Raw genomic sequence first — 72,089 nt, 5'->3', positions numbered from 1 at the left:
CGTTTGGCAGCTAAAAACAAAACCTTACATGCTAAAATGCATTCAAAACCTTAAAGTCCATAGAGAATGTCCAGAAAACACAAACACACACAGAGGCTGTAGCAGTATCTGGGATTGAGACAGCTAAAAATCACCAGATATCTTTGGTTTCATCCAGGAGTATCTGGACAAATTGTTGTAGATTTGAAGTGAAATTTAACCAAAAAATCACCGTGAAAGTGGTTTTGGAGAAAAGCACAATCTTCCTGTTCGGCAAATGCATCCAATGTCATGTTTACAGAAAGAAATATCATGTTTTCTCAGGTTTCTGAAGCTTTCTTCCTAGAAAACTCGAATGTGTGGAGGATTTGACTCCAGGTGGAACCAATTAGCGTTTGGCAGCTAAAAACAAAACCTTACATGCTAAAATGCATTCAAAACCGTAAAGTCCATAGAGAATGTCCAGAAAACACAAACACACACAGAGGCTGTAGCAGTATCTGGGATTGAGATAGCTAAAAATCACCAGATATCTTTGTTTTCATCCAGGAGTATCTGGACAAATTGTTGTGTATTTGAAGTGAAATTTAACAAAAATCACTGTGAAAGTGGTTTTGGAGAACAGCACAATCTTCCTGTTCGGCAAATGCATCCAATGTCATGTTTACAGAAAGAAATATCATGTTTTCTCAGGTTTCAGAAGCTTTCTTCCTAGAAAACTCGAATGAGTGGAGGATTTGACTCCAGGTGGAACCAATTAGCGTTTGGCAGCTAAAAACAAAACCTTACATGCTAAAATGCATTCAAAACCGTAAAGTCCATAGAGAATGTCCAGAAAACACAAACACACACAGAGGCTGTACCAAGATCTGGGATTGAGAACTAAAAATCACCAGATAGTTTTGTTTTCATCCAGGAGTATCTGGACAAATTGTTGTGGATTTCGGGTGAAATTTAACCAAAAAATCACCGTGAAAGCGGTTTTGGAGAAAAGCACAATCTTCCTGTTCGGCAAATGCATCCAATGTCATGTTCACAGAAAGAAATATCATGTTTTCGCGGGTTTCTGAAGCTTTCTTCCTAGAAAACTCGAATGTGTGGAGGATTTGACTCCAGGTGGAACCAATTAGCGTTTGCCAGCAGAAAACAAAAAAGGTCCTGCTAAAATGCATTCAAAACCGTAAATTCCATAGAGAATGTCCAGAAAACACAAACACACACAGAGGCTGTAGCAGTATCTGGGATTGAGACAGCTAAAAATCACCAGATATCTTTGGTTTCATCCAGGAGTATCTGGAGAAATTGTTGTGGATTTGATGTGAAATTTAACCAAAAAATCACCGTGAAAGTGGTTTTGGAGAAAAGCACAATCTTCCTGTTCGGCAAATGCATCCAATGTCATGTTTACAGAAAGAAATATCATGTTTTCTCAGGTTTCTGAAGCTTTCTTCCTAGAAAACTCGAATGTGTGGAGTATTTGACTCCAGGTGGAACCAATTAGCGTTTGGCAGCTAAAAACAAAACCTTACATGCTAAAATGCATTCAAAACCGTAAAGTCCATAGAGAATGTCCAGAAAACACAAACACACACAGAGGCTTTACTAAGATCTGGGATTGAGAGCTAAAAATCACCAGATAGTTTTGTTTTCATCCAGGAGTATCTGGACAAATTATTTTGGATTTCGGGTGAAATTTAACCCAAAAATCACCGTGAAAGTGGTTTTGGAGAAAAGCACAATCTTCCTGTTCGGCAAATGCATCCAATGTCATGTTTACAGAAAGAAATATCATGTTTTCTCAGGTTTCAGAAGCTTTCTTCCTAGAAAACTCGAATGAGTGGAGGATTTGACTCCAGGTGGAACCAATAAGCGTTTGGCAGCTAAAAACAAAACCTTACATGCTAAAATGCATTCAAAACCGTAAAGTCCATAGAGAATGTCCAGAAAACACAAACACACAGAGGCTGTACCAAGATCTGGGATTTAGATAGCCACATCACACCAAATAGTTTTGTTTTCATCCAGGAGTATCTGGACAAATTGTTGTGGATTTCGGGTGAAATTTAACAAAAATCACCGTGAAAGTGGTTTTGGAGAAAAGCACAATCTTCCTGTTCGGCAAATGCATCCAATGTCATGTTTACAGAAAGAAATATCATGTTTTCTCAGGTTTCAGAAGCTTTCTTCCTAGAAAACTCGAATGAGTGGAGGATTTGACTCCAGGTGGAACCAATAAGCGTTTGGCAGCTAAAAACAAAACCTTACATGCTAAAATGCATTCAAAACCGTAAAGTCCATAGAGAATGTCCAGAAAACACAAACACACACAGAGGCTGTACCAAGATCTGGGATTTAGATAGCCACATCACACCAAATAGTTTTGTTTTCATCCAGGAGTATCTGGACAAATTGTTGTGGATTTCGGGTGAAATTTAACAAAAATCACCGTGAAAGTGGTTTTGGAGAAAAGCACAATCTTCCTGTTCGGCAAATGCATCCAATGTCATGTTTACAGAAAGAAATATCATGTTTTCTCAGGTTTCAGAAGCTTTCTTCCTAGAAAACTCGAATGTGTGGAGGATTTCACTCCAGGTGGAACCAATTAGCGTTTGGCAGCTAAAAACAAAACCTTACATGCTAAAATGCATTCAAAACCTTAAAGTCCATAGAGAATGTCCAGAAAACACAAACACACACAGAGGCTGTAGCAGTATCTGGGATTGAGACAGCTAAAAATCACCAGATATCTTTGGTTTCATCCAGGAGTATCTGGACAAATTGTTGTAGATTTGAAGTGAAATTTAACCAAAAAATCACCGTGAAAGTGGTTTTGGAGAAAAGCACAATCTTCCTGTTCGGCAAATGCATCCAATGTCATGTTTACAGAAAGAAATATCATGTTTTCTCAGGTTTATGAAGCTTTCTTCCTAGAAAACTCGAATTTGTGGAGTATTTGACTCCAGGTGGAACCAATAAGCGTTTGGCAGCTAAAAACAAAACCTTACATGCTAAAGTGCATTCAAAACCGTAAAGTCCATAGAGAATGTCCAGAAAACACAAACACACACAGAGGCTGTACAAAGATCTGGGATTTAGATAGCCACATCACACCAAATAGTTTTGTTTTCATTCAGGAGTATCTGGACAAATTGTTGTGGATTTCGGGTGAAATTTAACAAAAATCACCGTGAAAGTGGTTTTGGAGAAAAGCACAATCTTCCTGTTCGGCAAATGCATCCAATGTCATGTTTACAGAAAGAAATATCATGTTTTCTCAGGTTTCTGAAGCTTTCTTCCTAGAAAACTCGAATGTGTGGAGTATTTGACTCCAGGTGGAACCAATTAGCGTTTGGCAGCTAAAAACAAAACCTTACATGCTAAAATGCATTCAAAACCTTAAAGTCCATAGAGAATGTCCAGAAAACACAAACACACACAGAGGCTGTACCAAGATCTGGGATTGAGAGCTAAAAATCACCAGATAGTTTTGTTTTCATCCAGGAGTATCTGGACAAATTATTTTGGATTTCGGGTGAAATTTAACCCAAAAATCACCGTGGAAGTTGTTTTGGAGAAAAGCACAATCTTCCTGTTTGGCAAATGCATCCAATGTCATGTTTACAGAAAGAAATATCATGTTTTCTCAGGTTTCTGAAGCTTTCTTCCTAGAAAACTTGAATGTGTGGAGGATTTGACTCCAGGTGGAACCAATAAGCGTTTGGCAGCTAAAAACAAAACCTTACATGCTAAAATGCATTCAAAACCGTAAAGTCCATAGAGAATGTCCAGAAAACACAAACACACACAGAGGCTGTACCAAGATCTGGGATTTAGATAGCCACATCACACCAAATAGTTTTGTTTTCATGAGGAGTATCTGGACAAATTATTTTGGATTTCGGGTGAAATTTAACCCAAAAATCACCGTGAAAGTGGTTTTGGAGAAAAGCACAATCTTTCTGTTCGGCAAATGCATCCAATGTCATGTTTACAGAAAGAAATATCATGTTTTCTCAGGTTTCTGAAGCTTTCTTCCTAGAAAACTCGAATGAGTGGAGGATTTGACTCCAGGTGGAACCAATTAGCGTTTGGCAGCTAAAAACAAAACCTTACATGCTAAAATGCATTCAAAACCGTAAAGTCCATAGAGAATGTCCAGAAAACACAAACACACACAGAGGCTGTAGCAGTATCTGGGATTGAGATAGCTAAAAATCACCAGATAGTCTTGTTTTCATTCTGGAGTATCTGGACAAATTGTTGTGGATTTTGGGTGAAATTTAACCAAAAAATCACCGTGAAAGTGGTTTTGGAGAAAAGCACAATCTTCCGGTTTGGGAATTGCATCCAATGTCATGTTTACAGAAAGAAATATCATGTTTTCTCAGGTTTCTGAAGCTTTCTTCCTAGAAAACTTGAATGAGTGGAGGATTTGACTCCAGGTGGAACCAATTAGCGTTTGGCAGCTAAAAACAAAACCTTACATGCTAAAATGCATTCAAAACCGTAAAGTCCATAGAGAATGTCCAGAATACACAAACACACACAGAGGCTGTACCAAGATCTGGGATTGAGATAGCTAAAAATCACCAGATATCTTTGGTTTCATCCAGGAGTATCTAGACGACTTCTTGAGGATTTCGGGTGAAATTTAACCAAAAAATCACCGTGAAAGTGGTTTTGGAGAAAAGCACAATCTTCCTGTTCGGCAAATGCATCCAATGTCATGTTCACAGAAAGAAATATCATGTTTTCTCAGGTTTCTGAAGCTTTCTTCCTAGAAAACTCGAATGTGTGGAGGATTTGACTCCAGGTGGAACCAAGTAGCGTTTGGCAGCAGAAAACAAAAAGGGTCCTGCTAAAATGTATTCAAAACCTTAAAGTCCATAGAGAATGTCCAAAAAACACAAAGAAACACAGAGGCTGTACCAAGATCTGGGATTGAGATAGCTAAAAATCACCAGATATCTTTGGTTTCATCCAGGAGTATCTGGACAAATTGTTGTAGATTTGAAGTGAAATTTAACCAAAAAATCACCGTGAAAGCGGTTTTGGAGAAAAGCACAATCTTCCTGTTCGGCAAATGCATCCAATGTCATGTTTACAGAAAGAAATATCATGTTTTCTCAGGTTTCAGAAGCTTTCTTCCTAGAAAACTCGAATGAGTGGAGGATTTGTCTCCAGGTGGAACCAAATAGCGTTTGGCAGCTAAAAACAAAACCTTACATGCTAAAATGCATTCAAAACCTTAAAGTCCATAGAGAATGTCCAGAAAACAGAAACACACATAGAGGCTGTAGCAAGAACTTGGATTGAGATAGCTAAAAATCACCAGATAACTTTGGTTTCATCCAGGAGTATCTAGACGACTTCTTGAGGATTTCGGGTGAAATTTAACCAAAAAATCACCGTGAAAGTGGTTTTGGAGAAAAGCACAATCTTCCTGTTCGGCAAATGCATCCAATGTCATGTTTACAGAAAGAAATATCATGTTGTCTCAGGTTTCGGAAGCTTTCTTCCTAGAAAACTCGAATGTGTGGAGGATTTGACTCCAGGTGGAACCAAGTAGCGTTTGGCAGCAGAAAACAAAAAGGGTCCTGCTAAAATGCATTCAAAACCTTAAAGTCCATAGAGAATGTCCAAAAAACACAAAGAAACACAGAGGCTGTACCAAGATCTGGAATTGAGATAGCTAAAAATCACCAGATATCTTTGGTTTCATCCAGGAGTATCTGGACAAATTGTTGTAGATTTGAAGTGAAATTTAACCAAAAAATCACCGTGAAAGCGGTTTTGGAGAAAAGCACAATCTTCCTGTTCGGCAAATGCATCCAATGTCATGTTTACAGAAAGAAATATCATGTTTTCTCAGGTTTCAGAAGCTTTCTTCCTAGAAAACTCGAATGAGTGGAGGATTGGAATCCAGGTGGAACCAAATAGCGTTTGGCAGCTAAAAACAAAACCTTACATGCTAAAATGCATTCAAAACCGTAAAGTCCATAGAGAATGTCCAGAAAACACAAACACACACAGAGGCTGCAGCAAGATCTGGGATTTAGATAGCTAAAAATCACCAGATAGTTTTGTTTTCATCCAGGAGTATCTGGACAAATTGTTGTAGATTTGAAGTGAAATTTAACCAAAAAATCACCGTGGAAGTTGTTTTGGAGAAAAGCACAATCTTCCTGTTCAGCAAATGCATCCAATGTCATGTTCACAGAAAGAAATATCATGTTGTCTCAGGTTTCTGAAGCTTTCTTCCTAGAAAACTCGAATGTGTGGAGGATTTGACTCCAGGTGGAACCAAGTAGCGTTTGGCAGCTAAAAACAAAACCTTACATGCTAAAATGCTAAAACCGTAAAGTCCATAGAGAATGTCTAGAAAACACAAACACACACAGAGGCTGTACCAAGATCTGGGATTGAGATAGCCACAACACACCAAATAGTTTTGTTTTCATCCAGGAGTATCTGGACAAATTGTTGTGAATTTCGGGTGAAATTTAACAAAAATCACCGTGAAAGTGGTTTTGGAGAAAAGCACAATCTTCCTGTTCGGCAAATGCATCCAATGTCATGTTTACAGAAAGAAATATCATGTTTTCTCAGGTTTCTGAAGCTTTCTTCCTAGAAAACTCGAATGAGTGGAGGATTTGACTCCAGGTGGAACCAATTAGCGTTTGACAGCTAAAAACAAAACCTTACATGCTAAAATGCATTCAAAACCTTAAAGTCCATAGAGAATGTCCAGAAAACACAAACACACACAGAGGCTGTGGCAGTATCTGGGATTGAGACAGCTAAAAATCACCAGATATCTTTGGTTTCATCCAGGAGTATCTAGACAAATTGTTGTAGATTTGAAGTGAAATTTAACCGAAAAATCACCGTGAAAGTGGTTTTGGAGAAAAGCACAATCTTCCTGTTCGGCAAATGCATCCAATGTCATGTTTACAGAAAGAAATATCATGTTTTCTCAGGTTTCGGAAGCTTTCTTCCTAGAAAACTCGAATGTGTGGAGGATTTGACTCCAGGTGGAACCAAGTAGCGTTTGGCAGCAGAAAACAAAACCTTACATGCTAAAATGCATTCAAAACCGTAAAGTCCATAGAGAATGTCCAGAAAACACAAACACACACAGAGGCTGTTGCAAGATCTGGGATTGAGATAGCTAAAAATCACCAGATATCTTTTGTTTCATCCAGGAGTATCTGGACAAATTGTTGTAGATTTGAAGTGAAATTTTACCAAAAAATCACCGTGGAAGTTGTTTTGGAGAAAAGCACAATCTTCCTGTTCGGCAAATGCATCCAATGTCATGTTTACAGAAAGAAATATCATGTTTTCTCAGGTTTCTGAAGCTTTCTTCCTAGAAAACTCGAATGAGTGGAGGATTTGACTCCAGGTGGAACCAATTAGCGTTTGGCAGCTAAAAACAAAACCTTACATGCTAAAATGCATTCAAAACTGTAAAGTCCATAGAGAATGTCCAGAATACACAAACACACACAGAGGCTGTACCAAGATCTGGGATTGAGAGAGCTAAAAATCACCAGATAATTTTGTTTTCATCCAGGAGTATCTAGACGACTTCTTGAGGATTTCGGGTGAAATTTAACCAAAAAATCACCGTGAAAGTGGTTTTGGAGAAAAGCACAATCTTCCTGTTCGGCAAATGCATCCAATGTCATGTTTACAGAAAGAAATATCATGTTGTCTCAGGTTTCTGAAGCTTTCTTCCTAGAAAACTCGAATGTGTGGAGGATTTGACTCCAGGTGGAACCAAGTAGAGTTTGGCAGCAGAAAACAAAACCTTACATGCTAAAATGCATTCAAAACCGTAAAGTCCATAGAGAATGTCCAGAAAACACAAACACACACAGAGGCTGTAGCAGTATCTGGGATTGAGATAGCTAAAAATCACCAGATATCTTTGGTTTCATCCAGGAGTATCTGGACAAATTGTTGTAGATTTGAAGTGAAATTTAACCAAAAAATCACCGTGAAAGCGGTTTTGGAGAAAAGCACAATCTTCCTGTTCGGCAAATGCATCCAATGTCATGTTTACAGAAAGAAATATCATGTTTTCTCAGGTTTATGAAGCTTTCTTCCTAGAAAACTCGAATGAGTGGAGTATTTGACTCCAGGTGGAACCAGTTAGCGTTTGGCAGCTAAAAACAAAACCTTACATGCTAAAATGCATTCAAAACTGTAAAGTCCATAGAGAATGTCCAGAAAACACAAACAAACACAGAGGCTGTACCAAGATCTGGGATTTAGATAGCCACAACACACCAAATAGTTTTGTTTTCATCCAGGAGTATCTGGACAAATTGTTGTGGATTTCGGGTGAAATTTAACCAAAAAATCACCGTGAAAGTGGTTTTGGAGAAAAGCACAATCTTCCTGTTCGGCAAATGCATCCAATGTCATGTTTACAGAAAGAAATATCATGTTTTCTCAGGTTTCATAAGCTTTCTTCCTAGAAAACTCGAATGAGTGGAGGATTTGACTCCAGGTGGAACCAATTAGCGTTTGGCAGCTAAAAACAAAACCTTACATGCTAAAATGCATTCAAAACCGTAAAGTCCATAGAGAATGTCCAGAAAACACAAACACACACAGAGGCTGTGGAAGTATCTGGGATTGAGACAGCTAAAAATCACCAGATATCTTTGGTTTCATCCAGGAGTATCTAGACAAATTGTTGTAGATTTCAAGTGAAATTTAACCCAAAAATCACCGTGAAAGTGGTTTTGGAGAAAAGCACAATCTTCCTGTTCGGCAAATGCATCCAATGTCATGTTCACAGAAAGAAATATCATGTTTTCTCAGGTTTCTGAAGCTTTCTTCCTAGAAAACTCGAATGAGTGGAGGATTTGACTCCAGGTGGAACCAATTAGCGTTTGCCAGCAGAAAACAAAAAGGGTCCTGCTAAAATGCATTCAAAACCTTAAAGTCCATAGAGAATGTCCAGAAAACACAAACACACACAGAGGCTGTAGCAGTATCTGGGATTGAGACAGCTAAAAATCACCAGATAGTTTGGGTTTCATCCAGGAGTATCTGGACAAATTGTTGTAGATTTGAAGTGAAACTTAACCAAAAAATCACCGTGAAAGTGGTTTTGGAGAAAAGCACAATCTTCCTGTTCTGCAAATGCATCCAATGTCATGTTTACAGAAAGAAATATCATGTTTTCTCAGGTTTATGAAGCTTTCTTCCTAGAAAACTCGAATGTGTGGAGTATTTGACTCCAGGTGGAACCAATAAGCGTTTGGCAGCTAAAAACAAAACCTTACATGCTAAAGTGCATTCAAAACCGTAAAGTCCATAGAGAATGTCCAGAAAACACAAACACACACAGAGGCTGTACCAAGATCTGGGATTTAGATAGCCACATCACACCAAATAGTTTTGTTTTCATCCAGGAGTATCTGGACAAATTGTTGTGGATTTCGGGTGAAATTTAACAAAAATCACCGTGAAAGTGGTTTTGGAGAAAAGCACAATCTTCCTGTTCGGCAAATGCATCCAATGTCATGTTTACAGAAATAAATATCATGTTTTCTCAGGTTTCAGAAGCTTTCTTCCTAGAAAACTCGAATGAGTGGAGGATTTGACTCCAGGTGGAACCAATTAGCGTTTGGCAGCTAAAAACAAAACCTTACATGCTAAAATGCATTCAAAACCGTAAAGTCCATAGAGAATGTCCAGAAAACACAAACACACACAGAGGCTGTAGCAAGATCTGGGATTGAGAGCTAAAAATCACCAGATAGTTTTGTTTTCATCCAGGAGTATCTGGACAAATTATTTTGGATTTCGGGTGAAATTTAACCAAAAAATCACCGTGAAAGTGGTTTTGGAGAAAAGCACAATCTTCCTGTTTGGCAAATGCATCCAATGTCATGTTTACAGAAAGAAATATCATGTTTTCTCAGGTTTCAGAAGCTTTCTTCCTAGAAAACTCGAATGAGTGGAGGATTTGACTCCAGGTGGAACCAATTAGCGTTTGGCAGCTAAAAACAAAACCTTACATGCTAAAATGCATTCAAAACCGTAAAGTCCATAGAGAATGTCCAGAAAACACAAACACACACAGAGGCTGTGGCAGTATCTGGGATTGAGACAGCTAAAAATCAACAGATATCTTTGGTTTCATCCAGGAGCATCTAGACAAATTGTTGTAGATTTGAAGTGAAATTTAACCGAAAAATCGCCGTGAAAGTGGTTTTGGAGAAAAGCACAATCTTCCTGTTCGGCAAATGCATCCAATGTCATGTTTACAGAAAGAAATATCATGTTTTCTCAGGTTTCTGAAGCTTTCTTCCTAGAAAACTCGAATGAGTGGAGGATTTGACTCCAGGTGGAACCAATTAGCGTTTGCCAGCAGAAAACAAAAAGGGTCCTGCTAAAATGCATTCAAAACCGTAAAGTCCATAGAGAATGTCCAGAAAACACAAACACACACAGAGGCTGTAGCAGTATCTGGGATTGAGATAGCTAAAAATCACCAGATATCTTTGGTTTCATCCAGGAGTATCTGGACAAATTGTTGTGGATTTGAAGTGAAATTTAACAAAAATCACCGTGAAAGTGGTTTTGGAGAAAAGCACAATCTTCCTGTTCGGCAAATGCATCCAATGTCATGTTTACAGAAAGAAATATCATGTTTTCTCAGGTTTCAGAAGCTTTCTTCCTAGAAAACTCGAATGTGTGGAGGATTTCACTCCAGGTGGAACCAATTAGCGTTTGGCAGCTAAAAACAAAACCTTACATGCTAAAATGCATTCAAAACCGTAAAGTCCATAGAGAATGTCCAGAAAACACAAACACACACAGAGGCTGTACCAAGATCTGGGATTTAGATAGCCACATCACACCAAATAGTTTTGTTTTCATCCAGGAGTATCTGGACAAATTGTTGTGGATTTCGGGTGAAATTTAACAAAAATCACCGTGAAAGTGGTTTTGGAGAAAAGCACAATCTTCCTGTTCGGCAAATGCATCCAATGTCATGTTTACAGAAAGAAATATCATGTTTTCTCAGGTTTCAGAAGCTTTCTTCCTAGAAAACTCGAATGAGTGGAGGATTTGACTCCAGGTGGAACCAATTAGCGTTTGGCAGCTAAAAACAAAACCTTACATGCTAAAATGCATTCAAAACCGTAAAGTCCATAGAGAATGTCCAGAAAACACAAACACACACAGAGGCTGTACCAAGATCTGGGATTGAGAGCTAAAAATCACCAGATAGTTTTGTTTTCATCCAGGAGTATCTGGACAAATTGTTGTGGATTTCGGGTGAAATTTAACCAAAAAATCACTGTGAAAGCGGTTTGGGAGAAAAGCACAATCTTCCTGTTCGGCAAATGCATCCAATGTCATGTTCACAGAAAGAAATATCATGTTTTCTCAGGTTTCTGAAGCTTTCTTCCTAGAAAACTCGAATGTGTGGAGGATTTGACTCCAGGTGGAACCAATTAGCGTTTGCCAGCAGAAAACAAAAAGGGTCCTGCTAAAATGCATTCAAAACCTTAAAGTCCATAGAGAATGTCCAGAAAACACAAACACACACAGAGGCTGTAGCAGTATCTGGGATTGAGATAGCTAAAATACACCAGATAGTTTTGTTTTCATCCAGGAGTATCTGGACAAATTATTTTGGATTTCGGGTGAAATTTAACCAAAAAATCACCGTGAAAGTGGTTTTGGAGAAAAGCACAATCTTCCTGTTCGGCAAATGCATCCAATGTCATGTTTACAGAAAGAAATATCATGTTTTCTCAGGTTTCAGAAGCTTTCTTCCTAGAAAACTCGAATGTGTGGAGTATTTGACTGCAGGTCGAACCAATAAGCGTTTGGCAGCTAAAAACAAAACCTTACATGCTAAAATGCATTCAAAACCGTAAAGTCCATAGAGAATGTCCAGAAAACACAAACACACACAGAGGCTGTACCAAGATCTGGGATTTAGATAGCCACATCACACCAAATAGTTTTGTTTTCATCCAGGAGTATCTGGACAAATTGTTGTGGATTTCGGGTGAAATTTAACAAAAATCACCGTGAAAGTGGTTTTGGAGAAAAGCACAATCTTCCTGGTCGGCAAATGCATCCAATGTCATGATTACAGAAATAAATATCATGTTTTCTCAGGTTTCAGAAGCTTTCTTCCTAGAAAACTCGAATGAGTGGAGGATTTGACTCCAGGTGGAACCAATTAGCGTTTGGCAGCTAAAAACAAAACCTTACATGCTAAAATGCATTCAAAACCGTAAAGTCCATAGAGAATGTCCAGAAAACACAAACACACACAGAGGCTGTACCAAGATCTGGGATTGAGAGCTAAAAATCACCAGATAGTTTTGTTTTCATCCAGGAGTATCTGGACAAATTGTTGTGGATTTCGGGTGAAATTTAACCAAAAAATCACTGTGAAAGCGGTTTGGGAGAAAAGCACAATCTTCCTGTTCGGCAAATGCATCCAATGTCATGTTCACAGAAAGAAATATCATGTTTTCTCAGGTTTCTGAAGCTTTCTTCCTAGAAAACTCGAATGTGTGGAGGATTTGACTCCAGGTGGAACCAATTAGCGTTTGCCAGCAGAAAACAAAAAGGGTCCTGCTAAAATGCATTCAAAACCTTAAAGTCCATAGAGAATGTCCAGAAAACACAAACACACACAGAGGCTGTAGCAGTATCTGGGATTGAGACAGCTAAAAATCACCAGATAGTTTGGGTTTCATCCAGGAGTATCTGGACAAATTGTTGTAGATTTGAAGTGAAACTTAACCAAAAAATCACCGTGAAAGTGGTTTTGGAGAAAAGCACAATCTTCCTGTTCTGCAAATGCATCCAATGTCATGTTTACAGAAAGAAATATCATGTTTTCTCAGGTTTATGAAGCTTTCTTCCTAGAAAACTCGAATGTGTGGAGCATTTGACTCCAGGTGGAACCAATAAGCGTTTGGCAGCTAAAAACAAAACCTTACATGCTAAAGTGCATTCAAAACCGTAAAGTCCATAGAGAATGTCCAGAAAACACAAACACACACAGAGGCTGTACCAAGATCTGGGATTTAGATAGCCACATCACACCAAATAGTTTTGTTTTCATCCAGGAGTATCTGGACAAATTGTTGTGGATTTCGGGTGAAATTTAACAAAAATCACCGTGAAAGTGGTTTTGGAGAAAAGCACAATCTTCCTGTTCGGCAAATGCATCCAATGTCATGTTTACAGAAAGAAATATCATGTTTTCTCAGGTTTCAGAAGCTTTCTTCCTAGAAAACTCGAATGAGTGGAGGATTTGACTCCAGGTGGAACCAATTAGCGTTTGGCAGCTAAAAACAAAACCTTACATGCTAAAATGCATTCAAAACCGTAAAGTCCATAGAGAATGTCCAGAAAACACAAACACACACAGAGGCTGTACCAAGATCTGGGATTGAGAGCTAAAAATCACCAGATAGTTTTGTTTTCATCCAGGAGTATCTGGACAAATTATTTTGGATTTCGGGTGAAATTTAACCAAAAAATCACCGTGAAAGTGGTTTTGGAGAAAAGCACAATCTTCCTGTTTGGCAAATGCATCCAATGTCATGTTTACAGAAAGAAATATCATGTTTTCTCAGGTTTCAGAAGCTTTCTTCCTAGAAAACTCGAATGAGTGGAGGAATTGACTCCAGGTGGAACCAATTAGCGTTTGGCAGCGAAAAACAAAACCTTACATGCTAAAATGCATTCAAAACCGTAAAGTCCATAGAGAATGTCCAGAAAACACAAACACACACAGAGGCTGTAGCAGTATCTGGGATTGAGACAGCTAAAAATCACCAGATATCTTTGGTTTCATCCAGGAGTATCTAGACAAATTGTTGTAGATTTGAAGTGAAATTTAACCAAAAAATCACCCTGAAAGTGGTTTTGGAGAAAAGCACAATCTTCCTGTTCGGCAAATGCATCCAATGTCATGTTTACAGAAAGAAATATCATGTTTTCTCAGGTTTATGAAGCTTTCTTCCTAGAAAACTCGAATGAGTGGAGGATTTGACTCCAGGTGGAACCAATTAGCGTTTGGCAGCTAAAAACAAAACCTTACATGCTAAAATGCATTCAAAACCGTAAAGTCCATAGAGAATGTCCAGAAAACACAAACACACACAGAGGCTGTACCAAGATCTGGGATTGAGAGCTAAAAATCACCAGATAGTTTTGTTTTCATCCAGGAGTATCTGGACAAATTATTTTGGATTTCGGGTGAAATTTAACCAAAAAATCACCGTGAAAGTGGTTTTGGAGAAAAGCACAATCTTCCTGTTTGGCAAATGCATCCAATGTCATGTTTACAGAAAGAAATATCATGTTTTCTCAGGTTTCAGAAGCTTTCTTCCTAGAAAACTCGAATGAGTGGAGGAATTGACTCCAGGTGGAACCAATTAGCGTTTGGCAGCGAAAAACAAAACCTTACATGCTAAAATGCATTCAAAACCGTAAAGTCCATAGAGAATGTCCAGAAAACACAAACACACACAGAGGCTGTAGCAGTATCTGGGATTGAGACAGCTAAAAATCACCAGATATCTTTGGTTTCATCCAGGAGTATCTAGACAAATTGTTGTAGATTTGAAGTGAAATTTAACCAAAAAATCACCCTGAAAGTGGTTTTGGAGAAAAGCACAATCTTCCTGTTCGGCAAATGCATCCAATGTCATGTTTACAGAAAGAAATATCATGTTTTCTCAGGTTTATGAAGCTTTCTTCCTAGAAAACTCGAATGTGTGGAGGATTTGACTCCAGGTGTAACCAATTAGCGTTTGCCAGCAGAAAACAAAAAGGGTCCTGCTAAAATGCATTCAAAACCGTAAAGTCCATAGAGAATGTCCAGAAAACACAAACACACACAGAGGCTGTAGCAGTATCTGGGATTGAGATAGCTAAAAATCACCAGATATCTTTGGTTTCATCCAGGAGTATCTGGACAAATTGTTGTGGATTTGAAGTGAAATTTAACAAAAATCACCGTGAAAGTGGTTTTGGAGAAAAGCACAATCTTCCTGTTCGGCAAATGCATCCAATGTCATGTTTACAGAAAGAAATATCATGTTTTCTCAGGTTTCAGAAGCTTTCTTCCTAGAAAACTCGAATGAGTGGAGGATTTGACTCCAGGTGGAACCAAATAGCGTTTGGCAGCTAAAAACAAAACCTTACATGCTAAAATGCATTCAAAACCGTAAAGTCCATAGAGAATGTCCAGAAAACACAAACACACACAGAGGCTGTACCAAGATCTGGGATTGAGAGCTAAAAATCACCAGATAGTTTTGTTTTCATCCAGGAGTATCTGGACAAATTGTTGTGGATTTTGGGTGAAATTTAACCAAAAAATCACCGTGAAAGCGGTTTTGGAGAAAAGCACAATCTTCCTGTTCGGCAAATGCATCCAATGTCATGTTCACAGAAAGAAATATCATGTTTTCTCAGGTTTCTGAAGCTTTCTTCCTAGAAAACTCGAATGTGTGGAGGATTTGACTCCAGGTGGAACCAATTAGCGTTTGCCAGCAGAAAACAAAAAGGGTCCTGCTAAAATGCATTCAAAACCTTAAAGTCCATAGAGAATGTCCAGAAAACACAAACACACACAGAGGCTGTAGCAGTATCTGGGATTGAGACAGCTAAAAATCACCAGATATCTTTGGTTTCATCCAGGAGTATCTGGACAAATTGTTGTAGATTTGAAGTGAAATTTAACCAAAAAATCACCGTGAAAGCGGTTTTGGAGAAAAGCACAATCTTCCTGTTCGGCAAATGCATCCAATGTCATGTTTAGAGAAAGAAATGTCATGTTTTCTCAGGTTTCAGAAGCTTTCTTCCTAGAAAACTCGAATGTGTGGAGTATTTGACTCCAGGTGGAACCAATTAGCGTTTGGCAGCTAAAAACAAAACCTTACATGCTAAAATGCATTCAAAACCGTAAAGTCCATAGAGAATGTCCAGAAAACACAAACACACACAGAGGCTGTAGCAAGATCTGGGATTTAGATAGCCACATCACACCAAATAGTTTTGTTTTCATCCAGGAGTATCTGGACAAATTGTTGTGGATTTCGGGTGAAATTTAACAAAAATCACCGTGAAAGTGGTTTTGGAGAAAAGCACAATCTTCCTGTTCGGCAAATGCATCCAATGTCATGTTTACAGAAAGAAATATCATGTTTTCTCAGGTTTCGGAAGCTTTCTTCCTAGAAAACTCGAATGTGTGGAGGATTTGACTCCAGGTGGAACCAATTAGCGTTTGCCAGCAGAAAACAAAAAGGGTCCTGCTAAAATGCATTCAAAACCGTAAAGTCCATAGAGAATGTCCAGAAAACACAAACACACACAGAGGCTGTACCAAGATCTGGGATAGAGAGCTAAAAATCACCAGATAGTTTTGTTTTCATCCAGGAGTATCTGGACAAATTGTTGTGGATTTTGGGTGAAATTTAACCAAAAAATCACCGTGAAAGTGGTTTTGGAGAAAAGCACAATCTTCCTGTTCGGCAAATGCATCCAATGTCATGTTTACAGAAAGAAATATCATGTTTTCTCAGGTTTCTGAAGCTTTCTTCCTAGAAAACTCGAATGTGTGGAGGATTTGACTCCAGGTGGAACCAATAAGCGTTTGGCAGCTAAAAACAAAACCTTACATGCTAAAATGCATTCAAAACCGTAAAGTCCATAGAGAATGTCCAGAAAACACAAACAAACACAGAGGCTGTACCAAGATCTGGGATTCAGATAGCCACAACACACCAAATAGTTTTGTTTTCATCCAGGAGTATCTGGACAAATTGTTGTGAATTTCGGGTGAAATTTAACAAAAATCACCGTGAAAGTGGTTTTGGAGAAAAGCACAATCTTCCTGTTCGGCAAATGCATCCAATGTCATGTTTACAGAAAGAAATATCATGTTTTCTCAGGTTTCAGAAGCTTTCTTCCTAGAAAACTCGAATGAGTGGAGGATTTGACTCCAGGTGGAACCAATTAGCGTTTGGCAGCTAAAAACAAAACCTTACATGCTAAAATGCATTCAAAACCGTAAAGTCCATAGAGAATGTCCAGAAAACACAAACACACACAGAGGCTGTACCAAGATCTGGGATTGAGAGCTAAAAATCACCAGATAGTTTTGTTTTCATCCAGGAGTATCTGGACAAATTGTTGTGGATTTTGGGTGAAATTTAACCAAAAAATCACCGTGAAAGCGGTTTTGGAGAAAAGCACAATCTTCCTGTTCGGCAAATGCATCCAATGTCATGTTCACAGAAAGAAATATCATGTTTTCTCAGGTTTCTGAAGCTTTCTTCCTAGAAAACTCGAATGTGTGGAGGATTTGACTCCAGGTGGAACCAATTAGCGTTTGGCAGCAGAAAACAAAAAGGGTCCTGCTAAAATGCATTCAAAACCTTAAAGTCCATAGAGAATGTCCAGAAAACACAAACACACACAGAGGCTGTAGCAGTATCTGGGATTTCGACAGCTAAAAGTCACCAGATATCTTTGGTTTCATCCAGGAGTATCTGGACAAATTGTTGTAGATTTGAAGTGAAATTTAACCAAAAAATCACCGTGAAAGTGGTTTTGGAGAAAAGCACAATCTTCCTGTTCGGCAAATGCATCCAATGTCATGTTTACAGAAAGAAATATCATGTTTTCTCAGGTTTCTGAAGCTTTCTTCCTAGAAAACTCGAATGTGTGGAGTATTTGACTCCAGGTGGAACCAATTAGCGTTTGGCAGCTAAAAACAAAACCTTACATGCTAAAATGCATTCAAAACCGTAAAGTCCATAGAGAATGTCCAGAAAACACAAACACACAGAGGCTGTACCAAGATCTGGGATTTAGATAGCCACATCACACCAAATAGTTTTGTTTTCATCCAGGAGTATCTGGACAAATTGTTGTGGATTTCGGGTGAAATTTAACAAAAATCACCGTGAAAGTGGTTTTGGAGAAAAGCACAATCTTCCTGTTCGGCAAATGCATCCAATGTCATGTTTACAGAAAGAAATATCATGTTTTCTCAGGTTTCGGAAGCTTTCTTCCTAGAAAACTCGAATGTGTGGAGGATTTGACTCCAGGTGGAACCAATTAGCGTTTGGCAGCTAAAAACAAAACCTTACATGCTAAAATGCATTCAAAACCGTAAAGTCCATAGAGAATGTCCAGAAAACACAAACACACACAGAGGCTGTACCAAGATCTGGGATTGAGAGGTAAAAATCACCAGATAGTTTTGTTTTCATCCAGGAGTATCTGGACAAATTGTTGTGGATTTTGGGTGAAATTTAACCAAAAAATCACCGTGAAAGTGGTTTTGGAGAAAAGCACAATCTTCCTGTTCGGCAAATGCATCCAATGTCATGTTTACAGAAAGAAATATCATGTTTTCTCAGGTTTCTGAAGCTTTCTTCCTAGAAAACTCGAATGTGTGGAGGATTTGACTCCAGGTGGAACCAATAAGCGTTTGGCAGCTAAAAATAAAACCTTACATGCTAAAATGCATTCAAAACCTTAAAGTCCATAGAGAATGTCCAGAAAACACAAACAAACACAGAGGCTGTACCAAGATCTGGGATTTAGATAGCCACAACACACCAAATAGTTTTGTTTTCATCCAGGAGTATCTGGATAAATTATTTTGGATTTCGGGTGAAATTTAACCAAAAAATCACCGTGAAAGTGGTTTTGGAGAAAAGCACAATCTTCCTGTTCGGCAAATGCATCCAATGTCATGTTTACAGAAAGAAATATCATGTTTTCTCAGGTTTCTGAAGCTTTCTTCCTAGAAAACTCGAATGTGTGGAGGATTTGACTCCAGGTGGAACCAATAAGCGTTTGGCAGCTAAAAACAAAACCTTACATGCTAAAATGCATTCAAAACCGTAAAGTCCATAGAGAATGTCCAGAAAACACCAACACACACAGAAGCTGTAGCAGTATCTGGGATTGAGACAGCTAAAAATCACCAGATATCTTTGGTTTCATCCAGGAGCATCTAGACAAATTGTTGTAGATTTGAAGTGAAATTTAACCAAAAAATCACCGTGAAAGCGGTTTTGGAGAAAAGCACAATCTTCCTGTTCGGCAAATGCATCCAATGTCATGTTTACAGAAAGAAATATCATGTTTTCTCAGGTTTCTGAAGCTTTCTTCCTAGAAAACTCGAATGTGTGGAGGATTTGACTCCAGGTGGAACCAATTAGCGTTTGCCAGCAGAAAACAAAAAGGGTCCTGCTAAAATGCATTCAAAACCGTAAAGTCCATAGAGAATGTCCAGAAAACACAAACACACACAGAGGCTGTAGCAGTATCTGGGATTTAGATAGCTAAAAATCACCAGATATCTTTGGTTTCATCCAGGAGTATCTGGACAAATTGTTGTGGATTTGAAGTGAAATTTAACAAAAATCACCGTGAAAGTGGTTTTGGAGAAAAGCACAATCTTCCTGTTCGGCAAATGCATCCAATGTCATGTTTACAGAAAGAAATATCATGTTTTCTCAGGTTTCAGAAGCTTTCTTCCTAGAAAACTCGAATGAGTGGAGGATTTGACTCCAGGTGGAACCAAATAGCGTTTGGCAGCTAAAAACAAAACCTTACATGCTAAAATGCATTCAAAACCGTAAAGTCCATAGAGAATGTCCAGAAAACACAAACACACACAGAGGCTGTAGCAGTATCTGGGATTGAGACAGCTAAAAATCACCAGATATCTTTGGTTTCATCCAGGAGTATCTGGACAAATTGTTGTAGATTTGAAGTGAAATTTAACCAAAAAATCACCGTGAAAGCGGTTTTGGAGAAAAGCACAATCTTCCTGTTCGGCAAATGCATCCAATGTCATGTTTACAGAAAGAAATATCATGTTTTCTCAGGTTTCAGAAGCTTTCTTCCTAGAAAACTCGAATGTGTGGAGTATTTGACGCCAGGTGGAACCAATTAGCGTTTGGCAGCTAAAAACAAAACCTTACATGCTAAAATGCATTCAAAACCGTAAAGTCCATAGAGAATGTCCAGAAAACACAAACACACACAGAGGCTGTACCAAGATCTGGGATTGAGATAGCTAAAAATCACCAGATAGTTTTGTTTTCATCCAGGAGTATCTGGACAAATTATTTTGGATTTCGGGTGAAATTTAACCCAAAAATCACCGTGAAAGTTGTTTTGGAGAAAAGCACAATCTTCCTGTTCGGCAAATGCATCCAATGTCATGTTTACAGAAATAAATATCATGTTTTCTCAGGTTTCTGAAGCTTTCTTCCTAGAAAACTCGAATGTGTGGAGGATTTGACTCCAGGTGGAACCAATAAGCGTTTGGCAGCTAAAAACAAAACCTTACATGCTAAAATGCATTCAAAACCGTAAAGTCCATAGAGAATGTCCAGAAAACACCAACACACACAGAGGCTGTGGCAGTATCTGGGATTGAGACAGCTAAAAATCACCAGATATCTTTGGTTTCATCCAGGTGTATCTAGACAAATTGTTGTAGATTTGAAGTGAAATTTAACCGAAAAATCACCGTGAAAGTGGTTTTGGAGAAAAGCACAATCTTCCTGTTCGGCAAATGCATCCAATGTCATGTTCACAGAAAGAAATATCATGTTTTCTCAGGTTTCTGAAGCTTTCTTCCTAGAAAACTCGAATGTGTGGAGGATTTGACTCCAGGTGGAACCAATTAGCGTTTGCCAGCAGAAAACAAAAAGGGTCCTGCTAAAATGCATTCAAAACCTTAAAGTCCATAGAGAATGTCCAGAAAACACAAACACACACAGAGGCTGTAGCAGCATCTGGGATTGAGACAGCTAAAAATCACCAGATATCTTTGGTTTCATCCAGGAGTATCTGGACAAATTGTTGCGGATTTGAAGTGAAATTTAACAAAAATCACCGTGAAAGTGGTTTTGGAGAAAAGCACAATCTTCCTGTTCGGCAAATGCATCCAATGTCATGTTTACAGAAAGAAATATCATGTTTTCTCAGGTTTCAGAAGCTTTCTTCCTAGAAAACTCGAATGAGTGGAGGATTTGACTCCAGGTGGAACCAAGTAGCGTTTGGCAGCTAAAAACAAAACCTTACATGCTAAAATGCATTCAAAACCGTAAAGTCCATAGAGAATGTCCAGAAAACACAAACACACACAGAGGCTGTACCAAGATATGGGATTGAGAGCTAAAAATCACCAGATAGTTTTGTTTTCATCCAGGAGTATCTGGACAAATTATTTTGGATTTCGGGGGAAATTTAACCCAAAAGTCACCGTGAAAGTGGTTTTGGAGAAAAGCACAATCTTCCTGTTCGGCAAATGCATCCAATGTCATGTTTACAGAAAGAAATATCATGTTTTCTCAGGTTTCTGGAGCTTTCTTCCTAGAAAACTCGAATGTGTGGAGGATTTGACTCCAGGTGGAACCAATTAGCGTTTGGCAGCTAAAAACAAAACCTTACATGCTAAAATGCATTCAAAACCATAAAGTCCATAGAGAATGTCCAGAAAACACAAACAAACACAGAGGCTGTACCAAGATCTGGGATTTAGATAGCCGCAACACACCAAATAGTTTTGTTTTCATCCAGGAGTATCTGGACAAATTGTTGTGAATTTCGGGTGAAATTTAACAAAAATCACCGTGAAAGTTGTTTTGGAGAAAAGCACAATCTTCCTGTTCGGCAAATGCATCCAATGTCATGTTTACAGAAAGAAATATCATGTTTTCTCAGGTTTCAGAAGCTTTCTTCCTAGAAAACTCGAATGAGTGGAGGATTTGACTCCAGGTGGAACCAATTAGCGTTTGGCAGCTAAAAACAAAACCTTACATGCTAAAATGCATTCAAAACCTTAAAGTCCATAGAGAATGTCCAGAAAACACAAACACACACAGAGGCTGTAGCAGTATCTGGGATTGAGACAGCTAAAAATCACCAGATATCTTTGGTTTCATCCAGGAGTATCTGGACAAATTGTTGTAGATTTGAAGTGAAATTTAACCAAAAAATCACCGTGAAAGTGGTTTTGGAGAAAAGCACAATCTTCCTGTTCGGCAAATGCATCCAATGTCATGTTTACAGAAAGAAATATCATGTTGTCTCAGGTTTCTGAAGCTTTCTTCCTAGAAAACTCGAATGTGTGGAGGATTTGACTCCAGGTGGAACCAATTAGCGTTTGCCAGTAGAAAACAAAAAGGGTCCTGCTAAAATGTATTCAAAACCGTAAAGTCCATAGAGAATGTCCAGAAAACACAAACACACACAGAGGCTGTAGCAGTATCTGGGATTGAGATAGCTAAAAATCACCAGATATCTTTGGTTTCATCCAGGAGTATCTGGACAAATTGTTGTGGATTTGAAGTGAAATTTAACAAAAATCACCGTGAAAGTGGTTTTGGAGAAAAGCACAATCTTCCTGTTCGGCAAATGCATCCAATGTCATGTTTACAGAAAGAAATATCATGTTTTCTCAATTTTCAGAAGCTTTCTTCCTAGAAAACTCGAATGAGTGGAGGATTTGACTCCAGGTGGAACCAATTAGCGTTTGGCAGCTAAAAACAAAACCTTACATGCTAAAATGCATTCAAAACCGTAAAGTCCATAGAGAATGTCCAGAAAACACAAACACACACAGAGGCTGTACCAAGATCTGGGATTGAGATAGCTAAAAATCACCAGATAGTTTTGTTTTCATCCAGGAGTATCTGGACAAATTGTTGTGGATTTCGGGTGAAATATAACCAAAAAATCACCGTGAAAGCGGTTTTGGAGAAAAGCACAATCTCCCTGTTCGGCAAATGCATCCAATGTCATGTTCACAGAAAGAAATATCATGTTTTCTCAGGTTTCTGAAGCTTTCTTCCTAGAAAACTCGAATGTGTGGAGGATTTGACTCCAGGTGGAACCAATTAGCGTTTGCCAGCAGAAAACAAAAAGGGTCCTGCTAAAATGCATTCAAAACCTTAAAGTCCATAGAGAATGTCCAGAAAACACAAACACACACAGAGGCTGTAGCAGTATCTGGGATTGAGACAGCTAAAAATCACCAGATATCTTTGGTTTCATCCAGGAGTATCTGGACAAATTGTTGTAGATTTGAAGTGAAATTTAACCAAAAAATCACCGTGAAAGTGGTTTTGGAGAAAAGCACAATCTTCCTGTTCGGCAAATGCATCCAATGTCATGTTTACAGAAAGAAATATCATGTTGTCTCAGGTTTCAGAAGCTTTCTTCCTAGAAAACTCGAATGAGTGGAGGATTTCACTCCAGGTGGAACCAATTAGCGTTTGGCAGCTAAAAACAAAACCTTACATGCTAAAATGCATTCAAAACCTTAAAGTCCATAGAGAATGTCCAGAAAACACAAACACACACAGAGGCTGTAGCAGTATCTGGGATTGAGACAGCTAAAAATCACCAGATATCTTTGGTTTCATCCAGGAGTATCTGGACAAATTGTTGTAGATTTGAAGTGAAATTTAACCAAAAAATCACCGTGAAAGTGGTTTTGGAGAAAAGCACAATCTTCCTGTTCGGCAAATGCATCCAATGTCATGTTTACAGAAAGAAATATCATGTTTTCTCAGGTTTCTGAAGCTTTCTTCCTAGAAAACTCGAATGTGTGGAGGATTTGACTCCAGGTGGAACCAATTAGCGTTTGGCAGCTAAAAACAAAACCTTACATGCTAAAATGCATTCAAAACCGTAAAGTCCATAGAGAATGTCCAGAAAACACAAACACACACAGAGGCTGTAGCAGTATCTGGGATTGAGATAGCTAAAAATCACCAGATATCTTTGTTTTCATCCAGGAGTATCTGGACAAATTGTTGTGTATTTGAAGTGAAATTTAACAAAAATCACTGTGAAAGTGGTTTTGGAGAACAGCACAATCTTCCTGTTCGGCAAATGCATCCAATGTCATGTTTACAGAAAGAAATATCATGTTTTCTCAGGTTTCAGAAGCTTTCTTCCTAGAAAACTCGAATGAGTGGAGGATTTGACTCCAGGTGGAACCAATTAGCGTTTGGCAGCTAAAAACAAAACCTTACATGCTAAAATGCATTCAAAACCGTAAAGTCCATAGAGAATGTCCAGAAAACACAAACACACACAGAGGCTGTACCAAGATCTGGGATTGAGAACTAAAAATCACCAGATAGTTTTGTTTTCATCCAGGAGTATCTGGACAAATTGTTGTGGATTTCGGGTGAAATTTAACCAAAAAATCACCGTGAAAGCGGTTTTGGAGAAAAGCACAATCTTCCTGTTCGGCAAATGCATCCAATGTCATGTTCACAGAAAGAAATATCATGTTTTCGCGGGTTTCTGAAGCTTTCTTCCTAGAAAACTCGAATGTGTGGAGGATTTGACTCCAGGTGGAACCAATTAGCGTTTGCCAGCAGAAAACAAAAAAGGTCCTGCTAAAATGCATTCAAAACCGTAAATTCCATAGAGAATGTCCAGAAAACACAAACACACACAGAGGCTGTAGCAGTATCTGGGATTGAGACAGCTAAAAATCACCAGATATCTTTGGTTTCATCCAGGAGTATCTGGAGAAATTGTTGTGGATTTGATGTGAAATTTAACCAAAAAATCACCGTGAAAGTGGTTTTGGAGAAAAGCACAATCTTCCTGTTCGGCAAATGCATCCAATGTCATGTTTACAGAAAGAAATATCATGTTTTCTCAGGTTTCTGAAGCTTTCTTCCTAGAAAACTCGAATGTGTGGAGTATTTGACTCCAGGTGGAACCAATTAGCGTTTGGCAGCTAAAAACAAAACCTTACATGCTAAAATGCATTCAAAACCGTAAAGTCCATAGAGAATGTCCAGAAAACACAAACACACACAGAGGCTTTACTAAGATCTGGGATTGAGAGCTAAAAATCACCAGATAGTTTTGTTTTCATCCAGGAGTATCTGGACAAATTATTTTGGATTTCGGGTGAAATTTAACCCAAAAATCACCGTGAAAGTGGTTTTGGAGAAAAGCACAATCTTCCTGTTCGGCAAATGCATCCAATGTCATGTTTACAGAAAGAAATATCATGTTTTCTCAGGTTTCAGAAGCTTTCTTCCTAGAAAACTCGAATGAGTGGAGGATTTGACTCCAGGTGGAACCAATAAGCGTTTGGCAGCTAAAAACAAAACCTTACATGCTAAAATGCATTCAAAACCGTAAAGTCCATAGAGAATGTCCAGAAAACACAAACACACAGAGGCTGTACCAAGATCTGGGATTTAGATAGCCACATCACACCAAATAGTTTTGTTTTCATCCAGGAGTATCTGGACAAATTGTTGTGGATTTCGGGTGAAATTTAACAAAAATCACCGTGAAAGTGGTTTTGGAGAAAAGCACAATCTTCCTGTTCGGCAAATGCATCCAATGTCATGTTTACAGAAATAAATATCATGTTTTCTCAGGTTTCAGAAGCTTTCTTCCTAGAAAACTCGAATGAGTGGAGGATTTGACTCCAGGTGGAACCAATAAGCGTTTGGCAGCTAAAAACAAAACCTTACATGCTAAAATGCATTCAAAACCGTAAAGTCCATAGAGAATGTCCAGAAAACACAAACACACACAGAGGCTGTACCAAGATCTGGGATTTAGATAGCCACATCACACCAAATAGTTTTGTTTTCATCCAGGAGTATCTGGACAAATTGTTGTGGATTTCGGGTGAAATTTAACAAAAATCACCGTGAAAGTGGTTTTGGAGAAAAGCACAATCTTCCTGTTCGGCAAATGCATCCAATGTCATGTTTACAGAAAGAAATATCATGTTTTCTCAGGTTTCAGAAGCTTTCTTCCTAGAAAACTCGAATGTGTGGAGGATTTCACTCCAGGTGGAACCAATTAGCGTTTGGCAGCTAAAAACAAAACCTTACATGCTAAAATGCATTCAAAACCTTAAAGTCCATAGAGAATGTCCAGAAAACACAAACACACACAGAGGCTGTAGCAGTATCTGGGATTGAGACAGCTAAAAATCACCAGATATCTTTGGTTTCATCCAGGAGTATCTGGACAAATTGTTGTAGATTTGAAGTGAAATTTAACCAAAAAATCACCGTGAAAGTGGTTTTGGAGAAAAGCACAATCTTCCTGTTCGGCAAATGCATCCAATGTCATGTTTACAGAAAGAAATATCATGTTTTCTCAGGTTTATGAAGCTTTCTTCCTAGAAAACTCGAATTTGTGGAGTATTTGACTCCAGGTGGAACCAATAAGCGTTTGGCAGCTAAAAACAAAACCTTACATGCTAAAGTGCATTCAAAACCGTAAAGTCCATAGAGAATGTCCAGAAAACACAAACACACACAGAGGCTGTACAAAGATCTGGGATTTAGATAGCCACATCACACCAAATAGTTTTGTTTTCATCCAGGAGTATCTCGACAAATTATTTTGGATTTCGGGTGAAATTTAACCCAAAAATCACCGTGAAAGTGGTTTTGGAGAAAAGCACAATCTTCCTGTTCGGCAAATGCATCCAATGTCATGTTTACAGAAAGAAATATCATGTTGTCTCAGGTTTCAGAAGCTTTCTTCCTAGACAACTCGAATGAGTGGAGGATTTCACTCCAGGTGGAACCAATTAGCGTTTGGCAGCTAAAAACAAAACCTTACATGCTAAAATGCATTCAAAACCTTAAAGTCCATAGAGAATGTCCAGAAAACACAAACACACACAGAGGCTGTAGCAGTATCTGGGATTGAGACAGCTAAAAATCACCAGATAGTTTTGTTTTCATCCAGGAGTATCTGGACAAATTGTTGTGGATTTTGGGTGAAATTTAACCAAAAAATCACCGTGAAAGCGGTTTTGGAGAAAAGCACAATCTTCCTGTTCGGCAAATGCATCCAATGTCATGTTCACAGAAAGAAATATCATGTTTTCTCAGGTTTCTGAAGCTTTCTTCCTAGAAAACTCGAATGTGTGGAGGATTTGACTCCAGGTGGAACCAATTAGCGTTTGCCAGCAGAAAACAAAAAGGGTCCTGCTAAAATGCATTCAAAACCTTAAAGTCCATAGAGAATGTCCAGAAAACACAAACACACACAGAGGCTGTAGCAGTATCTGGGATTGAGACAGCTAAAAATCACCAGATATCTTTGGTTTCATCCAGGAGTATCTGGACAAATTGTTGTAGATTTGAAGTGAAATTTAACCAAAAAATCACCGTGAAAGCGGTTTTGGAGAAAAGCACAATCTTCCTGTTCGGCAAATGCATACAATGTCATGTTTAGAGAAAGAAATGTCATGTTTTCTCAGGTTTCAGAAGCTTTCTTCCTAGAAAACTTGAATGTGTGGAGCATTTGACTCCAGGTGGAACCAATTAGCGTTTGGCAGCTAAAAACAAAACCTTACATGCTAAAATGCATTCAAAACCGTAAAGTCCATAGAGAATGTCCAGAAAACACAAACACACACAGAGGCTGTAGCAAGATCTGGGATTTAGATAGCCACATCACACCAAATAGTTTTGTTTTCATCCAGGAGTATCTGGACAAATTGTTGTGGATTTCGGGTGAAATTTAACAAAAATCACCGTGAAAGTGGTTTTGGAGAAAAGCACAATCTTCCTGTTCGGCAAATGCATCCAATGTCATGTTTACAGAAAGAAATATCATGTTTTCTCAGGTTTCGGAAGCTTTCTTCCTAGAAAACTCGAATGTGTGGAGGATTTGACTCCAGGTGGAACCAATTAGCGTTTGCCAGCAGAAAACAAAAAGGGTCCTGCTAAAATGCATTCAAAACCGTAAAGTCCATAGAGAATGTCCAGAAAACACAAACACACACAGAGGCTGTAGCAGTATCTGGGATTGAGAGCTAAAAATCACCAGATAGTTTTGTTTTCATCCAGGAGTATCTGGACAAATTGTTGTGGATTTTGGGTGAAATTTAACCAAAAAATCACCGTGAAAGTGGTTTTGGAGAAAAGCACAATCTTCCTGTTCGGCAAATGCATCCAATGTCATGTTTACAGAAAGAAATATCATGTTTTCTCAGGTTTCTGAAGCTTTCTTCCTAGAAAACTCGAATGTGTGGAGGATTTGACTCCAGGTGGAACCAATAAGCGTTTGGCAGCTAAAAACAAAACCTTACATGCTAAAATGCATTCAAAACCGTAAAGTCCATAGAGAATGTCCAGAAAACACAAACAAACACAGAGGCTGTACCAAGATCTGGGATTCAGATAGCCACAACACACCAAATTGTTTTGTTTTCATCCAGGAGTATCTGGACAAATTGTTGTGAATTTCGGGTGAAATTTAACAAAAATCACCGTGAAAGTGGTTTTGGAGAAAAGCACAATCTTCCTGTTCGGCAAATGCATCCAATGTCATGTTTACAGAAAGAAATATCATGTTTTCTCAGGTTTCAGAAGCTTTCTTCCTAGAAAACTCGAATGAGTGGAGGATTTGACTCCAGGTGGAACCAATTAGCGTTTGGCAGCTAAAAACAAAACCTTACATGCTAAAATGCATTCAAAACCGTAAAGTCCATAGAGAATGTCCAGAAAACACAAACACACACAGAGGCTGTACCAAGATCTGGGATTGAGAGCTAAAAATCACCAGATAGTTTTGTTTTCATCCAGGAGTATCTGGACAAATTGTTGTGGATTTTGGGTGAAATTTAACCAAAAAATCACCGTGAAAGCGGTTTTGGAGAAAAGCACAATCTTCCTGTTCGGCAAATGCATCCAATGTCATGTTCACAGAAAGAAATATCATGTTTTCTCAGGTTTCTGAAGCTTTCTTCCTAGAAAACTCGAATGTGTGGAGGATTTGACTCCAGGTGGAACCAATTAGCGTTTGCCAGCAGAAAACAAAAAGGGTCCTGCTAAAATGCATTCAAAACCTTAAAGTCCATAGAGAATGTCCAGAAAACACAAACACACACAGAGGCTGTAGCAGTATCTGGGATTTCGACAGCTAAAAATCACCAGATATCTTTGGTTTCATCCAGGAGTATCTGGACAAATTGTTGTAGATTTGAAGTGAAATTTAACCAAAAAATCACCGTGAAAGTGGTTTTGGAGAAAAGCACAATCTTCCTGTTCGGCAAATGCATCCAATGTCATGTTTACAGAAAGAAATATCATGTTTTCTCAGGTTTCTGAAGCTTTCTTCCTAGAAAACTCGAATGTGTGGAGTATTTGACTCCAGGTGGAACCAATTAGCGTTTGGCAGCTAAAAACAAAACCTTACATGCTAAAATGCATTCAAAACCGTAAAGTCCATAGAGAATGTCCAGAAAACACAAACACACAGAGGCTGTACCAAGATCTGGGATTTAGATAGCCACATCACACCAAATAGTTTTGTTTTCATCCAGGAGTATCTGGACAAATTGTTGTGGATTTCGGGTGAAATTTAACAAAAGTCACCGTGAAAGTGGTTTTGGAGAAAAGCACAATCTTCCTGTTCGGCAAATGCATCCAATGTCATGTTTACAGAAAGAAATATCATGTTTTCTCAGGTTTCGGAAGCTTTCTTCCTAGAAAACTCGAATGTGTGGAGGATTTGACTCCAGGTGGAACCAATTAGCGTTTGGCAGCTAAAAACAAAACCTTACATGCTAAAATGCATTCAAAACCGTAAAGTCCATAGAGAATGTCCAGAAAACACAAACACACACAGAGGCTGTACCAAGATCTGGGATTGAGAGCTAAAAATCACCAGATAGTTTTGTTTTCATCCAGGAGTATCTGGATAAATTATTTTGGATTTCGGGTGAAATTTAACCAAAAAATCACCGTGAAAGTGGTTTTGGAGAAAAGCACAATCTTCCTGTTCGGCAAATGCATCCAATGTCATGTTTACAGAAAGAAATATCATGTTTTCTCAGGTTTCTGAAGCTTTCTTCCTAGAAAACTCGAATGTGTGGAGGATTTGACTCCAGGTGGAACCAATAAGCGTTTGGCAGCTAAAAATAAAACCTTACATGCTAAAATGCATTCAAAACCTTAAAGTCCATAGAGAATGTCCAGAAAACACAAACAAACACAGAGGCTGTACCAAGATCTGGGATTTAGATAGCCACAACACACCAAATAGTTTTGTTTTCATCCAGGAGTATCTGGATAAATTATTTTGGATTTCGGGTGAAATTTAACCCAAAAATCACCGTGAAAGTGGTTTTGGAGAAAAGCACAATCTTCCTGTTCGGCAAATGCATCCAATGTCATGTTTACAGAAAGAAATATCATGTTTTCTCAGGTTTCTGAAGCTTTCTTCCTAGAAAACTCGAATGTGTGGAGGATTTGACTCCAGGTGGAACCAATAAGCGTTTGGCAGCTAAAAACAAAACCTTACATGCTAAAATGCATTCAAAACCGTAAAGTCCATAGAGAATGTCCAGAAAACACCAACACACAAAGAAGCTGTAGCAGTATCTGGGATTGAGACAGCTAAAAATCACCAGATATCTTTGGTTTAATCCAGGAGCATCTAGACAAATTGTTGTAGATTTGAAGTGAAAATTAACCGAAAAATCACCGTGAAAGCGGTTTTGGAGAAAAGCACAATCTTCCTGTTCGGCAAATGCATCCAATGTCATGTTTACAGAAAGAAATATCATGTTTTCTCAGGTTTCTGAAGCTTTCTTCCTAGAAAACTCGAATGTGTGGAGGATTTGACTCCAGGTGGAACCAATTAGCGTTTGCCAGCAGAAAACAAAAAGGGTCCTGCTAAAATGCATTCAAAACCGTAAAGTCCATAGAGAATGTCCAGAAAACACAAACACACACAGAGGCTGTAGCAGTATCTGGGATTTAGATAGCTAAAAATCACCAGATATCTTTGGTTTCATCCAGGAGTATCTGGACAAATTGTTGTGGATTTGAAGTGAAATTTAACAAAAATCACCGTGAAAGTGGTTTTGGAGAAAAGCACAATCTTCCTGTTCGGCAAATGCATCCAATGTCATGTTTACAGAAAGAAATATCATGTTTTCTCAGGTTTCAGAAGCTTTCTTCCTAGAAAACTCGAATGAGTGGAGGATTTGACTCCAGGTGGAACCAAATAGCGTTTGGCAGCTAAAAACAAAACCTTACATGCTAAAATGCATTCAAAACCGTAAAGTCCATAGAGAATTTCCAGAAAACACAAACACACACAGAGGCTGTAGCAGTATCTGGGATTGAGACAGCTAAAAATCACCAGATATCTTTGGTTTCATCCAGGAGTATCTGGACAAATTGTTGTAGATTTGAAGTGAAATTTAACCAAAAAATCACCGTGAAAGCGGTTTTGGAGAAAAGCACAATCTTCCTGTTCGGCAAATGCATCCAATGTCATGTTTACAGAAAGAAATATCATGTTTTCTCAGGTTTCAGAAGCTTTCTTCCTAGAAAACTCGAATGTGTGGAGTATTTGACGCCAGGTGGAACCAATTAGCGTTTGGCAGCTAAAAACAAAACCTTACATGCTAAAATGCATTCAAAACCGTAAAGTCCATAGAGAATGTCCAGAAAACACAAACACACACAGAGGCTGTACCAAGATCTGGGATTGAGATAGCTAAAAATCACCAGATAGTTTTGTTTTCATCCAGGAGTATCTGGACAAATTATTTTGGATTTCGGGTGAAATTTAACCCAAAAATCACCGTGAAAGTTGTTTTGGAGAAAAGCACAATCTTCCTGTTCGGCAAATGCATCCAATGTCATGTTTACAGAAATAAATATCATGTTTTCTCAGGTTTCTGAAGCTTTCTTCCTAGAAAACTCGAATGTGTGGAGGATTTGACTCCAGGTGGAACCAATAAGCGTTTGGCAGCTAAAAACAAAACCTTACATGCTAAAATGCATTCAAAACCGTAAAGTCCATAGAGAATGTCCAGAAAACACCAACACACACAGAGGCTGTGGTAGTATCTGGGATTGAGACAGCTAAAAATCACCAGATATCTTTGGTTTCATCCAGGTGTATCTAGACAAATTGTTGTAGATTTGAAGTGAAATTTAACCGAAAAATCACCGTGAAAGTGGTTTTGGAGAAAAGCACAATCTTCCTGTTCGGCAAATGCATCCAATGTCATGTTCACAGAAAGAAATATCATGTTTTCTCAGGTTTCTGAAGCTTTCTTCCTAGAAAACTCGAATGTGTGGAGGATTTGACTCCAGGTGGAACCAATTAGCGTTTGCCAGCAGAAAACAAAAAGGGTCCTGCTAAAATGCATTCAAAACCTTAAAGTCCATAGAGAATGTCCAGAAAACACAAACACACACAGAGGCTGTAGCAGCATCTGGGATTGAGACAGCTAAAAATCACCAGATATCTTTGGTTTCATCCAGGAGTATCTGGACAAATTGTTGCGGATTTGAAGTGAAATTTAACAAAAATCACCGTGAAAGTGGTTTTGGAGAAAAGCACAATCTTCCTGTTCGGCAAATGCATCCAATGTCATGTTTACAGAAAGAAATATCATGTTTTCTCAGGTTTCAGAAGCTTTCTTCCTAGAAAACTCGAATGAGTGGAGGATTTGACTCCAGGTGGAACCAATTAGCGTTTGGCAGCTAAAAACAAAACCTTACATGCTAAAATGCATTCAAAACCGTAAAGTCCATAGAGAATGTCCAGAAAACACAAACACACACAGAGGCTGTACCAAGATATGGGATTGAGAGCTAAAAATCACCAGATAGTTTTGTTTTCATCCAGGAGTATCTGGACAAATTATTTTGGATTTCGGGGGAAATTTAACCCAAAAGTCACCGTGAAAGTGGTTTTGGAGAAAAGCACAATCTTCCTGTTCGGCAAATGCATCCAATGTCATGTTTACAGAAAGAAATATCATGTTTTCTCAGGTTTCTGAAGCTTTCTTCCTAGAAAACTCGAATGTGTGGAGGATTTGACTCCAGGTGGAACCAATTAGCGTTTGGCAGCTAAAAACAAAACCTTACATGCTAAAATGCATTCAAAACCGTAAAGTCCATAGAGAATGTCCAGAAAACACAAACAAACACAGAGGCTGTACCAAGATCTGGGATTTAGATAGCCGCAACACACCAAATAGTTTTGTTTTCATCCAGGAGTATCTGGACAAATTGTTGTGAATTTGAAGTGAAATTTAACAAAAATCACCGTGAAAGTTGTTTTGGAGAAAAGCACAATCTTCCTGTTCGGCAAATGCATCCAATGTCATGTTTACAGAAAGAAATATCATGTTTTCTCAGGTTTCAGAAGCTTTCTTCCTAGAAAACTCGAATGAGTGGAGGATTTGACTCCAGGTGGAACCAATTAGCGTTTGGCAGCTAAAAACAAAACCTTACATGCTAAAATGCATTCAAAACCGTAAAGTCCATAGAGAATGTCCAGAAAACACAAACACACACAGAGGCTGTAGCAGTATCTGGGATTGAGACAGCTAAAAATCACCAGATATCTTTGGTTTCATCCAGGAGTATCTGGACAAATTGTTGTAGATTTGAAGTGAAATTTAACCAAAAAATCACCGTGAAAGTGGTTTTGGAGAAAAGCACAATCTTCCTGTTCGGCAAATGCATCCAATGTCATGTTTACAGAAAGAAATATCATGTTTTCTCAGGTTTCAGAAGCTTTCTTCCTAGAAAACTCGAATGAGTGGAGGATTTCACTCCAGGTGGAACCAATTAGCGTTTGGCAGCTAAAAACAAAACCTTACATGCTAAAATGCATTCAAAACCTTAAAGTCCATAGAGAATGTCCAGAAAACACAAACACACACAGAGGCTGTAGCAGTATCTGGGATTGAGACAGCTAAAAATCACCAGATATCTTTGGTTTCATCCAGGAGTATCTGGACAAATTGTTGTAGATTTGAAGTGAAATTTAACCAAAAAATCACCGTGAAAGTGGTTTTGGAGAAAAGCACAATCTTCCTGTTCGGCAAATGCATCCAATGTCATGTTTACAGAAAGAAATATCATGTTGTCTCAGGTTTCTGAAGCTTTCTTCCTAGAAAACTCGAATGTGTGGAGGATTTGACTCCAGGTGGAACCAATTAGTGTTTGGCAGCTAAAAACAAAAAGGGTCCTGCTAAAATGTATTCAAAACCGTAAAGTCCATAGAGAATGTCCAGAAAACACAAACACACACAGAGGCTGTAGCAGTATCTGGGATTGAGATAGCTAAAAATCACCAGATATCTTTGGTTTCATCCAGGAGTATCTGGACAAATTGTTGTGGATTTGAAGTGAAATTTAACAAAAATCACCGTGAAAGTGGTTTTGGAGAAAAGCACAATCTTCCTGTTCGGCAAATGCATCCAATGTCATGTTTACAGAAAGAAATATCATGTTTTCTCAATTTTCAGAAGCTTTCTTCCTAGAAAACTCGAATGAGTGGAGGATTTGACTCCAGGTGGAACCAATTAGCGTTTGGCAGCTAAAAACAAAACCTTACATGCTAAAATGCATTCAAAACCGTAAAGTCCATAGAGAATGTCCAGAAAACACAAACACACACAGAGGCTGTACCAAGATCTGGGATTGAGATAGCTAAAAATCACCAGATAGTTTTGTTTTCATCCAGGAGTATCTGGACAAATTGTTGTGGATTTCGGGTGAAATTTAACCAAAAAATCACCGTGAAAGCGGTTTTGGAGAAAAGCACAATCTCCCTGTTCGGCAAATGCATCCAATGTCATGTTCACAGAAAGAAATATCATGTTTTCTCAGGTTTCTGAAGCTTTCTTCCTAGAAAACTCGAATGTGTGGAGGATTTGACTCCAGGTGGAACCAATTAGCGTTTGCCAGCAGAAAACAAAAAGGGTCCTGCTAAAATGCATTCAAAACCTTAAAGTCCATAGAGAATGTCCAGAAAACACAAACACACACAGAGGCTGTAGCAGTATCTGGGATTGAGACAGCTAAAAATCACCAGATATCTTTGGTTTCATCCAGGAGTATCTGGACAAATTGTTGTAGATTTGAAGTGAAATTTAACCAAAAAATCACCGTGAAAGTGGTTTTGGAGAAAAGCACAATCTTCCTGTTCGGCAAATGCATCCAATGTCATGTTTACAGAAAGAAATATCATGTTTTCTCAGGTTTCAGAAGCTTTCTTCCTAGAAAACTCGAATGAGTGGAGGATTTCACTCCAGGTGGAACCAATTAGCGTTTGGCAGCTAAAAACAAAACCTTACATGCTAAAATGCATTCAAAACCTTAAAGTCCATAGAGAATGTCCAGAAAACACAAACACACACAGAGGCTGTAGCAGTATCTGGGATTGAGACAGCTAAAAATCACCAGATATCTTTGGTTTCATCCAGGAGTATCTGGACAAATTGTTGCGGATTTGAAGTGAAATTTAACAAAAATCACCGTGAAAGTGGTTTTGGAGAAAAGCACAATCTTCCTGTTCGGCAAATGCATCCAATGTCATGTTTACAGAAAGAAATATCATGTTGTCTCAGGTTTCTGAAGCTTTCTTCCTAGAAAACTCGAATGTGTGGAGGATTTGACTCCAGGTGGAACCAATTAGCGTTTGCCAGCAGAAAACAAAAAGGGTCCTGCTAAAATGCATTCAAAACCTTAAAGTCCATAGAGAATGTCCAGAAAACACAAACACACACAGAGGCTGTAGCAGTATCTGGGATTGAGACAGCTAAAAATCACCAGATATCTTTGGTTTCATCCAGGAGTATCTGGACAAATTGTTGTAGATTTGAAGTGAAATTTAACCAAAAAATCACCGTGAAAGTGGTTTTGGAGAAAAGCACAATCTTCCTGTTCGGCAAATGCATCCAATGTCATGTTTACAGAAAGAAATATCATGTTGTCTCAGGTTTCAGAAGCTTTCTTCCTAGAAAACTCGAATGAGTGGAGGATTTCACTCCAGGTGGAACCAATTAGCGTTTGGCAGCTAAAAACAAAACCTTACATGCTAAAATGCATTCAAAACCTTAAAGTCCATAGAGAATGTCCAGAAAACACAAACACACACAGAGGCTGTAGCAGTATCTGGGATTGAGACAGCTAAAAATCACCAGATATCTTTGGTTTCATCCAGGAGTATCTGTACAAATTGTTGTAGATTTGAAGTGAAATTTAACCAAAAAATCACCGTGAAAGTGGTTTTGGAGAAAAGCACAATCTTCCTGTTCGGCAAATGCATCCAATGTCATGTTTACAGAAAGAAATATCATGTTTTCTCAGGTTTCTGAAGCTTTCTTCCTAGAAAACTCGAATGTGTGGAGGATTTGACTCCAGGTGGAACCAATTAGCGTTTGGCAGCTAAAAACAAAACCTTACATGCTAAAATGCATTCAAAACCGTAAAGTCCATAGAGAATGTCCAGAAAACACAAACACACACAGAGGCTGTAGCAGTATCTGGGATTGAGATAGCTAAAAATCACCAGATATCTTTGTTTTCATCCAGGAGTATCTGGACAAATTGTTGTGGATTTGAAGTGAAATTTAACAAAAATCACCGTGAAAGTGGTTTTGGAGAACAGCACAATCTTCCTGTTCGGCAAATGCATCCAATGTCATGTTTACAGAAAGAAATATCATGTTTTCTCAGGTTTCAGAAGCTTTCTTCCTAGAAAACTCGAATGAGTGGAGGATTTGACTCCAGGTGGAACCAATTAGCGTTTGGCAGCTAAAAACAAAACCTTACATGCTAAAATGCATTCAAAACCGTAAAGTCCATAGAGAATGTCCAGAAAACACAAACACACACAGAGGCTGTACCAAGATCTGGGATTGAGAACTAAAAATCACCAGATAGTTTTGTTTTCATCCAGGAGTATCTGGACAAATTGTTGTGGATTTCGGGTGAAATTTAACCAAAAAATCACCGTGAAAGTGGTTTTGGAGAAAAGCACAATCTTCCTGTTCGGCAAATGCATCCAATGTCATGTTCACAGAAAGAAATATCATGTTTTCGCGGGTTTCTGAAGCTTTCTTCCTAGAAAACTCGAATGTGTGGAGGATTTGACTCCAGGTGGAACCAATTAGCGTTTGCCAGCAGAAAACAAAAAAGGTCCTGCTAAAATGCATTCAAAACCGTAAATTCCATAGAGAATGTCCAGAAAACACAAACACACACAGAGGCTGTAGCAGTATCTGGGATTGAGACAGCTAAAAATCACCAGATATCTTTGGTTTCATCCAGGAGTATCTGGAGAAATTGTTGTGCATTTGATGTGAAATTTAACCAAAAAATCACCGTGAAAGTGGTTTTGGAGAAAAGCACAATCTTCCTGTTCGGCAAATGCATCCAATGTCATGTTTACAGAAAGAAATATCATGTTTTCTCAGGTTTCTGAAGCTTTCTTCCTAGAAAACTCGAATGTGTGGAGTATTTGACTCCAGGTGGAACCAATTAGCGTTTGGCAGCTAAAAACAAAACCTTACATGCTAAAATGCATTCAAAACCTTAAAGTCCATAGAGAATGTCCAGAAAACACAAACACAGACAGAGGCTGTACCAAGATCTGGGATTGAGAGCTAAAAGTCACCAGATAGTTTTGTTTTCATCCAGGAGTATCTGGACAAATTATTTTGGATTTCGGGTGAAATTTAACCCAAAAATCACCGTGAAAGTGGTTTTGGAGAAAAGCACAATCTTCCTGTTCGGCAAATGCATCCAATGTCATGTTTACAGAAAGAAATATCATGTTTTCTCAGGTTTCAGAAGCTTTCTTCCTAGAAAACTCGAATGAGTGGAGGATTTGACTCCAGGTGGAACCAATAAGCGTTTGGCAGCTAAAAACAAAACCTTACATGCTAAAATGCATTCAAAACCGTAAAGTCGATAGAGAATGTCCAGAAAACACAAACACACAGAGGCTGTACCAAGATCTGGGATTTAGATAGCCACATCACACCAAATAGTTTTGTTTTCATCCAGGAGTATCTGGACAAATTGTTGTGGATTTCGGGTGAAATTTAACAAAAATCACCGTGAAAGTGGTTTTGGAGAAAAGCACAATCTTCCTGTTCGGCAAATGCATCCAATGTCATGTTTACAGAAATAAATATCATGTTTTCTCAGGTTTCAGAAGCTTTCTTCCTAGAAAACTCGAATGAGTGGAGGATTTGACTCCAGGTGGAACCAATAAGCGTTTGGCAGCTAAAAACAAAACCTTACATGCTAAAATGCATTCAAAACAGTAAAGTCCATAGAGAATGTCCAGAAAACACAAACACACACAGAGGCTGTACCAAGATCTGGGATTTAGATAGCCACATCAAACCAAATAGTTTTGTTTTCATCCAGGAGTATCTGGACAAATTGTTGTGGATTTCGGGTGAAATTTAACAAAAATCACCGTGAAAGTGGTTTTGGAGAAAAGCACAATCTTCCTGTTCGGCAAATGCATCCAATGTCATGTTTACAGAAAGAAATATCATGTTTTCTCAGGTTTCAGAAGCTTTCTTCCTAGAAAACTCGAATGAGTGGAGGATTTCACTCCAGGTGGAACCAATTAGCGTTTGGCAGCTAAAAACAAAACCTTACATGCTAAAATGCATTCAAAACCTTAAAGTCCATAGAGAATGTCCAGAAAACACAAACACACACAGAGGCTGTAGCAGTATCTGGGATTGAGACAGCTAAAAATCACCAGATATCTTTGGTTTCATCCAGGAGTATCTGGACAAATTGTTGTAGATTTGAAGTGAAATTTAACCAAAAAATCACCGTGAAAGTGGTTTTGGAGAAAAGCACAATCTTCCTGTTCGGCAAATGCATCCAATGTCATGTTTACAGAAAGAAATATCATGTTTTCTCAGGTTTCTGAAGCTTTCTTCCTAGAAAACTCGAATTTGTGGAGTATTTGACTCCAGGTGGAACCAATAAGCGTTTGGCAGCTAAAAACAAAACCTTACATGCTAAAGTGCATTCAAAACCGTAAAGTCCATAGAGAATGTCCAGAAAACACAAACACACACAGAGGCTGTACCAAGATCTGGGATTTAGATAGCCACATCACACCAAATAGTTTTGTTTTCATCCAGGAGTATCTCGACAAATTATTTTGGATTTCGGGTGAAATTTAACCCAAAAATCACCGTGAAAGTGGTTTTGGAGAAAAGCACAATCTTCCTGTTCGGCAAATGCATCCCATGTCATGTTTACAGAAAGAAATATCATGTTTTCTCAGGTTTCAGAAGCTTTCTTCCTAGAAAACTCGAATGAGTGGAGGATTTCACTCCAGGTGGAACCAATTAGCGTTTGGCAGCTAAAAACAAAACCTTACATGCTAAAATGCATTCAAAACCTTAAAGTCCATAGAGAATGTCCAGAAAACACAAACACACACAGAGGCTGTAGCAGTATCTGGGATTGAGACAGCTAAAAATCACCAGATATCTTTGGTTTCATCCAGGAGTATCTGGACAAATTGTTGTAGATTTGAAGTGAAATTTAACCAAAAAATCACCGTGAAAGTGGTTTTGGAGAAAAGCACAATCTTCCTGTTCGGCAAATGCATCCAATGTCATGTTTACAGAAAGAAATATCATGTTTTCTCAGGTTTCTGAAGCTTTCTTCCTAGAAAACTCGAATGTGTGGAGGATTTGACTCCAGGTGGAACCAATTAGCGTTTGCCAGCAGAAAACAAAAAGGGTCCTGCTAAAATGCATTCAAAACCGTAAAGTCCATAGAGAATGTCCAGAAAACACAAACACACACAGAGGCTGTACCAAGATCTGGGATTGAGATAGCTAAAAATCACCAGATATCTTTGGTTTCATCCAGGAGTATCTGGACAAATTGTTGTGGATTTGAAGTGAAATTTAACAAAAATCACCGTGAAAGTGGTTTTGGAGAAAAGCACAATCTTCCTGTTCGGCAAATGCATCCAATGTCATGTTTACAGAAAGAAATATCATGTTATCTCAGGTTTCTGAAGCTTTCTTCTTAGAAAACTCGAATGTGTGGAGTATTTGACTCCAGGTGGAACCAATTAGCGTTTGGCAGCTAAAAACAAAACCTTACATGCTAAAATGCATTCAAAACTGTAAAGTCCATAGAGAATGTCCAGAAAACACAAACACACACAGAGGCTGTACCAAGATCTGGGATTGAGATGTAAAAGTCACCAGATAGTTTTGTTTTCATCCAGGAGTATCTGGACAAATTATTTTGGATTTCGGGTGAAATTTAACCAAAAAATCACCGTGAAAGTGGTTTTGGAGAAAAGCACAATCTTCCTGTTCGGCAAATGCATCCAATGTCATGTTTACAGAAAGAAATATCATGTTTTCTCAGGTTTCTGAAGCTTTCTTCCTAGAAAACTCGAATGAGTGGAGTATTTGACTCCAGGTGGAACCAATTAGCGTTTGGCAGCTAAAAACAAAACCTTACATGCTAAAATGCATTCAAAACCGTAAAGTCCATAGAGAATGTCCAGAAAACACAAACACACACAGAGGCTGTACCAAGATGTGGGACTGAGAGCTAAAAATCACCAGATAGTTTTGTTTTCATCCAGGAGTATCTGGACAAATTATTTTGGATTTCGGGTGAAATTTAACCAAAAAATCACCGTGAAAGTGGTTTTGGAGAAAAGCACAATCTTCCTGTTCGGAAAATGCATCCAATGTCATGTTTACAGAAAGAAATATCATGTTTTCTCAGGTTTCTGAAGCTTTCTTCCTAGAAAACTCGAATTTGTGGAGTATTTGACTCCAGGTGGAACCAATAAGCGTTTGGCAGCTAAAAACAAAACCTTACATGCTAAAGTGCATTCAAAACCGTAAAGTCCATAGAGAATGTCCAGAAAACACAAACACACACAGAGGCTGTACCAAGATCTGGGATTTAGATAGCCACATCACACCAAATAGTTTTGTTTTCATCCAGGAGTATCGGGACAAATTATTTTGGATTTCGGGTGAAATTTAACCCAAAAATCACCGTGAAAGTGGTTTTGGAGAAAAGCACAATCTTCCTGTTCGGCAAATGCATCCAATGTCATGTTTACAGAAAGAAATATCATGTTTTCTCAGGTTTCAGAAGCTTTCTTCCTAGAAAACTCGAATGAGTGGAGGATTTCACTCCAGGTGGAACCAATTAGCGTTTGGCAGCTAAAAACAAAACCTTACATGCTAAAATGCATTCAAAACCTTAAAGTCCATAGAGAATGTCCAGAAAACACAAACACACACAGAGGCTGTAGCAGTATCTGGGATTGAGACAGCTAAAAATCACCAGATATCTTTGGTTTCATCCAGGAGTATCTGGACAAATTGTTGTAGATTTGAAGTGAAATTTAACCAAAAAATCACCGTGAAAGTGGTTTTGGAGAAAAGCACAATCTTCCTGTTCGGCAAATGCATCCAATGTCATGTTTACAGAAAGAAATATCATGTTTTCTCAGGTTTCTGAAGCTTTCTTCCTAGAAAACTCGAATGTGTGGAGGATTTGACTCCAGGTGGAACCAATTAGCGTTTGCCAGCAGAAAACAAAAAGGGTCCTGCTAAAATGCATTCAAAACCGTAAAGTCCATAGAGAATGTCCAGAAAACACAAACACACACAGAGGCTGTACCAAGATCTGGGATTGAGATAGATAAAAATCACCAGATATCTTTGGTTTCATCCAGGAGTATCTGGACAAATTGTTGTGGATTTGAAGTGAAATTTAACAAAAATCACCGTGAAAGTGGTTTTGGAGAAAAGCACAATCTTCCTGTTCGGCAAATGCATCCAATGTCATGTTTACAGAAAGAAATATCATGTTTTCTCAGGTTTCTGAAGCTTTCTTCCTAGAAAACTCGAATGAGTGGAGGATTTGACTCCAGGTGGAACCAATTAGCTTTTGGCAGCTAAAAACAAAACCTTACATGCTAAAATGCATTCAAAACCGTAAAATCCATAGAGAATGTCCAGAAAACACAAACACACACAGAGGCTGTACCAAGATCTGGGATTGAGAGCTAAAAATCACCAGATAGTTTTGTTTTCATCCAGGAGTATCTGGACAAATTGTTGTGGATTTCGGGTGAAATTTAACCAAAAAATCACCGTGAAAGCGGTTTTGGAGAAAAGCACAATCTTCCTGTTCGGCAAATGCATCCAATGTCATGTTCACAGAAAGAAATATCATGTTTTCTCAGGTTTCTGAAGCTTTCTTCCTAGAAAACTCGAATGTGTGGAGGATTTGACTCCAGGTGGAACCAATTAGCGTTTGCCAGCAGAAAACAAAAAAGGTCCTGCTAAAATGCATTCAAAACCTTAAAGTCCATAGAGAATGTCCAGAAAACACAAACACACACAGAGGCTGTAGCAGTATCTGGGATTGAGACAGCTAAAAATCACCAGATATCTTTGGTTTCATCCAGGAGTATCTGGACAAATTGTTGTGGATTTGAAGTGAAATTTAACCAAAAAATCACCGTGAAAGTGGTTTTGGAGAAAAGCACAATCTTCCTGTTCGGCAAATGCATCCAATGTCATGTTTACAGAAAGAAATATCATGTTTTCTCAGGTTTATGAAGCTTTCTTCCTAGAAAACTCGAATGTGTGGAGTATTTGACGCCAGGTGGAACCAATTAGCGTTTGGCACCTAAAAACAAAACCTTACATGCTAAAATGCATTCAAAACCGTAAAGTCCATAGAGAATGTCCAGAAAACACAAACACACACAGAGGCTGTAGCAAGATCTGGGATTGAGATAGCCACAACACACCAGATAGTTTGGTTTTCATCCAGGAGTATCTGGACAAATTGTTGTGGATTTTGGGTGAAATTTAACAAAAATCACCGTGAAAGTGGTTTTGGAGAAAAGCACAATCTTCCTGTTCGGCAAATGCATCCAATGTCATGTTTACAGAAAGAAATATCATGTTTTCTCAGGTTTCTGAAGCTTTCTTCCTAGAAAACTCGAATGAGTGGAGGATTTGACTCCAGGTGGAACCAATTAGCGTTTGGCAGCTAAAAACAAAACCTTACATGCTAAAATGCATTCAAAACCGTAAAGTCCATAGAGAATGTCCAGAAAACACAAACACACACAGAGGCTGTACCAAGATCTGGGATTGAGACAGCTAAAAATCACCAGATATCTTTGGTTTCATCCAGGAGTATCTGGACAAATTGTTGTAGAATTGAAGTGAAATTTAACCAAAAAATCACCGTGAAAGTGGTCTTGGAGAAAAGCACAATCTTCCTGTTCGGCAAATGCATCCAATGTCATGTTTACAGAAAGAAATATCATGTTTTCTCAGGTTTCTGAAGCTTTCTTCCTAGAAAACTCGAATGTGTGGAGTATTTGACTCCAGGTGGAACCAATTAGCGTTTGGCAGCTAAAAACAAAACCTTACATGCTAAAATGCATTCAAAACCGTAAAGTCCATAGAGAATGTCCAGAAAACACAAACACACACAGAGGCTGTACCAAGATCTGGGACTGAGAGCTAAAAATCACCAGATAGTTTTGTTTTCATCCAGGAGTATCTGGACAAATTATTTTGGATTTTGGGTGAAATTTAACCAAAAAATCACCGTGAAAGTGGTTTTGGAGAAAAGCACAATCTTCCTGTTCGGCAAATGCATCCAATGTCATGTTTACAGAAAGAAATATCATGTTTTCTCAGGTTTCAGAAGCTTTCTTCCTAGAAAACTCGAATGAGTGGAGTATTTGACTCCAGGTGGAACCAATTAGCGTTTGGCAGCTAAAAACAAAACCTTACATGCTAAAATGCATTCAAAACCGTAAAGTCCATAGAGAATGTCCAGAAAACACAAACACACACAGAGGCTGTACCAAGATCTGGGATTTAGATAGCCACATCACACCAAATAGTTTTGTTTTCATCCAGGAGTATCTGGCAAATTGTTGTGGATTTCGGGTGAAATTTAACAAAAATCACCGTGAAAGTGGTTTTGGAGAAAAGCACAATCTTCCTGTTCAGCAAATGCATCCAATGTCATGTTTACAGAAAGAAATATCATGTTTTCTCAGGTTTCTGAAGCTTTCTTCCTAGAAAACTCGAATGTGCGGAGGATTTGACTCCAGGTGGAACCAATTAGCGTTTGCCAGCAGAAAACAAAAAGGGTCCTGCTAAAATGCATTCAAAACCTTAAAGTCCATAGAGAATGTCCAGAAAACACAAACACACACAGAGGCTGTACCAAGATCTGGGATTGAGACAGCTAAAAATCACCAGATATCTTTGGTTTCATCCAGGAGTATCTGGACAAATTGTTGTAGAATTGAAGTGAAATTTAACCAAAAAATCACCGTGAAAGTGGTCTTGGAGAAAAGCACAATCTTCCTGTTCGGCAAATGCATCCAATGTCATGTTTACAGAAAGAAATATCATGTTTTCTCAGGTTTCTGAAGCTTTCTTCCTAGAAAACTCGAATGTGTGGAGTATTTGACTCCAGGTGGAACCAATTAGCGTTTGGCAGCTAAAAACAAAACCTTACATGCTAAAATGCATTCAAAACCGTAAAGTCCATAGAGAATGTCCAGAAAACACAAACACACACAGAGGCTGTAGCAAGATCTGGGACTGAGAGCTAAAAATCACCAGATAGTTTTGTTTTCATCCAGGAGTATCTGGACAAATTATTTTGGATTTTGGGTGAAATTTAACCAAAAAATCACCGTGAAAGTGGTTTTGGAGAAAAGCACAATCTTCCTGTTCGGCAAATGCATCCAATGTCATGTTTACAGAAAGAAATATCATGTTTTCTCAGGTTTCAGAAGCTTTCTTCCTAGAAAACTCGAATGAGTGGAGGATTTGACTCCAGGTGGAACCAATTAGCGTTTGGCAGCTAAAAACAAAACCTTACATGCTAAAATGCATTCAAAACCGTAAAGTCCATAGAGAATGTCCAGAAAACACAAACACACACAGAGGCTGTACCAAGATCTGGGATTTAGATAGCCACATCACACCAAATAGTTTTGTTTTCATCCAGGAGTATCTGGCAAATTGTTGTGGATTTCGGGTGAAATTTAACAAAAATCACCGTGAAAGTGGTTTTGGAGAAAAGCACAATCTTCCTGTTCAGCAAATGCATCCAATGTCATGTTTACAGAAAGAAATATCATGTTTTCTCAGGTTTCAGAAGCTTTCTTCCTAGAAAACTCGAATGAGTGGAGGATTTGACTCCAGGTGGAACCAATAAGCGTTTGGCAGCTAAAAACAAAACCTTACATGCTAAAATGCATTCAAAACCGTAAAGTCCATAGAGAATGTCCAGAAAACACAAACACACACAGAGGCTGTAGCAGTTTCTGGGATTTAGATAGCCACAACACACCAAATAGTTTTGTTTTCATCCAGGAGCATCTGGACAAATAGTTGTGGATTTCGGGTGAAATTTAACAAAAATCACCGTGAAAGTGGTTTTGGAGAAAAGCACAATCTTCCTGTTCAGCAAATGCATCCAATGTCATGTTTACAGAAAGAAATATCATGTTTTCTCAGGTTTCAGAAGCTTTCTTCCTAGAAAACTCGAATGAGTGGAGGATTTCACTCCAGGTGGAACCAATTAGCGTTTGGCAGCTAAAAACAAAACCTTACATGCTAAAATGCATTCAAAACCTTAAAGTCCATAGAGAATGTCCAGAAAACACAAACACACACAGAGGCTGTACCAAGATCTGGGATTGAGAGCTAAAAATCACCAGATAGTTTTGTTTTCATCCAGGAGTATCTGAACAAATTGTTGTAGATTTGAAGTGAAATTTAACCAAAAAATCACCGTGAAAGTGGTTTTGGAGAAAAGCACAATCTTCCTGTTCGACAAATGCATCCAATGTCATGTTTACAGAAAGAAATATCATGTTTTCTCAGGTTTCTGAAGCTTTCTTCCTAGAAAACTCGAATGTGTGGAGGATTTGACTCCAGGTGGAACCAATTAGCGTTTGCCAGCAGAAAGCAAAAAGGCTCCTGCTAAAATGCATTCAAAACCTTAAAGTCCATAGAGAATGTCCAGAAAACACAAACACACACAGAGGCTGTAGCAGTATCTGGGATTGAGATAGCTAAAAATCACCAGATATCTTTGGTTTCATCCAGGAGTATCTGGACAAATTGTTGTGGATTTCGGGTGTAATTTAACAAAAATCACCGTGAAAGTGGTTTTGGAGAAAAGCACAATCTTCCTGTTCGGCAAATGCATCCAATGTCATGTTTACAGAAAGAAATATCATGTTTTCTCAGGTTTCAGAAGCTTTCTTCCTAGAAAACTCGAATGAGTGGAGGATTTGACTCCAGGTGGAACCAATTAGCGTTTGGCAGCTAAAAACAAAACCTTACATGCTAAAATGCATTCAAAACCAGAAAGTCCATAGAGAATGTCCAGAAAACACAAACACACACAGAGGATGTAGCAGTATCTGGGATTGAGATAGCTAAAAATCACCAGATATCTTTGGTTTCATCCAGGAGTATCTGGACAAATTGTTGTAGATTTGAAGTGAAATTTAACCAAAAAATCACCGTGAAAGTTGTTTTGGAGAAAAGCACAATCTTCCTGTTCGGCAAATGCATCCAATGTCATGTTTACAGAAAGAAATATCATGTTTTCTCAGGTTTTTGAAGCTTTCTTCCTAGAAAACTCGAATGTGTGGAGGATTTGACTCCAGGTGGAACCAATTAGCGTTTGGCAGCTAAAAACAAAACCTTACATGCTAAAATGCATTCAAAACCGTAAAGTCCATAGAGAATGTCCAGAAAACACAAACACACACAGAGGCTGTACCAAGATCTGGGATTGAGATAGCTAAAAATCACCAGATAGTCTTGTTTTCATTCTGGAGTATCTGGACAAATTGTTGTGGATTTTGGGTGAAATTTAACCAAAAAATCACCGTGAAAGTGGTTTTGGAGAAAAGCACAATCTTCCTGTTCGGCAAATGCATCCAATGTCATGTTTACAGAAAGAAATATCATGTTTTCTCAGGTTTCTGAAGCTTTCTTCCTAGAAAACTCGAATGAGTGGAGGATTTGACTGCAGGTGGAATCAATTAGCGTTTGGCATATAAAAACAAAACCTTACATGCTAAAATGCTAAAACCGTAAAGTCCATAGAGAATGTCCAGAAAACACAAACACACACAGAGGCTGTACCAAGATCTGGGATTGAGACATCTAAAAATCACCAGATATCTTTGGTTTCATCCAGGAGTATCTGGACAAATTGTTGTAGATTTGAAGTGAAATTTAACCAAAAAATCACCGTGAAAGCGGTTTTGGAGAAAAGCACAATCTTCCTGTTCGGCAAATGCATCCAATGTCATGTTTACAGAAAGAAATATGTTTTCTCAGGTTTATGAAGCTTTCTTCCTAGAAAACTCGAATGTGTGGAGGATTTTACTCCAGGTGGAACCAATTAGCGTTTGCCAGCAGAAAACAAAAAGGGTTCTGCTAAAATGCATTCAAAACCTTAAAGTCCATAGAGAATGTCCAGAAAACACAAACACACACAGAGGCTGTAGCAGTATCTGGGATTTCGACAGCTAAAAATCACCAGATATCTTTGATTTCATCCAGGAGTATCTGGACAAATTGTTGTAGATTTGAAGTGAAATTTAACCAAAAAATCACCGTGAAAGTGGTTTTGGAGAAAAGCACAATCTTCCTGTTCGGCAAATGCATCCAATGTCATGTTTACAGAAAGAAATAGCATGTTTTCTCAGGTTTCTGAAGCTTTCTTCCTAGAAAACTCGAATGTGTGGAGTATTTGACTCCAGGTGGAACCAATTAGCGTTTGGCAGCTAAAAACAAAACCTTACATGCTAAAATGCATTCAAAACCTTAAAGTCCATAGAGAATGTCCAGAAAACACAAACACACACAGAGGCTGTACCAAGATCTGGGATTGAGATGTAAAAGTCACCAGATAGTTTTGTTTTCATCCAGGAGTATCTGGACAAATTATTTTGGATTTCGGGTGAAATTTAACCCAAAAATCACCGTGAAAGTGGTTTTGGAGAAAAGCACAATCTTCCTGTTCGGCAAATGCATCCAATGTCATGTTTACAGAAAGAAATATCATGTTGTTTCAGGTTTCTGAAGCTTTCTTCCTAGAAAACTCGAATGTGTGGAGTATTTGACTCCAGGTGTAACCAATAAGCGTTTGACAGCTAAAAACAAAACCTTACATGCTAAAATGCATTCAAAACCGTAAAGTCCATAGAGAATGTCCAGAAAACACAAACACATACAGAGGCTGTACCAAGATCTGGGATTTAGATAGCCACAACTCACCAAATAGTTTTGTTTTCATCCAGGAGTATCTGGACAAATTGTTGTGGATTTCGGGTGAAATTTAACAAAAATCACGGTGAAAGTGGTTTTGGAGAAAAGCACAATCTTCCTGTTCGGCAAATGCATCCAATGTCATGTTTACAGAAAGAAATATCATGTTTTCTCAGGTTTCTGAATCTTTCTTCCTAGAAAACTCGAATGTGTGGAGGATTTGACTCCAGGTGGAACCAATTAGCGTTTGCCAGCAGAAAACAAAAAGGGTCCTGCTAAAATGCATTCAAAACCTTAAAGTCCATAGAGAATGTCCAGAAAACACAAACACACACAGAGGCTGTAGCACTATCTGGGATTGAGACAGCTAAAAATCACCAGATAGTTTTGTTTTCATCCAGGAGTATCTGGACAAATTGTTGTAGATTTGAAGTGAAATTTAATCAAAAAATCACCGTGAAAGCGGTTTTGGAGAAAAGCACAATCTTCCTGTTCGACAAATGCATCCAATGTCATGTTTACAGAAAGAAATATCATGTTTTCTCAGGTTTCTGAAGCTTTCTTCCTAGAAAACTCGAATGAGTGGAGGATTTGACTCCAGGTGGAACCAATTAGCGTTTGGCAGCTAAAAACAAAACCTTACATGCTAAAATGCATTCAAAACCGTAAAGTCCATAGAGAATGTCCAGAAAACACAAACACACACAGAGGCTGTACCAAGATCTGGGATTGAGAGCTAAAAATCACCAGATAGTTTTGTTTTCATCCAGGAGTATCTGGACAAATTGTTGTAGATTTGAAGTGAAATTTAACCAAAAAATCACCGTGAAAGTGGTTTTGGAGAAAAGCACAATCTTCCTGTTCGGCAAATGCATCCAATGTCATGTTTACAGAAAGAAATATCATGTTTTCTCAGGTTTCAGAAGCTTTCTTCCTAGAAAACTCGAATGAGTGGAGGATTTGACTCCAGGTGGAACCAATTAGCGTTTGGCAGCTAAAAACAAAACCTTACATGCTAAAATGCATTCAAAACCAGAAAGTCCATAGAGAATGTCCAGAAAACACAAACACACACAGAGGATGTAGCAGTATCTGGGATTGAGATAGCTAAAAATCACCAGATATCTTTGGTTTCATCCAGGAGTATCTGGACAAATTGTTGTAGATTTGAAGTGAAATTTAACCAAAAAATCACCGTGAAAGTTGTTTTGGAGAAAAGCACAATCTTCCTGTTCGGCAAATGCATCCAATGTCATGTTTACAGAAAGAAATATCATGTTTTCTCAGGTTTTTGAAGCTTTCTTCCTAGAAAACTCGAATGTGTGGAGGATTTGACTCCAGGTGGAACCAATTAGCGTTTGGCAGCTAAAAACAAAACCTTACATGCTAAAATGCATTCAAAACCGTAAAGTCCATAGAGAATGTCCAGAAAACACAAACACACACAGAGGCTGTACCAAGATCTGGGATTGAGATAGCTAAAAATCACCAGATAGTCTTGTTTTCATTCTGGAGTATCTGGACAAATTGTTGTGGATTTTGGGTGAAATTTAACCAAAAAATCACCGTGAAAGTGGTTTTGGAGAAAAGCACAATCTTCCTGTTCGGCAAATGCATCCAATGTCATGTTTACAGAAAGAAATATCATGTTTTCTCAGGTTTCTGAAGCTTTCTTCCTAGAAAACTCGAATGAGTGGAGGATTTGACTGCAGGTGGAATCAATTAGCGTTTGGCATATAAAAACAAAACCTTACATGCTAAAATGCTAAAACCGTAAAGTCCATAGAGAATGTCCAGAAAACACAAACACACACAGAGGCTGTACCAAGATCTGGGATTGAGACAGCTAAAAATCACCAGATATCTTTGGTTTCATCCAGGAGTATCTGGACAAATTGTTGTAGATTTGAAGTGAAATTTAACCAAAAAATCACCGTGAAAGCGGTTTTGGAGAAAAGCACAATCTTCCTGTTCGGCAAATGCATCCAATGTCATGTTTACAGAAAGAAATATCATGTTTTCTCAGGTTTCTGAAGCTTTCTTCCTAGAAAACTCGAATGTGTGGAGGATTTTACTCCAGGTGGAACCAATTAGCGTTTGCCAGCAGAAAACAAAAAGGGTTCTGCTAAAATGCATTCAAAACCTTAAAGTCCATAGAGAATGTCCAGAAAACACAAACACACACAGAGGCTGTAGCAGTATCTGGGATTTCGACAGCTAAAAATCACCAGATATCTTTGATTTCATCCAGGAGTATCTGGACAAATTGTTGTAGATTTGAAGTGAAATTTAACCAAAAAATCACCGTGAAAGTGGTTTTGGAGAAAAGCACAATCTTCCTGTTCGGCAAATGCATCCAATGTCATGTTTACAGAAAGAAATAGCATGTTTTCTCAGGTTTCTGAAGCTTTCTTCCTAGAAAACTCGAATGTGTGGAGTATTTGACTCCAGGTGGAACCAATTAGCATTTGGCAGCTAAAAACAAAACCTTACATGCTAAAATGCATTCAAAACCTTAAAGTCCATAGAGAATGTCCAGAAAACACAAACACACACAGAGGCTGTACCAAGATCTGGGATTGAGATGTAAAAGTCACCAGATAGTTTTGTTTTCATCCAGGAGTATCTGGACAAATTATTTTGGATTTCGGGTGAAATTTAACCCAAAAATCACCGTGAAAGTGGTTTTGGAGAAAAGCACAATCTTCCTGTTCGGCAAATGCATCCAATGTCATGTTTACAGAAAGAAATATCATGTTGTTTCAGGTTTCTGAAGCTTTCTTCCTAGAAAACTCGAATGTGTGGAGTATTTGACTCCAGGTGTAACCAATAAGCGTTTGACAGCTAAAAACAAAACCTTACATGCAAAAATGCATTCAAAACCGTAAAGTCCATAGAGAATGTCCAGAAAACACAAACACATACAGAGGCTGTACCAAGATCTGGGATTTAGATAGCCACAACTCACCAAATAGTTTTGTTTTCATCCAGGAGTATCTGGACAAATTGTTGTGGATTTCGGGTGAAATTTAACAAAAATCACGGTGAAAGTGGTTTTGGAGAAAAGCACAATCTTCCTGTTTGGCAAATGCATCCAATGTCATGTTTACAGAAAGAAATATCATGTTTTCTCAGGTTTCTGAATCTTTCTTCCTAGAAAACTCGAATGTGTGGAGGATTTGACTCCAGGTGGAACCAATTAGCGTTTGCCAGCAGAAAACAAAAAGGGTCCTGCTAAAATGCATTCAAAACCTTAAAGTCCATAGAGAATGTCCAGAAAACACAAACACACACAGAGGCTGTACCAAGATCTGGGATTGAGAGCTAAAAATCACCAGATAGTTTTGTTTTCATCCAGGAGTATCTGGACAAATTGTTGTAGATTTGAAGTGAAATTTAACCAAAAAATCACCGTGAAAGTGGTTTTGGAGAAAAGCACAATCATCCTGTTCGGCAAATGCATCCAATGTCATGTTTACAGAAAGAAATATCATGTTTTCTCAGGTTTCCGAAGCTTTCTTCCTAGAAAACTCGAATGAGTGGAGGATTTGACTCCAGGTGGAACCAATTAGCGTTTGGCAGCTAAAAACAAAACCTTACATGCTAAAATGCATTCAAAACCGTAAAGTCCATAGAGAATGTCCAGAAAACACAAACACACACAGAGGCTGTACCAAGATCTGGGATTGAGATAGCCACAACACACCAAATAGTTTTGTTTTCATCCAGGAGTATCTGGACAAATTGTTGTGGATTTCGGGTGAAATTTAACCAAAAAATCACCGTGAAAGTGGTTTTGGAGAAAAGCACAATCTTCCTGTTCGGCAAATGCATCCAATGTCATGTTTACAGAAAGAAATATCATGTTTTCTCAGGTTTCTGAAGCTTTCTTCCTAGAAAACTCGAATGAGTGGAGGATTTGACTCCAGGTGGAACCAATTAGCGTTTGGCAGCTAAAAACAAAACCTTAGATGCTAAAATGCATTCAAAACCGTAAAGTCCATAGAGAATGTCCAGAAAACACAAACACACACAGAGGCTGTAGCAGTATCTGGGATTGAGAGCTAAAAATCACCAGATAGTTTTGTTTTCATCCAGGAGTATCTGGACAAATTATTTTGGATTTCGGGTGAAATTTAACCAAAAAATCACCGTGAAAGCGGTTTTGGAGAAAAGCACAATCTTCCTGTTCGGCAAATGCATCCAATGTCATGTTCACAGAAAGAAATATCATGTTTTCTCAGGTTTCAGAAGCTTTCTTCCTAGAAAACTCGAATGTGTGGAGTATTTGACTCCAGGTGGAACCAATTAGCGTTTGGCAGCTAAAAACAAAACCTTACATGCTAAAATGCATTCAAAACCGTAAAGTCCATAGAGAATGTCCAGAAAACACAAACACACACAGAGGCTGTAGCAGTATCTGGGATTGAGATAGCTAAAAATCACCAGATATCTTTGGTTTCATCCAGGAGTATCTGGACAAATTGTTGTAGATTTGAAGTGAAATTTAACCAAAAATTCACCGTGAAAGTGGTTTTGGAGAAAAGCACAATCTTCCTGTTCGGCAAATGCATCCAATGTCATGTTTACAGAAAGAAATATCATGTTTTCTCAGGTTTCTGAAGCTTTCTTCCTAGAAAACTCGAATGTGTGGAGTATTTGACTCCAGGTGGAACCAATTAGCGTTTGGCAGCTAAAAACAAAACCTTACATGCTAAAATGCATTCAAAACCTTAAAGTCCATAGAGAATGTCCAGAAAACACAAACACAGACAGAGGCTGTACCAAGATCTGGGATTGAGAGCTAAAAGTCACCAGATAGTTTTGTTTTCATCCAGGAGTATCTGGACAAATTATTTTGGATTTCGGGTGAAATTTAACCCAAAAATCACCGTGAAAGTGGTTTTGGAGAAAAGCACAATCTTCCTGTTCGGCAAATGCATCCAATGTCATGTTTACAGAAAGAAATATCATGTTGTCTCAGGTTTCTGAAGCTTTCTTCCTAGAAAACTCGAATGTGTGGAGTATTTGACTCCAGGAGGAACCAATAAGCGTTTGCCAGCTAAAAACAAAACCTTACATGCTAAAATGCATTCAAAACCATTAAGTCCATAGAGAATGTCCAGAAAACACAAACACACACAGAGGCTGTACCAAGATCTGGGATTTAGATAGCCACAACACACCAAATAGTTTTGTTTTCATCCAGGAGTATCTGGACAAATTGTTGTGGATTTCGGGTGAAATTTAACAAAAATCACTGTGAAAGTGGTTTTGGAGAAAAGCACAATCTTCCTGTTCGGCAAATGCATCCAATGTCATGTTTACAGAAAGAAATATCATGTTTTCTCAGGTTTCAGAAGCTTTCTTCCTAGAAAACTCGAAAGAGTGGAGGATTTGACTCCAGGTGGAACCAATTAGCGTTTGGCAGCTAAAAACAAAACCTTACATGCTACAATGCATTCAAAACCGTAAAGTCCATAGAGAATGTCCAGAAAACACAAACACACAACGAGGCTGTAGCAGTATCTGGGATTGAGATAGCTAAAAATCACCAGATATCTTTGGTTTCATCCAGGAGTATCTGGACAAATTGTTGTAGATTTGAAGTGAAATTTAACCAAAAAATCACCGTGAAAGTTGTTTTGGAGAAAAGCACAATCTCCCTGTTCGGCAAATGCATCCAATGTCATGTTTACAGAAAGAAATATCATGTTTTCTCAGGTTTCTGAAGCTTTCTTCCTAGAAAACTCGAATGTGTGGAGTATTTGACTCCAGGTGGAACCAATTAGCGTTTGGCAGCTAAAAACAAAACCTTACATGCTAAAATGCATTCAAAACCGTAAAGTCCATAGAGAATGTCCAGAAAACACAAACACACACAGAGGCTGTACCAAGATCTGGGATTGAGATAGCTAAAAATCACCAGATAGTTTTGTTTTCATCCAGGAGTATCTGGACAAATTCTTGTGGATTTCGGGTGAAATTTTACCAAAAAATCACCGTGAAAGTGGTTTTGGAGAAAAGCACAATCTTCCTGTTCGGCAAATGCATCCAATGTCATGTTTACAGAAGGAAATATCATGTTTTCTCAGATTTCAGAAACTTTCTTCCTAGAAAACTTGAATGAGTGGATGATTTGACTCCAGGTGGAACCAATTAGTGTTTGGCAGCAGAAAACAAAAAGGGTCCTGCTAAAATGCATTCAAAACCTTAAAGTCCATAGAGAATGTCCAGAAAACACAAACACACACAGAGGCTGTAGCAGTATCTGGGATTGAGATAGCTAAAAATCACCAGATATCTTTGGTTTCATCCAGGAGTATCTGGACAAATTGTTGTAGATTTGAAGTGAAATTTAACCAAAAAATCACCCTGAAAGCGGTTTTGGAGAAAAGCACAATCTTCCTGTTCGGCAAATGCATCCAATGTCATGTTTACAGAAAGAAATATCATGTTTTCTCAGGTTTCAGAAGCTTTCTTCCTAGAAAACTTGAATGAGTGGAGTATTTGACTCCAGGTGGAACCAATTAGCGTTTGGCAGCTAAAAACAAAACCTTACATGCTAAAATGCATTCAAAACCGTAAAGTCCATAGAGAATGTCCAGAAAACACCAACACACACAGAGGCTGTACCAAGATCTGGGATTGAGAGCTAAAAATCACCAGATATCTTTGGTTTCATCCAGGAGTATCTGGACAAATTGTTGTAGATTTGAAGTGAAATTTAACCAAAAAATCACCGTGAAAGTGGTTTTGGAGAAAAGCACAATCTTCCTGTTCGGCAAATGCATCCAATGTCATGTTTACAGAAAGAAATATCATGTTTTCTCAGGTTTCTGAAGCTTTCTTCCTAGAAAACTCGAATGTGTGGAGTATTTGACTCCAGGTGGAACCAATTAGCGTTTGCCAGCAGAAAACAAAAAGGGTCCTGCTAAAATGCATTCAAAACCTTAAAGTCCATAGAGAATGTCCAGAAAACACAAACACACACAGAGGCTGTAGCAGTATCTGGGATTTCGACAGCTAAAAATCACCAGATATCTTTGGTTTCATCCAGGAGTATCTGGACAAATTGTTGTAGATTTGAAGTGAAATTTAACCAAAAAATCACCGTGAAAGTGGTTTTGGAGAAAAGCACAATCTTCCTGTTCGGCAAATGCATCCAATGTCATGTTTACAGAAAGAAATATCATGTTTTCTCAGGTTTTTGAAGCTTTCTTCCTAGAAAACTCGAATGTGTGGAGGATTTGACTCCAGGTGGAACCAATTAGCGTTTGGCAGCTAAAAACAAAACCTTACATGCTAAAATGCATTCAAAACCGTAAAGTCCATAGAGAATGTCCAGAAAACACAAACACACACAGAGGCTGTACCAAGATCTGGGATTGAGATAGCTAAAAATCACCAGATAGTCTTGTTTTCATTCTGGAGTATCTGGACAAATTGTTGTGGATTTTGGGTGAAATTTAACCAAAAAATCACCGTGAAAGTGGTTTTGGAGAAAAGCACAATCTTCCTGTTCGGCAAATGCATCCAATGTCATGTTTACAGAAAGAAATATCATGTTTTCTCAGGTTTCTGAAGCTTTCTTCCTAGAAAACTCGAATGAGTGGAGGATTTGACTGCAGGTGGAATCAATTAGCGTTTGGCATATAAAAACAAAACCTTACATGCTAAAATGCTAAAACCGTAAAGTCCATAGAGAATGTCCAGAAAACACAAACACACACAGAGGCTGTACCAAGATCTGGGATTGAGACAGCTAAAAATCACCAGATATCTTTGGTTTCATCCAGGAGTATCTGGACAAATTGTTGTAGATTTGAAGTGAAATTTAACCAAAAAATCACCGTGAAAGCGGTTTTGGAGAAAAGCACAATCTTCCTGTTCGGCAAATGCATCCAATGTCATGTTTACAGAAAGAAATATCATGTTTTCTCAGGTTTCTGAAGCTTTCTTCCTAGAAAACTCGAATGTGTGGAGGATTTTACTCCAGGTGGAACCAATTAGCGTTTGCCAGCAGAAAACAAAAAGGGTTCTGCTAAAATGCATTCAAAACCTTAAAGTCCATAGAGAATGTCCAGAAAACACAAACACACACAGAGGCTGTAGCAGTATCTGGGATTTCGACAGCTAAAAATCACCAGATATCTTTGATTTCATCCAGGAGTATCTGGACAAATTGTTGTAGATTTGAAGTGAAATTTAACCAAAAAATCACCGTGAAAGTGGTTTTGGAGAAAAGCACAATCTTCCTGTTCGGCAAATGCATCCAATGTCATGTTTACAGAAAGAAATAGCATGTTTTCTCAGGTTTCTGAAGCTTTCTTCCTAGAAAACTCGAATGTGTGGAGTATTTGACTCCAGGTGGAACCAATTAGCATTTGGCAGCTAAAAACAAAACCTTACATGCTAAAATGCATTCAAAACCTTAAAGTCCATAGAGAATGTCCAGAAAACACAAACACACACAGAGGCTGTACCAAGATCTGGGATTGAGATGTAAAAGTCACCAGATAGTTTTGTTTTCATCCAGGAGTATCTGGACAAATTATTTTGGATTTCGGGTGAAATTTAACCCAAAAATCACCGTGAAAGTGGTTTTGGAGAAAAGCACAATCTTCCTGTTCGGCAAATGCATCCAATGTCATGTTTACAGAAAGAAATATCATGTTGTTTCAGGTTTCTGAAGCTTTCTTCCTAGAAAACTCGAATGTGTGGAGTATTTGACTCCAGGTGTAACCAATAAGCGTTTGACAGCTAAAAACAAAACCTTACATGCAAAAATGCATTCAAAACCGTAAAGTCCATAGAGAATGTCCAGAAAACACAAACACATACAGAGGCTGTACCAAGATCTGGGATTTAGATAGCCACAACTCACCAAATAGTTTTGTTTTCATCCAGGAGTATCTGGACAAATTGTTGTGGATTTCGGGTGAAATTTAACAAAAATCACGGTGAAAGTGGTTTTGGAGAAAAGCACAATCTTCCTGTTTGGCAAATGCATCCAATGTCATGTTTACAGAAAGAAATATCATGTTTTCTCAGGTTTCTGAATCTTTCTTCCTAGAAAACTCGAATGTGTGGAGGATTTGACTCCAGGTGGAACCAATTAGCGTTTGCCAGCAGAAAACAAAAAGGGTCCTGCTAAAATGCATTCAAAACCTTAAAGTCCATAGAGAATGTCCAGAAAACACAAACACACACAGAGGCTGTACCAAGATCTGGGATTGAGAGCTAAAAATCACCAGATAGTTTTGTTTTCATCCAGGAGTATCTGGACAAATTGTTGTAGATTTGAAGTGAAATTTAACCAAAAAATCACCGTGAAAGTGGTTTTGGAGAAAAGCACAATCATCCTGTTCGGCAAATGCATCCAATGTCATGTTTACAGAAAGAAATATCATGTTTTCTCAGGTTTCCGAAGCTTTCTTCCTAGAAAACTCGAATGAGTGGAGGATTTGACTCCAGGTGGAACCAATTAGCGTTTGGCAGCTAAAAACAAAACCTTACATGCTAAAATGCATTCAAAACCGTAAAGTCCATAGAGAATGTCCAGAAAACACAAACACACACAGAGGCTGTACCAAGATCTGGGATTGAGATAGCCACAACACACCAAATAGTTTTGTTTTCATCCAGGAGTATCTGGACAAATTGTTGTGGATTTCGGGTGAAATTTAACCAAAAAATCACCGTGAAAGTGGTTTTGGAGAAAAGCACAATCTTCCTGTTCGGCAAATGCATCCAATGTCATGTTTACAGAAAGAAATATCATGTTTTCTCAGGTTTCTGAAGCTTTCTTCCTAGAAAACTCGAATGAGTGGAGGATTTGACTCCAGGTGGAACCAATTAGCGTTTGGCAGCTAAAAACAAAACCTTAGATGCTAAAATGCATTCAAAACCGTAAAGTCCATAGAGAATGTCCAGAAAACACAAACACACACAGAGGCTGTAGCAGTATCTGGGATTGAGAGCTAAAAATCACCAGATAGTTTTGTTTTCATCCAGGAGTATCTGGACAAATTATTTTGGATTTCGGGTGAAATTTAACCAAAAAATCACCGTGAAAGCGGTTTTGGAGAAAAGCACAATCTTCCTGTTCGGCAAATGCATCCAATGTCATGTTCACAGAAAGAAATATCATGTTTTCTCAGGTTTCAGAAGCTTTCTTCCTAGAAAACTCGAATGTGTGGAGTATTTGACTCCAGGTGGAACCAATTAGCGTTTGGCAGCTAAAAACAAAACCTTACATGCTAAAATGCATTCAAAACCGTAAAGTCCATAGAGAATGTCCAGAAAACACAAACACACACAGAGGCTGTAGCAGTATCTGGGATTGAGATAGCTAAAAATCACCAGATATCTTTGGTTTCATCCAGGAGTATCTGGACAAATTGTTGTAGATTTGAAGTGAAATTTAACCAAAAATTCACCGTGAAAGTGGTTTTGGAGAAAAGCACAATCTTCCTGTTCGGCAAATGCATCCAATGTCATGTTTACAGAAAGAAATATCATGTTTTCTCAGGTTTCTGAAGCTTTCTTCCTAGAAAACTCGAATGTGTGGAGTATTTGACTCCAGGTGGAACCAATTAGCGTTTGGCAGCTAAAAACAAAACCTTACATGCTAAAATGCATTCAAAACCTTAAAGTCCATAGAGAATGTCCAGAAAACACAAACACAGACAGAGGCTGTACCAAGATCTGGGATTGAGAGCTAAAAGTCACCAGATAGTTTTGTTTTCATCCAGGAGTATCTGGACAAATTATTTTGGATTTCGGGTGAAATTTAACCCAAAAATCACCGTGAAAGTGGTTTTGGAGAAAAGCACAATCTTCCTGTTCGGCAAATGCATCCAATGTCATGTTTACAGAAAGAAATATCATGTTGTCTCAGGTTTCTGAAGCTTTCTTCCTAGAAAACTCGAATGTGTGGAGTATTTGACTCCAGGAGGAACCAATAAGCGTTTGCCAGCTAAAAACAAAACCTTACATGCTAAAATGCATTCAAAACCATTAAGTCCATAGAGAATGTCCAGAAAACACAAACACACACAGAGGCTGTACCAAGATCTGGGATTTAGATAGCCACAACACACCAAATAGTTTTGTTTTCATCCAGGAGTATCTGGACAAATTGTTGTGGATTTCGGGTGAAATTTAACAAAAATCACTGTGAAAGTGGTTTTGGAGAAAAGCACAATCTTCCTGTTCGGCAAATGCATCCAATGTCATGTTTACAGAAAGAAATATCATGTTTTCTCAGGTTTCAGAAGCTTTCTTCCTAGAAAACTCGAAAGAGTGGAGGATTTGACTCCAGGTGGAACCAATTAGCGTTTGGCAGCTAAAAACAAAACCTTACATGCTACAATGCATTCAAAACCGTAAAGTCCATAGAGAATGTCCAGAAAACACAAACACACAACGAGGCTGTAGCAGTATCTGGGATTGAGATAGCTAAAAATCACCAGATATCTTTGGTTTCATCCAGGAGTATCTGGACAAATTGTTGTAGATTTGAAGTGAAATTTAACCAAAAAATCACCGTGAAAGTTGTTTTGGAGAAAAGCACAATCTCCCTGTTCGGCAAATGCATCCAATGTCATGTTTACAGAAAGAAATATCATGTTTTCTCAGGTTTCTGAAGCTTTCTTCCTAGAAAACTCGAATGTGTGGAGTATTTGACTCCAGGTGGAACCAATTAGCGTTTGGCAGCTAAAAACAAAACCTTACATGCTAAAATGCATTCAAAACCGTAAAGTCCATAGAGAATGTCCAGAAAACACAAACACACACAGAGGCTGTACCAAGATCTGGGATTGAGATAGCTAAAAATCACCAGATAGTTTTGTTTTCATCCAGGAGTATCTGGACAAATTCTTGTGGATTTCGGGTGAAATTTTACCAAAAAATCACCGTGAAAGTGGTTTTGGAGAAAAGCACAATCTTCCTGTTCGGCAAATGCATCCAATGTCATGTTTACAGAAGGAAATATCATGTTTTCTCAGATTTCAGAAACTTTCTTCCTAGAAAACTTGAATGAGTGGATGATTTGACTCCAGGTGGAACCAATTAGTGTTTGGCAGCAGAAAACAAAAAGGGTCCTGCTAAAATGCATTCAAAACCTTAAAGTCCATAGAGAATGTCCAGAAAACACAAACACACACAGAGGCTGTAGCAGTATCTGGGATTGAGATAGCTAAAAATCACCAGATATCTTTGGTTTCATCCAGGAGTATCTGGACAAATTGTTGTAGATTTGAAGTGAAATTTAACCAAAAAATCACCCTGAAAGCGGTTTTGGAGAAAAGCACAATCTTCCTGTTCGGCAAATGCATCCAATGTCATGTTTACAGAAAGAAATATCATGTTTTCTCAGGTTTCAGAAGCTTTCTTCCTAGAAAACTTGAATGAGTGGAGTATTTGACTCCAGGTGGAACCAATTAGCGTTTGGCAGCTAAAAACAAAACCTTACATGCTAAAATGCATTCAAAACCGTAAAGTCCATAGAGAATGTCCAGAAAACACCAACACACACAGAGGCTGTACCAAGATCTGGGATTGAGAGCTAAAAATCACCAGATATCTTTGGTTTCATCCAGGAGTATCTGGACAAATTGTTGTAGATTTGAAGTGAAATTTAACCAAAAAATCACCGTGAAAGTGGTTTTGGAGAAAAGCACAATCTTCCTGTTCGGCAAATGCATCCAATGTCATGTTTACAGAAAGAAATATCATGTTTTCTCAGGTTTCTGAAGCTTTCTTCCTAGAAAACTCGAATGTGTGGAGTATTTGACTCCAGGTGGAACCAATTAGCGTTTGCCAGCAGAAAACAAAAAGGGTCCTGCTAAAATGCATTCAAAACCTTAAAGTCCATAGAGAATGTCCAGAAAACACAAACACACACAGAGGCTGTAGCAGTATCTGGGATTTCGACAGCTAAAAATCACCAGATATCTTTGGTTTCATCCAGGAGTATCTGGACAAATTGTTGTAGATTTGAAGTGAAATTTAACCAAAAAATCACCGTGAAAGTGGTTTTGGAGAAAAGCACAATCTTCCTGTTCGGCAAATGCATCCAATGTCATGTTTACAGAAAGAAATATCATGTTTTCTCAGGTTTCTGAAGCTTTCTTCCTAGAAAACTCGAATGTGTGGAGTATTTGACTCCAGGTGGAACCAATAAGCGTTTGCCAGCTAAAAACAAAACCTTACATGCTAAAATGCATTCAAAACCGTAAAGTCCATAGAGAATGTCCAGAAAACACAAACACACACAGAGGCTGTAGCAAGATCTGGGATTTAGATAGCCACAACACACCAAATAGTTTTGATTTCATCCAGGAGTATCGGGACAAATTGTTGTGGATTTCGGGTGAAATTTAACAAAAATCACCGTGAAAGTGGTTTTGGAGAAAAGCACAATCTTCCTGTTCGGCAAATGCATCCAATGTCATGTTTACAGAAAGAAATATCATGTTTTCTCAGGTTTCAGAAGCTTTCTTCCTAGAAAACTAGAATGAGTGGAGGATTTGACTCCAGGTGGAACCAATTAGCGTTTGGCAGCTAAAAACAAAACCTTACATGCTAAAATGCATTCAAAACCGTAAAGTCCATAGAGAATGTCCAGAAAACACAAACACACACAGAGGCTGTACCAAGATCTGGGATTGAGAGCTAAAAATCACCAGATATTTTTGTTTTCATCCAGGAGTATCTGGACAAATTATTTTGGATTTTGGGTGAAATTTAACCAAAAAATCACCGTGAAAGTGGTTTTGGAGAAAAGCACAATCTTCCTGTTCGGCAAATGCATCCAATGTCATGTTTACAGAAAGAAATATCATGTTTTCTCAGGTTTCTGAAGCTTTCTTCCTAGAAAACTCGAATGTGTGGAGGATTTGACTCCAGGTGGAACCAATTAGCGTTTGGCAGCTAAAAACAAAACCTTACATGCTAAAATGCATTCAAAACCGTAAAGTCCATAGAGAATGTCCAGAAAACACAAACACACACAGAGACTGTGGCAGTATCTGGGATTGAGACAGCTAAAAATCACCAGATATCTTTGGTTTCATCCAGGAGTATCTGGACAAATTGTTGTAGATTTGAAGTGAAATTTAAACAAAAAATCACCGTGAAAGTGGTTTTGGAGAAAAGCACAATCTTCCTGTTCGGCAAATGCATCCAATGTCATGTTTACAGAAAGAAATATCATGTATTCTCAGGTTTCTGAAGCTTTCTTCCTAGAAAACTCGAATGTGTGGAGTATTTGACTCCAGGTGGAACCAATTAGCGTTTGGCAGCTAAAAACAAAACCTTACATGCTAAAATGCATTCAAAACCTTAAAGTCCATAGAGAATGTCCAGAAAACACAAACACACACCGAGGCTGTACCAAGATCTGGGATTGAGAGCTAAAAATCACCAGATAGTTTTGTTTTCATCCAGGAGTATCTGGACAAATTATTTTGGATTTCGGGTGAAATTTAACCAAAAAATCACCGTGAAAGTGGTTTTGGAGAAAAGCACAATCTTCCTGTTCGGCAAATGCATCCAATGTCATGTTTACAGAAAGAAATATCATGTTGTCTCAGGTTTCTGAAGCTTTCTTCCTAGAAAACTCGAATGTGTGGAGTATTTGACTCCAGGTGGAACCAATAAGCGTTTGCCAGCTAAAAACAAAACCTTACATGCTAAAATGCATTCAAAACCGTAAAGTCCATAGAGAATGTCCAGAAAACACAAACACACACAGAGGCTGTAGCAAGATCTGGGATTTAGATAGCCACAACACACCAAATAGTTTTGTTTTCATCCAGGAGTATCTGGACAAATTGTTGTGGATTTCGGGTGAAATTTAACAAAAATCACCGTGAAAGTGGTTTTGGAGAAAAGCACAATCTTCCTGTTTGGTAAATGCATCCAATGTCATGTTTACAGAAAGAAATATCATGTTTTCTCAGGTTTCAGAAGCTTTCTTCCTAGAAAACTCGAATGAGTGGAGGATTTGACTCCAGGTGGAACCAATTAGCGTTTGGCAGCTAAAAACAAAACCTTACATGCTAAAATGCATTCAAAACCGTAAAGTCCATAGAGAATGTCCAGAAAACACAAACACACACAGAGGCTGTACCAAGATCTGGGATTGAGAGCTAAAAATCACCAGATATTTTTGTTTTCATCCAGGAGTATCTGGACAAATTATTTTGGATTTCGGGTGAAAGTTAACCAAAAAATCACCGTGAAAGTGGTTTTGGAGAAAAGCACAATCTTCCTGTTCGGCAAATGCATCCAATGTCATGTTTACAGAAAGAAATATCATGTTTTCTCAGGTTTCTGAAGCTTTCTTCCTAGAAAACTCGAATGTGTGGAGTATTTGACTCCAGGTGGAACCAATTAGCGTTTGGCAGCTAAAAACAAAACCTTACATGCTAAAATGCATTCAAAACCGTAAAGTCCATAGAGAATGTCCAGAAAACACAAACACACACCGAGGCTGTACCAAGATCTGGGATTGAGAGCTAAAAATCACCAGATAGTTTTGTTTTCATCCAGGAGTATCTGGACAAATTATTTTGGATTTCGGGTGAAATTTAACCAAAAAATCACCGTGAAAGTGGTTTTGGAGAAAAGCACAATCTTCCTGTTCGGCAAATGCATCCAATGTCATGTTTACAGAAAGAAATATCATGTTGTCTCAGGTTTCTGAAGCTTTCTTCCTAGAAAACTCGAATGTGTGGAGTATTTGACTCCAGGTGGAACCAATAAGCGTTTGCCAGCTAAAAACAAAACCTTACATGCTAAAATGCATTCAAAACCGTAAAGTCCATAGAGAATGTCCAGAAAACACAAACACACACAGAGGCTGTAGCAAGATCTGGGATTTAGATAGCCACAACACACCAAATAGTTTTGTTTTCATCCAGGAGTATCTGGACAAATTGTTGTGGATTTCGGGTGAAATTTAACAAAAATCACCGTGAAAATGGTTTTGGAGAAAAGCACAATCTTCCTGTTTGGTAAATGCATCCAATGTCATGTTTACAGAAAGAAATATCATGTTTTCTCAGGTTTCAGAAGCTTTCTTCCTAGAAAACTCGAATGAGTGGAGGATTTGACTCCAGGTGGAACCAATTAGCGTTTGGCAGCTAAAAACAAAACCTTACATGCTAAAATGCATTCAAAACCGTAAAGTCCATAGAGAATGTCCAGAAAACACAAACACACACAGAGGCTGTACCAAGATCTGGGATTGAGAGCTAAAAATCACCAGATATTTTTGTTTTCATCCAGGAGTATCTGGACAAATTATTTTGGATTTCGGGTGAAAGTTAACCAAAAAATCACCGTGAAAGTGGTTTTGGAGAAAAGCACAATCTTCCTGTTCGGCAAATGCATCCAATGTCATGTTTACAGAAAGAAATATCATGTTTTCTCAGGTTTCTGAAGCTTTCTTCCTAGAAAACTCGAATGTGTGGAGTATTTGACTCCAGGTGGAACCAATTAGCGTTTGGCAGCTAAAAACAAAACCTTACATGCTAAAATGCATTCAAAACCGTAAAGTCCATAGAGAATGTCCAGAAAACACAAACACACACAGAGACTGTGGCAGTATCTGGGATTGAGACAGCTAAAAATCACCAGATATCTTTGGTTTCATCCAGGAGTATCTGGACAAATTGTTGTAGATTTGAAGTGAAATTTAAACAAAAAATCACCGTGAAAGTGGTTTTGGAGAAAAGCACAATCTTCCTGTTCGGCAAATGCATCCAATGTCATGTTTACAGAAAGAAATATCATGTTTTCTCAGGTTTCTGAAGCTTTCTTCCTAGAAAACTCGAATGTGTGGAGTATTTGACTCCAGGTGGAACCAATTAGCGTTTGGCAGCTAAAAACAAAACCTTACATGCTAAAATGCATTCAAAACCTTAAAGTCCATAGAGAATGTCCAGAAAACACAAACACACACCGAGGCTGTACCAAGATCTGGGATTGAGAGCTAAAAATCACCAGATAGTTTTGTTTTCATCCAGGAGTATCTGGACAAATTATTTTGGATTTCGGGTGAAATTTAACCAAAAAATCACCGTGAAAGTGGTTTTGGAGAAAAGCACAATCTTCCTGTTCAGCAAATGCATCCAATGTCATGTTTACAGAAAGAAATATCATGTTGTCTCAGGTTTCTGAAGCTTTCTTCCTAGAAAACTCGAATGTGTGGAGTATTTGACTCCAGGTGGAACCAATAAGCGTTTGCCAGCTAAAAACAAAACCTTACATGCTAAAATGCATTCAAAACCGTAAAGTCCATAGAGAATGTCCAGAAAACACAAACACACACAGAGGCTGTACCAAGATCTGGGATTGAGAGCTAAAAATCACCAGATAGTTTTGTTTTCATCCAGGAGTATCTGGACAAATTATTTTGGATTTCGGGTGAAAGTTAACCAAAAAATCACCGTGAAAGTGGTTTTGGAGAAAAGCACAATCTTCCTGTTCGGCAAATGCATCCAATGTCATGTTTACAGAAAGAAATATCATGTTTTCTCAGGTTTCTGAAGCTTTCTTCCTAGAAAACTCGAATGTGTGGAGTATTTGACTCCAGGTGGAACCAATTAGCGTTTGGCAGCTAAAAACAAAACCTTACATGCTAAAATGCATTCAAAACCGTAAAGTCCATAGAGAATGTCCAGAAAACACAAACACACACCGAGGCTGTACCAAGATCTGGGATTGAGAGCTAAAAATCACCAGATAGTTTTGTTTTCATCCAGGAGTATCTGGACAAATTATTTTGGATTTCGGGTGAAATTTAACCAAAAAATCACCGTGAAAGTGGTTTTGGAGAAAAGCACAATCTTCCTGTTCGGCAAATGCATCCAATGTCATGTTTACAGAAAGAAATATCATGTTGTCTCAGGTTTCTGAAGCTTTCTTCCTAGAAAACTCGAATGTGTGGAGTATTTGACTCCAGGTGGAACCAATAAGCGTTTGCCAGCTAAAAACAAAACCTTACATGCTAAAATGCATTCAAAACCGTAAAGTCCATAGAGAATGTCCAGAAAACACAAACACACACAGAGGCTGTAGCAAGATCTGGGATTTAGATAGCCACAACACACCAAATAGTTTTGATTTCATCCAGGAGTATCGGGACAAATTGTTGTGGATTTCGGGTGAAATTTAACAAAAATCACCGTGAAAGTGGTTTTGGAGAAAAGCACAATCTTCCTGTTTGGTAAATGCATCCAATGTCATGTTTACAGAAAGAAATATCATGTTTTCTCAGGTTTCAGAAGCTTTCTTCCTAGAAAACTCGAATGAGTGGAGGATTTGACTCCAGGTGGAACCAATTAGCGTTTGGCAGCTAAAAACAAAACCTTACATGCTAAAATGCATTCAAAACCGTAAAGTCCATAGAGAATGTCCAGAAAACACAAACACACACAGAGGCTGTACCAAGATCTGGGATTGAGAGCTAAAAATCACCAGATATTTTTGTTTTCATCCAGGAGTATCTGGACAAATTATTTTGGATTTCGGGTGAAAGTTAACCAAAAAATCACCGTGAAAGTGGTTTTGGAGAAAAGCACAATCTTCCTGTTCGGCAAATGCATCCAATGTCATGTTTACAGAAAGAAATATCATGTTTTCTCAGGTTTCTGAAGCTTTCTTCCTAGAAAACTCGAATGTGTGGAGGATTTGACTCCAGGTGGAACCAATTAGCGTTTGGCAGCTAAAAACAAAACCTTACATGCTAAAATGCATTCAAAACCGTAAAGTCCATAGAGAATGTCCAGAAAACACAAACACACACAGAGACTGTGGCAGTATCTGGGATTGAGACAGCTAAAAATCACCAGATATCTTTGGTTTCATCCAGGAGTATCTGGACAAATTGTTGTAGATTTGAAGTGAAATTTAAACAAAAAATCACCGTGAAAGTGGTTTTGGAGAAAAGCACAATCTTCCTGTTCGGCAAATGCATCCAATGTCATGTTTACAGAAAGAAATATCATGTATTCTCAGGTTTCTGAAGCTTTCTTCCTAGAAAACTCGAATGTGTGGAGTATTTGACTCCAGGTGGAACCAATTAGCGTTTGGCAGCTAAAAACAAAACCTTACATGCTAAAATGCATTCAAAACCTTAAAGTCCATAGAGAATGTCCAGAAAACACAAACACACACCGAGGCTGTACCAAGATCTGGGATTGAGAGCTAAAAATCACCAGATAGTTTTGTTTTCATCCAGGAGTATCTGGACAAATTATTTTGGATTTCGGGTGAAATTTAACCAAAAAATCACCGTGAAAGTGGTTTTGGAGAAAAGCACAATCTTCCTGTTCGGCAAATGCATCCAATGTCATGTTTACAGAAAGAAATATCATGTTGTCTCAGGTTTCTGAAGCTTTCTTCCTAGAAAACTCGAATGTGTGGAGTATTTGACTCCAGGTGGAACCAATAAGCGTTTGCCAGCTAAAAACAAAACCTTACATGCTAAAATGCATTCAAAACCGTAAAGTCCATAGAGAATGTCCAGAAAACACAAACACACACAGAGGCTGTAGCAAGATCTGGGATTTAGATAGCCACAACACACCAAATAGTTTTGTTTTCATCCAGGAGTATCTGGACAAATTGTTGTGGATTTCGGGTGAAATTTAACAAAAATCACCGTGAAAGTGGTTTTGGAGAAAAGCACAATCTTCCTGTTTGGTAAATGCATCCAATGTCATGTTTACAGAAAGAAATATCATGTTTTCTCAGGTTTCAGAAGCTTTCTTCCTAGAAAACTCGAATGAGTGGAGGATTTGACTCCAGGTGGAACCAATTAGCGTTTGGCAGCTAAAAACAAAACCTTACATGCTAAAATGCATTCAAAACCGTAAAGTCCATAGAGAATGTCCAGAAAACACAAACACACACAGAGGCTGTACCAAGATCTGGGATTGAGAGCTAAAAATCACCAGATATTTTTGTTTTCATCCAGGAGTATCTGGACAAATTATTTTGGATTTCGGGTGAAAGTTAACCAAAAAATCACCGTGAAAGTGGTTTTGGAGAAAAGCACAATCTTCCTGTTCGGCAAATGCATCCAATGTCATGTTTACAGAAAGAAATATCATGTTTTCTCAGGTTTCTGAAGCTTTCTTCCTAGAAAACTCGAATGTGTGGAGTATTTGACTCCAGGTGGAACCAATTAGCGTTTGGCAGCTAAAAACAAAACCTTACATGCTAAAATGCATTCAAAACCGTAAAGTCCATAGAGAATGTCCAGAAAACACAAACACACACCGAGGCTGTACCAAGATCTGGGATTGAGAGCTAAAAATCACCAGATAGTTTTGTTTTCATCCAGGAGTATCTGGACAAATTATTTTGGATTTCGGGTGAAATTTAACCAAAAAATCACCGTGAAAGTGGTTTTGGAGAAAAGCACAATCTTCCTGTTCGGCAAATGCATCCAATGTCATGTTTACAGAAAGAAATATCATGTTGTCTCAGGTTTCTGAAGCTTTCTTCCTAGAAAACTCGAATGTGTGGAGTATTTGACTCCAGGTGGAACCAATAAGCGTTTGCCAGCTAAAAACAAAACCTTACATGCTAAAATGCATTCAAAACCGTAAAGTCCATAGAGAATGTCCAGAAAACACAAACACACACAGAGGCTGTAGCAAGATCTGGGATTTAGATAGCCACAACACACCAAATAGTTTTGTTTTCATCCAGGAGTATCTGGACAAATTGTTGTGGATTTCGGGTGAAATTTAACAAAAATCACCGTGAAAGTGGTTTTGGAGAAAAGCACAATCTTCCTGTTTGGTAAATGCATCCAATGTCATGTTTACAGAAAGAAATATCATGTTTTCTCAGGTTTCAGAAGCTTTCTTCCTAGAAAACTCGAATGAGTGGAGGATTTGACTCCAGGTGGAACCAATTAGCGTTTGGCAGCTAAAAACAAAACCTTACATGCTAAAATGCATTCAAAACCGTAAAGTCCATAGAGAATGTCCAGAAAACACAAACACACACAGAGGCTGTACCAAGATCTGGGATTGAGAGCTAAAAATCACCAGATATTTTTGTTTTCATCCAGGAGTATCTGGACAAATTATTTTGGATTTCGGGTGAAAGTTAACCAAAAAATCACCGTGAAAGTGGTTTTGGAGAAAAGCACAATCTTCCTGTTCGGCAAATGCATCCAATGTCATGTTTACAGAAAGAAATATCATGTTTTCTCAGGTTTCTGAAGCTTTCTTCCTAGAAAACTCGAATGTGTGGAGTATTTGACTCCAGGTGGAACCAATTAGCGTTTGGCAGCTAAAAACAAAACCTTACATGCTAAAATGCATTCAAAACCGTAAAGTCCATAGAGAATGTCCAGAAAACACAAACACACACAGAGACTGTGGCAGTATCTGGGATTGAGACAGCTAAAAATCACCAGATATCTTTGGTTTCATCCAGGAGTATCTGGACAAATTGTTGTAGATTTGAAGTGAAATTTAAACAAAAAATCACCGTGAAAGTGGTTTTGGAGAAAAGCACAATCTTCCTGTTCGGCAAATGCATCCAATGTCATGTTTACAGAAAGAAATATCATGTTTTCTCAGGTTTCTGAAGCTTTCTTCCTAGAAAACTCGAATGTGTGGAGTATTTGACTCCAGGTGGAACCAATAAGCGTTTGCCAGCTAAAAACAAAACCTTACATGCTAAAATGCATTCAAAACCGTAAAGTCCATAGAGAATGTCCAGAAAACACAAACACACACCGAGGCTGTACCAAGATCTGGGATTGAGAGCTAAAAATCACCAGATAGTTTTGTTTTCATCCAGGAGTATCTGGACAAATTATTTTGGATTTCGGGTGAAATTTAACCAAAAAATCACCGTGAAAGTGGTTTTGGAGAAAAGCACAATCTTCCTGTTCAGCAAATGCATCCAATGTCATGTTTACAGAAAGAAATATCATGTTGTCTCAGGTTTCTGAAGCTTTCTTCCTAGAAAACTCGAATGTGTGGAGTATTTGACTCCAGGTGGAACCAATAAGCGTTTGCCAGCTAAAAACAAAACCTTACATGCTAAAATGCATTCAAAACCGTAAAGTCCATAGAGAATGTCCAGAAAACACAAACACACACAGAGGCTGTACCAAGATCTGGGATTGAGAGCTAAAAATCACCAGATAGTTTTGTTTTCATCCAGGAGTATCTGGACAAATTATTTTGGATTTCGGGTGAAAGTTAACCAAAAAATCACCGTGAAAGTGGTTTTGGAGAAAAGCACAATCTTCCTGTTCGGCAAATGCATCCAATGTCATGTTTACAGAAAGAAATATCATGTTTTCTCAGGTTTCTGAAGCTTTCTTCCTAGAAAACTCGAATGTGTGGAGTATTTGACTCCAGGTGGAACCAATTAGCGTTTGGCAGCTAAAAACAAAACCTTACATGCTAAAATGCATTCAAAACCGTAAAGTCCATAGAGAATGTCCAGAAAACACAAACACACACCGAGGCTGTACCAAGATCTGGGATTGAGAGCTAAAAATCACCAGATAGTTTTGTTTTCATCCAGGAGTATCTGGACAAATTATTTTGGATTTCGGGTGAAATTTAACCAAAAAATCACCGTGAAAGTGGTTTTGGAGAAAAGCACAATCTTCCTGTTCGGCAAATGCATCCAATGTCATGTTTACAGAAAGAAATATCATGTTGTCTCAGGTTTCTGAAGCTTTCTTCCTAGAAAACTCGAATGTGTGGAGTATTTGACTCCAGGTGGAACCAATAAGCGTTTGCCAGCTAAAAACAAAACCTTACATGCTAAAATGCATTCAAAACCGTAAAGTCCATAGAGAATGTCCAGAAAACACAAACACACACAGAGGCTGTAGCAAGATCTGGGATTTAGATAGCCACAACACACCAAATAGTTTTGTTTTCATCCAGGAGTATCTGGACAAATTGTTGTGGATTTCGGGTGAAATTTAACAAAAATCACCGTGAAAGTGGTTTTGGAGAAAAGCACAATCTTCCTGTTTGGTAAATGCATCCAATGTCATGTTTACAGAAAGAAATATCATGTTTTCTCAGGTTTCAGAAGCTTTCTTCCTAGAAAACTCGAATGAGTGGAGGATTTGACTCCAGGTGGAACCAATTAGCGTTTGGCAGCTAAAAACAAAACCTTACATGCTAAAATGCATTCAAAACCGTAAAGTCCATAGAGAATGTCCAGAAAACACAAACACACACAGAGGCTGTACCAAGATCTGGGATTGAGAGCTAAAAATCACCAGATATTTTTGTTTTCATCCAGGAGTATCTGGACAAATTATTTTGGATTTCGGGTGAAAGTTAACCAAAAAATCACCGTGAAAGTGGTTTTGGAGAAAAGCACAATCTTCCTGTTCGGCAAATGCATCCAATGTCATGTTTACAGAAAGAAATATCATGTTTTCTCAGGTTTCTGAAGCTTTCTTCCTAGAAAACTCGAATGTGTGGAGTATTTGACTCCAGGTGGAACCAATTAGCGTTTGGCAGCTAAAAACAAAACCTTACATGCTAAAATGCATTCAAAACCGTAAAGTCCATAGAGAATGTCCAGAAAACACAAACACACACAGAGACTGTGGCAGTATCTGGGATTGAGACAGCTAAAAATCACCAGATATCTTTGGTTTCATCCAGGAGTATCTGGACAAATTGTTGTAGATTTGAAGTGAAATTTAAACAAAAAATCACCGTGAAAGTGGTTTTGGAGAAAAGCACAATCTTCCTGTTCGGCAAATGCATCCAATGTCATGTTTACAGAAAGAAATATCATGTTTTCTCAGGTTTCTGAAGCTTTCTTCCTAGAAAACTCGAATGTGTGGAGTATTTGACTCCAG

Source organism: Oryctolagus cuniculus, chromosome 16 (genome assembly GCF_964237555.1).
Source record: "Oryctolagus cuniculus chromosome 16, mOryCun1.1, whole genome shotgun sequence".
Taxonomy (NCBI): Eukaryota; Metazoa; Chordata; class Mammalia; order Lagomorpha; family Leporidae; genus Oryctolagus; species Oryctolagus cuniculus.
The sequence above is the reverse complement of the archived record's forward strand: the minus strand, read 5'-3'. Positions refer to the sequence as shown.